This window comes from Pseudophryne corroboree, chromosome 5 (genome assembly GCF_028390025.1).
Source record: "Pseudophryne corroboree isolate aPseCor3 chromosome 5, aPseCor3.hap2, whole genome shotgun sequence".
Lineage (NCBI taxonomy): Eukaryota > Metazoa > Chordata > Amphibia > Anura > Myobatrachidae > Pseudophryne > Pseudophryne corroboree.
In genome coordinates this window covers 196,989,541-197,061,629 of record NC_086448.1, presented here as the reverse complement: position 1 = coordinate 197,061,629, position 72,089 = coordinate 196,989,541, and positions in this window count along the sequence as shown.

Sequence of the window (72,089 nt, the reverse complement as noted above, 5' to 3'; positions counted from 1 at the left end):
CAGAATTGAAAGGGTCCTCCTATGTGTTTAGTTTTAATGTTAAAGTCACTGTAAAAACCACTAACATATATTCAGTGTCTGCAGCTTCACAGCAACCCCACAGCCTCCACGGCCTGGCCTAATGTTCACAGGCCTCTTCTCTCTCTCTCCATCAGGTGGTCACACTGGGGCCACATTACAAGTGGTCCCAGTTCCCAGCCCAACACCTGGTCCACTCCACTCTCAGACAGTGACTCACTCAGTAAAGCGGGCAGCAGTGGATCACACGACATGGGTGTTAGCAGTGCATGCACCACAGCGGCAGCCAGTAGTCCTCCTAGGGCTCCTCTCCCTTGCTCTACTCACAGCGGAGACTTGGAGAGAACATGTCAACCCCAGCCAGATGGAATCCAAAATGGTGCTAGCCCCTGTGTGTGTGCGCCAAGTGGAGGCGGAGCTGCGATCCCAGCTGGGAATAGGAGTGCTGAGGCCTGGGGAAGTAGAGCTGGAGCAGGTGGAGAGTGCAGGCGCAGACCACAGTGGTGGCTAATGGGAGTGGGACAATGTGCTTTTGGTCTGGGATACGGGATAATATGTTAAATATCTGGAAAATCCAGACGAAAACTGAACAGGTGGTAAACCCTACCCTCATCAGTACACAAGTCCTGTGGATTTCTCAATGGCCCTGTCTATGAATTTTTATAAAACTGCACATGCCCTTCTGGGGTACACTTGCTCAGTACCATAGTGTTCCCAAAATTATTTTAAAATGTTCATCATTTTAGGTGTTTCCTGAAAAGCCATGAACCTCAGTGAACACATATACAACTTTCTGTAGGGGGTTTTACATTCTGTCAACAAGGATCTCATCTGAGAAATTCTATCAATTAACTACAAATGTCACATACTTAGCTGGATATTTCTACAGTAATGCACATTATAGTTAATTCATTATTTCGTCATTGACAAACTGTATGTGCTAAGTGGAGCTTAGGGCATCTAAAACACATTAGATGTTCATGGTTCATTTGAGCAGACACAGGGATGGCCCTGGGAAAGCAAGGCCAAAGCAAAAGGTAATATGAACATGACATGTACCATAATACTGTTCTCTTTTGCAAATTGTTAACGCTTCCATCACCATATTGTAAAAACAGTGCCGTCTTTATTATATTTCCCCACAGTGAACTGGAACATTATTTCTTTTGTGCAGAACATTAGCTTCAGGCTCCGTGATAATATCTGTAATGTGAAATATAATAATAATAATATTTTTTTTTAGGCAGAACAGCATGTAACTGCACAAAAGTCTTAAGGGCACACAAGGGGGCTGCATATCATATTTGTGGGAAGTCATCTGATCCCATTATAAGACCAGAGCATCAACATGAAGTAGTCATGCAGCCCAAACAGCAGATTAAGCTGCCTGCTGGCTATCTAAAGGCCAGCAGACATTAGCATAGACTATGACTACACTGGGTTCAATATATGACATTCATGGTTGGATAAAGGGCCATATGGGCCTTGAGCTGAAAATAATCAGCCCCACTGTCTCCCCAAATATGTAAAAGTAGAAAAATTGCATAATTATGTCAGGAAAATAGAAATACAGTTTTAATACCTAGAATTTATGGGTAATTATGTGGCCAGCTGGGCAGCTGATCATCATTATTCTGTCATGGTGCTGGGCCTAGTTTTCTGTGGAGGCCTGGAGCTGTAGTCCCAACAGCCCCAATGTTAATCTGGTGGTCCTGATAACATCATACTTCAAAAAATACAATAGTGAGGAAATTACTTTGGTCCAGAGGGGCATCATATGTGACCTCATTGACAATGGTGTTCATTCCTCAGACCTCTTTACAGATACCATATTCTGCTGTTTCACAGGATAAACTTATAAACTATATTTGTAGCACTATTGTGTTCAGCTAAGAACAGGGCAATGATAAATTTCTCACTGTTTCGCATAAGCCTCTCCTGCATAACAGCCACCCCAGCCAGGGGCGGAGGTTCGTGCTTGCCCAGCAAAGGCTACATCATGCTGCATATGTGTGTTTCTGTATTGTGTGCGTCCTGTGCCTTTCATATTTATCTGTTATTCTGTGTTCCTTATTGCTTGGTATTGTAAACCATTCCTTGGTGACTCCTGCTCATTATAATTTATATGTTGCAGAATATGCTTCTTTGTTCACACATCAATTACAAGATTGTGGGATAAATGTTATAGTGACCAGCAATGTAAACTTCATAACATTGAGTATTAACAATGAGATTCTAAAAGAGAGTATAATATCACAACAAAGAGAGACTATACAGTGCATCTTAAGATACATCACCATCTACTTACTGGCCCCACTCGACAAATGAGGCTTAGCCCACTATAATCATCCAGGGTTTACGGCTTGGCTTTGTTTTGTACAGATGTGGCCATGGTCATTGTTGCTGTGAACAGGTAGCATGGGTGCACTAGCTGCGATTGCGATTAGTCGTGCCCACATGCGACCTGCTCACGGGAGTGTAGGCACTCATGCGATCCTATAGATTTTGGGTGGGTACACAGTGCACTCACATTGGCCATGGGCACGCTAGTTGCGGCAGGCGACCTGCAAATGCCACGACTAGTGGCAAAGATGAGCTATGACTCATCTGTAGATTACCATGTTTTTCTTTAGGAAAATAAATTACCCCCCAACGATTCATCATTGCAAAGATCATATGGTGTTTTATCCGCTGTTGTCACTGCCATTCTGGAGAATAATCTGCTTTGCAAGTAAGTAGCTGTCATTGCTGTTCGCCCCAGTATTTTCTAACCCTAAACCTCCCTGCTTGGTGCCTAACCCTAACCCTCCCTTCCCCGCTGCCTAAACCTAACCCTCCCTGCTGGGTGCCTAACCCTAACCTCCCCATCTATGTGCCTAACCCTCCCTCCCCAGTCCCTAACCCTTACCTTCCCTTGCCTGCAGACTAAGCCTAACCCCCCTTCTGCTGCCTAAACCTAACCTCCCCACACACACACCCACGTGGCAGGACGGCAGCGCGTCCCGCTGTCAGGATGATCGGGATGCCGGCTGTCAGTATTCTGACGCCGGCATCCTGTTTGGCGTCGGTATTTAGATGCCGTGATTGTGTCATCCCTCGGGATCCAGGAATCGGTATATTGAATGCCGGGATCCCGTTCGTCAAGAAGCTAACTGCTTCCCATATTTCTATATAGTAAAATGAGGTTTATTTCATATCAATATAAAAAACAAGGCCTTGTGTAAAAAATATATCTCGGACACAAACATATTTTTTACATTTTAATAATTTCATTATATAAAAAGTGCTGTAACGCTTATCTTTTGGCAAACCAATATATTACGTAAGAACAAATATTTCTCATGTAGTTACCAGCCCGTAAAAAGGACAGAACAACAAAAGAACCGGCAGCTGTGTGCGCCCGAACGGAGCAACACTTGAATTGCTCCGTCGGTCACCATCTAGTGGGCACCAGCACGCAAAACACTTGAATTCCCCACATAGAGGTGAGTAGCAGCGTTAGCCTTTTATAATAGACGATAATTTCATTTATTACAGGAAATAACCACGCATTGTATTAAATTGATATCCACACTGCATCTGGGGGTGATTCACATGTGGTTGGATTGAGCATCACTGCTGCTTACTTGGAAGCAGCACTGATGCTCACATATGGTAATACAGCAGGAGGCATCTGGTATAAGTAATCACCTCCTGCATGCATGTGTGATCCTCTGGTGTGTCCAATGATCACATCGGATCACCTGTGACACCATCAGCCGGCTGTGTTACGAATACCGTCTGCCACAGCTACGGAGACCCTGGCATCGGCACTCGCACAAACGGAGGCAACGCCCCTATTTTGGGAAATAGAGGCCATCGCTGCCCCCTCCCCATCCTTGTAGATTGTCAATCAACTGATATCTGCAGCCTTACTGCGTCAAGCGATACAGGACCCGTACTGCACATGTGCAGTACAGATCCAACGCATTCGCAGTGTACCAAACATCCGTGCATTGCATACTTTGTGTCACTGTGTTGGAACTTGAATCAGGACCCTTATGCTTTGCAAGTCATAATAAGAAACAGTAGGCCTCACTTTAAACAGTAACATATCTTCTTGTATGGTCGTATAAAAGTTGTTTGCTGTGTCTTTATATTGTTAAATAAGAACTGTTGATGCACTTGAGAGAAGCTGCCAGTGGTTTGTTGCTGTGCTTTAATGCTGTAAAACAAAAACAGCAATAAAATAAACACGCAGTTTGGCCTAGTTGCTGAGCACAAGCATTGCTAGGGTTACAAAAGCATCAGAGCAGACAGAAATACAGTAACAGTCACTCAGTGCTGAGAAGAGCCGCAGAGGACCGCGTTGACCTTCTGATGAGTTCAGCTTACATTAGAGCCCGCTACACAGGTTGGATCAATGTGGTGCATTAGTGGGCTATTGAACCAACTTTTCGTCACATTCTGTATTGCTAATGCATGGCTTTAAATAGCCCTACTATACACTTACAAGTATCAAGAACAGGAATGAAATGAAAAATTAAAGGTTATTATTTCACCATGTAAGAATTAATTATAATTATAATATGAGCCCAGGCAAAATTGAGTTTTCACTGATGATAGGGCTTACTCTATTTATGGCATCAAGGGTGTGGCGTTGCCATGGGTAACAGTGATTCCTCAAAGTCTCTCTGCACCTAAGATTTTGGTTGTGACTTGATTTTTAGGTATTAAAATAGCTGCTATGCTGTGTCCTGACTGTGACCTGTGGGGGGGTGGGGGGGAGACGGACGACAGGGACAGGGACAGGGGGGACAGATAACAATCTCAAACCACCTGTAGAAGGGAATGTGTTAAAAGTAGTGATGTGCACCGGAAATGTTGGCAAAACCTCACCGAATTTTTTTTGTCGGATTCGGGTGTGTTTTGGATTCGGGTGTTTTTTTCAAAAAACCCTAAAAAACAGCTTAAATCATAGAATTTGGGGGTCATTTTGATCCCATAGTATTATTAACCTCAATAACCATAATTTCTACTAATTTTCAGTCTATTCTGAACACCTCACAATATTATTTTTAGTCCTAAAATTTGCACCGAGGTCGCTGGATGGCTAAGCTAAGCGACCCTAGTGGCCGACACAAACACCTGGCCCATCTAGGAGTGTCACTGCAGTGTCACGCAGGATGGCCCTTCAAAAAAATACTCCCCAAACAGCACATGACGCAAAGAAAAAAAGAGGCGCAATGAGGTAGCTGTGTGAGTAAGCTAAGCGACCCTAGTGGCCGGCACAAACACCTGGCCCATCTCACGCAGGATGGCCCTTCCAAAAAATACTCCCCAAACAGCACATGACGCAAAGAAAAAAAGAGGCGCAAGCTCTTTCCGTCCAGTGTTGGGAAGGTCAGGCATCGCAACCGACACAATTGGACTCTCCTTTGGGATTTGGGATTTCGAAGAACGCACAGTTCTTTGCTGTGCTTTTGCCGCAAGTCTTTTCTTTTTTCTAGCGAGAGGATGAGTGCTTCCATCCTCATGTGAAGCTGAACCACTAGCCATAAACATAGGCCAGGGCCTCAGCCATTCCTTGCCACTCCGTGTCGTAAATGGCAGTTTACGCTTCTCCTCAGACGCTTTAATTTTGATTTTTGGGTCATTTTTTTACTGATCTTTTGTGTTTTTGATTTTACATGCTCTGTACTATGACATTGGGCATCGGCCTTGGCAGACGACGTTGATGGCATTTCATCGTCTCGGCCATGACTAGTGGCAGCAGCTTCAGCACGAGGTGGAAGTGGATCTTGATCTTTCCCTATTTTTTTAACCTCCACATTTTTGTTCTCCATATTTTGCGCACAACTAAAAGCCACCACAGGTATACAATGTAGATGGATGGATAGTATAGTATTATATTACTTATGGACGACGAGTGACGACACAGAGGTAGGTACAGCCGTGGCCTACCGTACTGCTGCTTATATATAATATACTGTATAACGGACCTGGTGGACACTGTCAGCAGACTGCTAAACTAGGATGAAGAAAAAAAAAACACCACAGGTATACAGTGTAGATGGATAGATAGTATAGTATTATATTACTTATGGACGACGAGTGACGACACAGAGGTAGGTACAGCCGTGGCCTACTGTACTGCTGCTTATATATATAATATACTGTATAACAGACCTGGTGGACACTGTCAGCAGACTGCTAAACTAGTATGAAGAAAAAAAAAACACCACAGGTATACAATGTAGATGGATGGATGGATAGTATAGTATTATATTACTTATGGACGACGAGTGACGACACAGAGGTAGGTACAGCCGTGGTCTACCGTACTGCTGCTTATATATATAATATACTGTATAACGGACCTGGTGGACACTGTCAGCAGACTGCTAAACTAGTATGAAGAAAAAAACAACAACACAGGTATACAATGTAGATGGATGGATAGTATAGTATTATATTACTTATGGACGACGAGTGCACTGACGACACAGAGGTAGGTACAGCCGTGGCCTACCGTACTGCTGCTTATATATATAATATACTGTATAACGGACCTGGTGGACACTGTCAGCAGACTGCTAAACTAGTATGAAGAAAAAAAAAAAACACAGGAGTGTTTTTGAGGCAGACAAACGTATACTGGACTGGTGGTCACTGTCAGCAAAACTGTGCACTGTACTCCTGCTATAACTGCTCCCCAGTCCCCACAATTAGGCAGTGTGAGCAGAGCAGTGCACTCAGCACAGATATATCATGCAGCAGTGCAGCACACTGAGTGAGCACAGATATGGTGGTCGGAGCGTTTTTTTCAGGCAGAGAAACAAAGGATTAAACTCACTGGTGGTATAATCAAAACCCTGCACTGTACTCCCTAACAGCTGCTCCCCATCCCCAATCCTCCCCACAATTATAACTAAGTCACTCTGTGTTCTACTATAACGCAGAGGACGCCAGCCACGTCCTCTCCCTATCAATCTCAATGCACGTGTGAAAATGGCGGCGACGCGCGGCTCCTTATATAGAATCCGAGTCTCGCGAGAATCCGACAGCGGGATGATGACGTTCGGGCGCGCTCGGGTTAACCGAGCAAGGCGGGAGGATCCAAGTCGCTCGGACCCGTGTAAAAAAAAGGTGAAGTTCGGGCGGGTCGGATTCCGAGGATCCGAACCCGCTCATCACTAGTTAAAAGCTTCATGGCCTCACTCCCCAAGAGAAAAGACCAGAACTTTCAAGCAGGTCCCCTACGCAAGAGAGGTATCTGACTAGTGGTTTCTGGAGACACCTAAATTACGTCTAAGCAAGCCTTGTAGGAACATAGGAATTCCTTTCTCAGCCTGGATGGGGGCTAAGGAGGAAAGAGGGCTTTTGTAACTATATCTCCCATCCAGATATGCTGCTGGGTGTTCATAGATTTTTCAAGGGAGAACTTTCAGGCTAGGAGTGCTGCTTCCATCTTTCTGTTTTCTAGTGGTGTCTCGCCACTCAGATGACCTGACCTCAGCGTAAGATTGTTAGATTTTTCTGACTTTTTCTTTTTATTTACTTGAAGTTGACTGTGCATAGTATAATTGTACGTCTTGCTTATTTACACCTATTTTTCTGTATACTTTAACTCTGGAGATATTTCTCAATAAATTCAAAAAATGCATCAGCGTGTTCTTAAGAATTCACATGCCTGGAACATGCTACATGTAGGTAATAGCTGTGTGATTTACGTGTCTGGTGAATGCAAGAGTGCCATTCTAATACTCTTCGTGGTGGTGGCTTGAGTAAAACCCATGTTTTACAACTGTCCACCTGCATCAGGTTGGCATATCTGAGCGCAGGCTGGGACGGGGTGCTGTCCAAAGGGGTTAACTGTGGCCATAGCACTGAGATTGCCAACATTCAGACTGACCAGGTAACAGCCATCGTGTCAGTGCAATACTATTTCTGCTCTCACCACCGGATTTTAAAGCAAAAGAAAGTCTATGAAAAAGCTTTATTCTTTAAATAAAGTATTTTCTCAATGTACTAAATATTTTAAATATTTTCTTTTCACATTGCTATTCATCTATTTTCAAATTATTAATATTTTATCAGATCCACTGAGACTGGCCCAGCTTGATGGTTAATTCATTTTACCATTGTCAGTATTAAGGAGGCAGCTTAATAATTACTCTGCTGACTTGGTTGAGATTTTAGTATTAAATTGCGGTGTTAACAGATTTTTTTATTATTGTGATAAGAGTTGTTAACATTAAATGTTTACAGGGGAAAACAAAAAACTGTAAAAAGCTGAAGTAAAACATTTTGTTGCACTCTCTGTATGATTCACTGGACAAATCCATTTGTTAGCTGCTGTATATATCTCCATAACCCCAATTTCGCATGATATTTACGAGATAGTCATTTCCTATAGGTGTTACTTCATTTCTTCTTTTTTTAACATATTTTTTATTATTGACTCTGAAGCAGAAACAAGTTCTGTATATGATGCAATATTAAAAATAAAAGCTGTACAAAACTGTCTGCTAAAAACTTTAGCATTTTTTAAACTTTGGCAATTGTAAGGGATGCCGACAGCTGGGTGGGGTGAGATTACCTGGGCATATGCAGGCAAACCACTTTTACTTATGACTGGTTTAATTTACAAAGAGTATCTATTACACATAGGCACTTGTCCCAACTTTTGATTGATTCTAGATGTGGAATCACAAAGAGCATGGTCACACTCACACCCCTAGAATGTGTGGTCATACCTCTGATGTTTAGCTAAGGAAAACCACTTTTTTGTCACACACATCATGCGACTGGGGAAATTTCTCCCATCCTCACATGAATCAGTACAAATATATTAATTGCAGGATGGTTATACAGTTTCTTTATACTGGGACTGTCCATTGAAATTGAGTAGTTGGAGAGGTATGCATTCACCCTAGGCTGTACTGCCCCATCACTGTCAGTTTCTTACCATTGGAGCAATTGCTGGGGCAATTTGTGACACTATATCATGGGAATGGGTATGCCATTCATAGTGAATCATGTCATTAAACTCTCCTGGGAGCCCACAAAATCATGAGTCTCCAAGATATTCTGGGATAGTAGTAAGTATGCGCAGTCCCAGACCATTACCAACATAAGAGAGCAGTCGGCAGCTTTACAGATAAAAACTGCTGACTAAAACAACCTACTGCCACCCCAAACACTGCAAAACATCTGATAATTTTGGACTGTGCGGCATCCTATCTCTGGAACTGCCACTGGCTGAAACTCTTCCATGTAATCTGGCGGGGCATAGTGAGGGACACTGAATGAGCTACATTTACAACACTCATTCTGTGTTTAAGGCGCCCCCTCAACCCCGCCTAGTGACAGAACCAACGCAGTTTTCAAGATGCATATATGTGGAACTGTACTTGCTGCATCATATCTGAACATCTATCTGCTCATCCAGTACATGTGACCATTTTACTGTTATGACATACTGAGATGACAGAAGAGCTGAAACTTGTGTGTAAGGGGGCCTTCTCACCTAGTTCAGTAGTGCATGGCCACCAAATGCATCCTATGCAGACTTGGATATGTGTCTTTGTACTGTAGAATTGGCAGATACTGTAGACGTGAACGAAGTGAGCGCACCTACTGACATTACATATAGGTAACTATACACATATTTTCGGTGCACTCCTACACAAGGGTCTTTAGGTCGACATGGTCTAGGTCGACAGGTCAAAAGGTCGACATGAGTTTTTTTATGTTTTTTGGGTGTCGTTTTCTTCGTAAAGTGACCGGGAACCCCAAATAGTGCACCGTGTACCCTCGCTTCGCTCGCCATGCTACCGTCTCAATTGTAGTCCACATTATGAAAAGGTTCAAAAAAAGGAAATAATCGTGAAAATCTCATGTCGACCTAGAACATGTCGACCTAGAGACCCTGTCGACCTAGAAACCCTGTCGACCTAATTACTGTCGACCAATAGTGGTCGACCTAGACACTGTCGACCTAGTTACCGTCGACCTTGAGACCGGATCCCAGGGGGCGAGTAAGGGGTGTTCTCTCCTCTCCCCGTACCTCAAACACTAACCCACCATTCCAAGTTCCCACAGCCTAACCCTAACCCCCCCCCCCCCATCTGATGCATAAATCTATCCTCACCTGGCCCTAAACCTAACATCGCGGGTATACTTATGGGCAGGATGCTGGCTGACTGACTTATTTGGGATTTTGAAGGGTGTCAGGATCCAGGTATCGGTATTTTGACTGCCGGGAACTCAACAGCCATCATCTTTACCGCATCCCATCTGTGTATGTCAGGCTATAGGGCAGTGTGTGTATGTGTGTGTGTGCGGCTATGGGGTAGCGTGTGTGTGCGGCTATGGGGTAGCGTGTGTGTGCGGATATGGGGCAGCGTGTGTGTGCGGATATGGGGCAGCGTGTGTGTGCGGATATGGGGCAGCATGTGTGTGCGGATATGGGGCAGCATGTGTGTGCGGCTATGGGGCAGCGTGTGTGTGCGGTTATGGGGCAGTGTGTGTGTGTGCGGTTAAGGGGCAGCATGTGTGTGCGGCTATGGGGCAGTGTGTGTGTGTGTGAGGCTATGGGGCAGTGTGTATGTGCGTGTGTGAGGCTATGGGGTAGCGTGTGTGTGTCTGTGGGGCAGCGTGTGTGTGCGGCTATGGGGCAGTGTGTGTGTGTGCGGCTATGGGGCAGCGTGTGTATGTGCGTGTGTGAGGCTATGAGGTAGCGTGTGTGCGGCAGTGGGGCAGTGTGTGTGTGCGGCTATGGGGCAGCGTGTGTGTGCGGCTATGGGGCAGCGTGTGTGTGCGGCTATGGGGCAGCGTGTGTGTGCGGCTATGGGGCAGTGTGTGTGTGTGCGGCTATGGGGCAGCGTGTGTGTGTGTGAGGCTATGGGGCAGTGTGTGTGTGAGGCTATGGGGCAGTGTGTATGTGCGTGTGTGAGGCTATGGGGTAGCGTGTGTGTGTGTCTGTGGGGCAGCGTGTGTGTGCGGCTATGGGGCAGTGTGTGTGTGTGAGGCTATGGGGCAGCGTGTGTGTTCGGCTATGGGGCAACGTGTGTGTGTGTGTAAGGCTATGGGGTAGCGTGTGTGTGAGGCTATGATGCAGTGTGTGTGTGAGGGGCTATGGTGAAAGTCATTGTGTGATGGAGGGGAGGGGGGGGGGGGGCAAGGCAAAGGAAATTAGAATATAACTATACCTGTAAACTGGAGCGAGCCAGAGCAGCAGAGATGGAGCAGAGCAGAACAGAACATACAGAGCACCAGGGTAAGTTGGGAATACAGGTAGAGCAGCCCCAGACATTACACTGACCTGTAGCATTCCTCAGCCTCTCCAGATCCACTTTTCTCAGAACTTAAATGCTCAGGGTCAGCTCGTAACTCAGTCAGTTACAAGGGGTGAATGGGTGGCCGTCAGCCAAAATGAGGGCGGGGATTAAGGTGTTGTGGGTGGGCAGGGCTTAAGGTGCCACAGGTGGGCGGGGCTTTGGCAGCCACAGGCAAATGGGAGGAACTTTGCATGTGGCTGGCCCTCCCCTTCACTAGTACATCCGTGACCAGTGTAGAGAGAGACACTGAGCCTGAGCTGGCCGGGTTTTCTCTCTCTCAGCGTGACTACTGGGTGCAGGGAAGTTTCGGGCCCCGAAGTTTATCCCCCACCACACCCGCCTGCACCCATCCCGTGACACCCTTCTGCTGCCGCACACATTGTAAAAGCAACCGCAGCACTCACTGACAAGTACTTCTCTACAGTGAATCTTCTCCCTACCGACTCCAATTCTCTGTTCACCAGGCCGCGGCGCGCACCTGTCAGACTGCCCTCCGTTGGGCTCCTCTACTCTCTCTCACTCCGAGCTGGTCAGTCATGTGTGCCACTATTGTGGAGGAAGTCTACACTGTGACTGACAGCGGAGACAGAGTGTGTGTGGGAGTGAGCTGGAGCTGGTCCCAGCGGCAGCAGTCCAATCAGTGTGCGCTGACAGCCTGCTGGGGCCGGGTCGGCTCAGGGTAGATGCTAGAATCAAGTGGGCTAAGGGACCTTTTCCGTAAGGGGGAGGAGTTACGCCGCAAGGGGGAGGACAACCGTCGGCTCAGCTGTGCATGTACTTTGCAGCGCTGCTCCTGATCACCATCCGTGGCCGCGGCCGGGCCCCCGAGAGTCGTGGGGCCCTAAGCGCATGCCTCGGTGGGCTAGCGGTAAATCCGGCCCTGGCTAAAACCCATGCAAACAAAGTGAGGACATAGAAACTCCACACTGTTAAGTCCTAGGTGGGAAACAAACCCAAGACTTCAGTGGTGTGAGGCAGTAATGCAGACTCGAGACGTTGCTCATCTCTTAGGGCTAAAACACACTACCCGGCTTTTGCCGGCCGGGAAAAAGCCGGACGGCTTTTTCCCGTGCCGGCATTGAAAGCCGGGTAGTGTGTTTTAGCCCTTACACATCATGTGCGGCCGGATGCAAAAGGGGCGTGGCTTTGTGGGGTGGGGCTTCGTGGGGCAGGGGTGTGGCTAGGCGTCCAGACCCCCATTTTTGGGGGTGCGGAAGATGCTGCCTGGCCCCAGGGATTGTCGTTTCTTCAGTGCCAGCTTCTACATGGTGACAGGTGCCGGATTGCTGTACGTAATATTACAGTGCAGCACCCGGCTCCTGTAACTGAGCAGGAGCTGGCATTTTGGTGTTACCCCTCGCACCCCCCTTGTAATGCCAATGGGTAATGCTAACCCAGGGGCAAATTAACAGAGGAGGAGGCCCAAGTGCAACCTCCTTCTTCTAGGCTCTGTGCTGTGCAGCCAGCGCCTGGCAGCGCAATAGAGTCTGCGCACTAGAGGGGCACAGACTCTATTGTGCATGTGAAAAACTCCAGAAAAATGCCTGCTGCGCCATTTACCCAGAGATTTGTGGAGAGATGCTGCCGTCGGCGGGGGTCTCCGGAGAAGTGAGTCTTGAAAAAATGGGTGCAGGGTATGCGGTGTGGGCTGTTGTGCTAACCACTATGCAAACAGTCATGTTCAGTTCTTTAATAATACCACTACGCCAACAGCGATGTTCAGTTCTGCAATAATACCACTACACTAACACTGATGTTCAGTTCTGCAATAATACCACTACACTAACACTGATGTTCAGTTCTACAATAATACCATAACACTAACAATGATGTTCAGTTCTTTAATAATACCACTACACTGACAGTGATGTTCAGTTCTGCAATCATTTGGACAAACAAGTAATAAATATCAATTGAATCATATTCAAACTAGAGATGAGCGGGTTCGGATTTACTCGGTTCTTAACGCTGGAATTATCGTAAATTCTTTTTTTCTGGATTTTTCTTATTTGCTTACCAAAACACGTGACGTCCGTGAACCAATAAGGAGATTTGGGTAAATCCGAGTAAATCTGAGTAAAACCGAACCTGCTCATCTCTAATTCAAAAACACTGAGCCAGGTTCTGTAGTTGCCAAACAATTCAAGCGGTCTACTGGTAATTGTTGTTTTTAAACAAAATTTTACAATTGTATTGTGATGACACAACATATTTCACTTGCTTAGCACAAAACATTGCAACAATATTCCTATCCCATGGAATACTCCATTGATAAAATAACAAATTTGTCCAGTAATCTCCCTCAATAATGATGTCACAAAGTATGTAATAGTAAAACAAGAAGGTTATTACAGAATATTATTCCTGATCATAAAAATGACATTATAAATCAGAATGAAAACACAACGTGACATTTAAAATGGCAAATTAGAAGTAATTAAGTTATTAAAAGCAAAGTGGAGCTAACATATTCCAGTGATTATCATGCAATGCAGAAAATAATAAAACATAGCCTTTAGATTGTAAATCCTGCTTGAGGTTGTAAACTCTTAGGGAACGGCTGTCAATCCTATTGTCTCATATAAAAATGTTGAATTTTTCATAGAATTCTCTGTACGTGTTTCTGTACAGCACAGTGGAAGATTTAGGCAAGTTGTAAATAATAATAATAATAATAATAATAATAATAATAATAATAATAATAATGATCTATTAATTCTATAAGGTATTTTAATTTATTTATTTTGAGAGAATGGCTCAAAATAAAGGTCTTACCATGCAAATGGGCCATATTCAATGAGAAAATTGAGATTCGGGCAACAGTTCGGGTGGTGCAGCAAAGTTCCCATGTAAAGTTTAAGGGAGAAGCGTGTGCGAGCACTGTAAACATTTACTCTACCGCTAGATCCAAAATATCCACTTTATTTGTTTATGTTTGTTACTTGATATGAGTTCGCTCTTTTTTTTATTTTAAATGAATCGTTGAGTTTGACAGGTTTCCACTAATAATAATAATAATAATAATAATAATAATAATAATTATTATTATTAATAGTAGTAGTAGTAGTAGTAGTAGTAGTAGTAGTAGTAGTAGTAGTAGTAGTAGGTGCTTTTATGCACCAAGGGTCAGAACACCTCCTGACAGGCACATATGCATCTGTGACCAAGTTTATCTAGTTGCATTTATGTTCTTGGCCTATAGTATGCTTATACATCCCTTCATACTTTCTGCATTTGGTAAAACAATAAACCAACGATACTGGTCCTAAAAGAGCCCTGTGGCGAGTGACAGGTCATAGAAATTAATGGGGACTCTCTGATTGATCAGAGCATGGGAACTGCTGCAATATTGACAACACACATCAGAGCATGGAAACTGCTGCGGAATTTGACAACACACATGCGCACAGTGTCAGTTTCTGGAGCCGGACGGAGGCTACAGTATAGGGATGATAAGATCCCTCTCCTGAGAGAATGCCTCCATAAAGTGAATAAACCGCTTTATGGAATTAACCGCTTTAGGAATAAAGCGGTTAACACCATCTGAAGATAGCATAAACAAACAAGACCAAACTCTGTGGTAGAGACCATAGTCCCAATTTTATTAATTTTATTAAGATTTCTGTGAAATCTCATGCTTTAGGCTGTTAGTAGATAGTGGAAATACATACAATAATGCTGAAACTGCAATTTCTTCACAATTTTATGAATAATTGGCTTGATAAATCGCCCCTTAAGACCAATTAAGTTATAGCTCTGACATCAGTGTCGGACTGGGGCATAAAGGGCCCACTATAGGAATGCAGTGGTAGGGGTGTGGCCAGCTGGACCCCTTTATAAATATATTCTATGCATGATAATTTATCAGATTAATGCACTGTAGAAAATACACCATAGTCCTGTGCAGTATAATGCAACATATGTATAATGTATAATTCAAGTGCACAGTCTGGAACCTAATCCCTAGAGGAGGAGGTGAACCCTCGTACAATGGGGCCCACCGGGGGTTTCCCCTGTAAACCTGTGGGCCAGTCTGACTCTGACTGACATACATACTTAGACACACAAATATATAAATAAATGGTAATCTACTAAAGGTGCTATAAAATGGACACAGATAATAATGCAGAATGGGAAGAGGTTTATGCAAAAGTCGATATTTTTCAATGGAGTGCCTTATAGAAATGAAGTAATTATGAAGTTATATAACCGTCAAATTCACATTCCATTCAGAAGGCATACTGACACAATTCATAACGGATCATATTCATGGCCACACCCACCTCTGCCACAAATCAGGTTTTGAGGGTGGCGGCAGCGTGAGAACCAGAAGTCACAATTACAGATATCAATGCTGCTTTAAGGCCAATGTACACTACAAAAAATATCACTGCACAGTTGTGCTTTGTATATTACTTCTTAGAAGTAAGAGGTAGGGTACTGTAATGCCCTGTCTTTGCTTTTATTTTATTTTTTTGTTAACTTTTTTTATAAAAATAATAAGAAAAAATATCTCCACAAAATGGAGTGTTCCCTACTGATTTAGGCAGTGATCAAGCTAAAATCTTTCAATTCTTTTTCCTTATGAGGTAAAATATTTTTGCCCCAGTGCTTTTGTCAAGTAGATTTGTGAGCAATGTCAAAGGTAAAATCAGTGCAGTGATATAGTGCATTAATCTGCACTGTCATCCAGAACTGGCACTGCCCTCTCTTACTTCTTCACCACGGTGATGTAGTCCGGGCAGGCAGGCTGAAAATGAGCACGCTTTACATCTTGGAACACAGGAGACGAGTCTAGTACAGTGATTGCTACATGGAACATTACAAGCTGAGCTCTGTCGGTGATACTATTCTTCCCTCCTCTGTGATGTAACTGAGTGATTTTTGCAGCAGAAAGCTCCAAAAATTAAATGTGAACTTTCCAAATAGCTTCTTAATAACCGTTGCCCAAATCAATGGAGCTCCATGAATATTTTGACACTGTTTAAATGGGTTTGTATCCTCACCAGTGGGATCTGATGATTTAGTCTGTCAGGCTGCAAATGTGGAAATATCACCTCTCACTGAGCAAAGTCCAATATCTCATTAGAAAATGAAAATAGAGGAGAAGGGAAAGCACAAATGCTGTCAGTGGCAGTGAGAAAAGAAATTAAACCTCCGGAGGCTTGTATATCTTATACAAAAGATTATGCACTGCCAGGTTGTATAAATCATACTGAGGCACACAGGCTGCAATGGGCTAGAAAATAAAGAACCATAAAAGTGTCATATTGAAATACAGTCCCTGAGAATTCTTTTATGATGAGTCTAAATTCACCTGACATTCTCTCAAATTCAGGGGTGTGTTACAATTATGTATACCCGGGCTTTTACTGTCAGTGGTGAAGTCCAAGTTTCCACAGCAAAGGGCTTATTATGAAGGCATATAACATTAAAATACAGATAGAGTTGTTGTTTCACTTAAATACCTTATGGCCCATACCGGTGCTTACCTGTCTTGCACCAGATTTACTATCCATAAATTGGTTGAACTTAGGTAGCATACTGTAGTTGTAAGGCAGTGGTCGGGAGTATTTAAAATGGAATTAAGTATGAAGAAATACATGACTGTGTTCTATTGACCATGAAATATGTCTTAGTCCATCATATACAAGGCATGATATTTTATGGACATGCTTAGATGAAGTAAACCTGGGTAGAGTTAAACCATTGAAAAGAATTTTCTAGAAAGACAGTGACAAATAAAATATTAATGCATAGAACACATTAAGCCTTTCTTCATTCATGACTGCTAACCTTTTTTTTAATAGATAGTGTACATACGTATGTATAATAATATACTGACTTCCCTAATCATGCGTTACACAGAATGGCATATACACTACATTGTTTGTGTAAATGATTTGCATATGGTTAGAAGGAGCTAATTGATCATGACAATCAGACACATCACTGACAATCTCAAACTTTCAATTATATTATTACCTGTGAATCCTCACAAGTCTGAAGTGTAACTCATTAAAGAACATCACCTCTAGAAATGTGCTTATTGGTATCTCTGCTCCAAATATAAAATGCAATATTGCTTGGAGTTTACGAAGTTAAATAGATTAATTTTAGAAAGCTTGATAAATAAGTACATGGGAAGTACACAAGGAGGAGAATCAGCAATAGCTCTGAAATAATGCTAACACTAGAGTTTTCTAAGTTTTGGGTAGATTTCTTGAAATTAATGAAAATGTAAGAGTGCTAACATGGTTACCAAGCTTATTGACTCTGACTTACATGCATAGACAATATTTATACATATCTGGCTCTGGAGTCACATCAGACAGCTTTAGGTGCTTCACTGTTCTAGTGATGTACAATGTAATAGGTTCCGGCATCTGTATTTTGCCTGCCGGGATTCCGACTGCCAGGATCTTGACAGGATCTAAATGTAATGTCTGCTAACGGTGGGGTAGACCTCAATGTATGCATAGCTGTGTAATATCTTTAAGTACATATTAGGCAATTTTAATTATTTTCCATTTGACTGAAAATTGGGATGGAAAATGTAATGTTATTGGGTATCCAACTTTTCTCTTGAAAACAATAAGAATACCAGGTGAGTGACCAGGCTTGCTAAAGGAAAGGAAGAGATGATTTATTGGCTGCCGCATTCCACGTTTTTTTCTCTGAATTGGTGGCAAGTGCCACCCAGTTGCATCAAAACAGTCCAGAGTGTAGGATGACACAAGACTACTCAACTGAGGCTAAGCATCAGAAAGTCTTATTCTCAATCAATAAAGATGAAAATCAGATACTTGAAAGTATTTTCCAATGTAATATTATTGCTAGGAACCTAAACATTGTGGGGATTTCTAATGTACTATTGTGCTAATACCTTTCTGTAGGAAAGGACGGGTAGGCATCCCAGTGACTGCTTTTGTGTTATACAGAGCTGTAGTCAGCAGTCAGTGACAAAGCTATGACTCCCTTACTTTCTTAGTGCAAAGAAAGTAATGTCTTGGGAAGACATGCAAGTTGGGAAGACATGCAAGTTGTCACACACAACTTGTATGTCTTCCCAAGTTGTGTGTGACAACATCACACAGCCATCAAACTAATGTGATGCAAGTAAAGAGGTGAGCAAGTCAACACATCTTTCCTGTTTAAAGTCAATGACAAGTTGAGTTACCTTAGGCAGTCGTGTTAGAAGCAACTGTTACGACTGCAATTGGGGAAAAAAATACACTGCTCAAAAAAATAAAGGGAACACTAAAATAACACATCCTAGATCTGAATGAATGAAATATTCTTATTAAATACTTTGTTCTTTACATAGTTGAATGTGCTGACAACAAAATCACAGAAAAATTATCAATGGAAATCAAAATTATTAACCCATGGAGGTCTGGATTTGGAGTCACACTCAAAATTAAAGTGGAAAAACACACTACAGGCTGATCCAACTTAAATTAAATAAATTTGATTTCCATTGATAATTTTTCTATGATTTTGTTGTCAGCACATTCAACTATGTAAAGAACAAAGTATTTAATAAGAATATTTCATTCATTCAGATCTAGGATATGTTATTTTAGTGTTCCCTTAATTTTTTTGAGCAGTTTATATAGTAGGACGTTTACTTATTCTTTAATGGCAGGCATTAATTAAAGGATAATTATTTGGCTGATCTCCTTTATAAATAGTTTCCTTAGTATTTGACACTCTATGCTTTTCTACTAATACTATTGGCAGTCAAGATTGGGTAAGCATGGGACACCCTTTAACAGAGTCATATACTTCACTCGGAGAAAAAGAAGCCTAAACACAGTAACCCATCAAAACTAGTCCTTATTTCTGTAGGCTTCTACATGCAATGAAATAAAAGTATATAAATGTAAAAAAACTGTAGTTTTTTTGTGGATGTACTACATATAACACTTTAACAATTTTCCCATAATAATTATGTTATAGAGATAATACAATAAAACTGGAAAATGGCAATACCATTAAAATTGTCTCTCACTAAGCTTTGCCCTTGTCAGCAAGATAACTCAATGATAAATGCATGGACATCACATTGAATGAGTGTAGACGATGTGTCCATCGATATCCAACTTTCTCCTCCCTCATTTACTTGCACCTGCCCATTCTGAGAATAAAGTTTGCCCACTAAGTTCAAGTATAGCTGGCACAATCACTGGTTATAGATTATGATCATAGCTAATGCATAAACTAGACAAACCTACACATCTGTATTTGTCAGTTTAAAGTTACGTCCACATTATGATCATGATTGGCACTTATCTTGACTATTTTAAAGAACTAATGATGTCATAAATTAATAACTAAAAACTAAATCAGCATCAGTGATAGTTATGTGGACTGGTTACTGCTACTATGAAATGGGACAAAGAGCATGAAGTCCTCCCGTAACAGTGACAGCCAACTGTTGTTCTAATTGTAAAGCGCAACGGAATATGCTGCGCTATATAAGAAACTGTTAATAAATAACACCGTTGGTCACACTACAGTAATGCTTCTCAAATTCGGTACTTGGCAGAACACTCAGACACTGTGTCACCTACTTGCAGCATCTTGAGAAAGTGCATTTCCATTTCTGTACATTATATGAAGGTCAGTGCAAATGATCTCTGTATTATATGCAGTTACAGGTGGTCTCTGTATCATATGTCAGCCACTATGATGTTCTCTGCGTTATATAATGGTCACTGTGTTGCTCTCTGCATTATATGGTGATCTCTGTATTGTATGGCATTATATAGTGGCCACTGGGATGTTCTCTGTATTGTATGGCAGTCACTGACTGCGATGTTCTCTGCATTATCTTGTGGTTAATGTTATGCATTCTGCACTATCGGGTGCTCACTGTGATGCTTTCTGTAACTGTCAGTCACTGTGATGTTCCTGCATTATAAGGAGGTCACTGATGTTCTCTGTCATATATGGCGATCACTGCAATGCTCTCTGTATACTATAGTTGTCACTGCAATGCTACGTGATTGATGAGGTAGTGTAGTACAGGTAGCAATAATTAGCCATTGAGTTTTGAGTAAGTTTTACCTGCATGCTCCATTGAAAAGTGTAGACACCCCAGAACAACAGAATAAATGCAGCAGGTGCTGTCATCTTAAAGTAACAGGACTAAAAAAAATTTTTGTTAACTCTCACCTAACATTTCAGTTTTACAACCCTGACAGCTGTAGCCAAGCTAGCCAAGGGTGACTGCTATTTTATTGCCGCCCCACCTCTTCATAAAATATACCAAGCAAGGCTCCCTAACCTTCTGATCCATTCATGTAATTGTATGGCTATTACAGTATGTAGAGTTTGTCTCCCTGATTGCTCAGTAATGTCAAATATGTGGGTGGTACATAATTTAATAATGATACTTTCTCATAGGGCTTATATTTATTAATCTAAAATGGATGGGGAAAAAATTGATTGTTGCAGTTTTATTAATCTCCTATGTATTTTATAATATCAATAGATAGTATGTTTCTACTGAGCCTACAATTTAGCTGCAGTAATACATTTTAATACATTGGATGAATATCAAAAGCAGGATTAATGAACAGAATTGTTTAAAGGTCATTCAGTGACAGCATCCAACTTCAAGTTTAGACAATTAGATTACACTTTGGGTACATGCCACAAGAACATTATATTGCAAGATCATTTATTTTCTATTCTCTATTGCTCAGTTTTCACAATCTGCAAATTATTTTGCTGTCGTGTATATAATACATTGATGGGCAACCACTACAATAACGCACATAGGGGCCTATTTATCAAGCCACTCTGTTCCATAAATAATGCAGAAACAGCAGATACTGCATTATTTAAGTAAAGAATATATTTAAGATTGTTTAAAAAGAAAGAGCTATTCTTCAAGAAGATTTCAAAAGTATTACCATATTTTGCCGACATGCAGGGCTGTTGAGACAGCCACAGGTCCAAGTACTGAAGGGAGTGTAGCCAAATATGTGAGGCATGGCCACTTTCCCCCCTGTAAAAAACACAATGGAAGAACTATGGCCCTGAATCAGGTGGGTCATTCCGAGTTGTTCGCTCGTTATTTTTTTTCTCGCAACGGAGCGATTAGTCGCTAATGCGCATGCGCAATGTCCGCAGTGCGACTGCGCCAAGTAAATTTGCTATGCAGTTAGGAATTTTACTCACGACATTACGAGGTTTTTTCTTCTTTCTGGTGATCGTAATGTGATTGACAGGAAGTGGGTGTTTCTGGGCGGAAACTGGCCGTTTTATGGGAGTGTTTGTAAAAACGCTACAGTTTCTGGGAAAAACGCGGGAGTGGCTGGAGAAACGGAGGAGTGTCTGGGCGAACGCTGGGTGTGTTTGTGACGTCAAACCAGGAACGACAAGCACTGAACTGATCGGAGTGGAAGAGTAAGTCTGGAGCTACTCAGAAACTGCACAGAGAAGTATTTTCGCAATATTGCGAATCTTTCGTTCGCAATTTTGATAAGCTAAGATTCACTCCCAGTAGGCGGCGGCTTAGCGTGTGCAAAGCTGCTAAAAGCAGCTTGCGAGCGAACAACTCGGAATGACCCCCTAGATGTGGTTGGAGGTGCTATTGCTGGAGCTTGCATGGAAGCAGCAATGATAGCACTAATATGTTAATAAACTCCTCCTGCTTGCATTAGTGATCCGTGCTTCAGATCACCTGCAACACTATAGGCCGGCTGCGTGACCAAACTGAGTCGCACAAGCAGCTACAGAAGATACAACAAGAGGCCAGGAAATCTCCTTCTTCTGATGGACATTCTGACCTTGTCTCTCCCCAAAAGGGGGTAACATGCCTCTGTTTTGGGAAACGGCAGCCGTCATTGCCCCCTCCCCATCCCCATATGTCAACAGACTGTCAGTCACTTACAGTCTGAGATCTGCGTCAAATATCGCATCCCTGTACTGCACGTGCGGAGTATGGGTCCGATGCAAGCAAGTACTGAACATCGGTACTTTGCGGCATGCGCCACAGATCCAATGGGACCTAAATCAGACGCCATGAGCAGCAGAAAGACGCAGTGCCACGTGCTGCAAAGGAGAACATTTGTCTCCCTCAGCAGCTGGCCCAGGTAGGTAGTAAGTAGTAACCTATCCCCACACTCTCGGTACCCCTGCCTACACATGCTCTGTTGGGCTCTCTCATCATAAATCTTCAAATATAAATGCGAAAGCCTTCACACACTCACTCACTCACTCATCACTCATTTTCTTAAACTTCACACGTCAGATGCATACGCACGCCACTCAAGCACACTTATCTTAATAAATAAAGACACAACAACCGTAATTGGCGTGAAAGGGGTCAGCTTTTAATTTGACTGAGAGGGAGGCCTATTAATACTAAAACTAAGAATGCAGACTTCCCTCTCTAACTAAAGTGGCGGGGAGAAGAACGGCACCGTATCCACAGGGAGCCTACAGAGGTCGGCGACCATAGCAATCTGAATTCCGAGATAAAGCAAGGATGCAGAGGGCCCCTAAGTCTTCTCAGGCACCACCGGAACCCCGAAGTGTGCGAAGAGGGCGACGACGCGGCAAGCTAGCGTAGCGATCTGAGTCCTGTGGCCCGATCAAAAGGAAATCGTCCAAGTAGTGCGAAATACCCCTTTTTGCCCGTCGCATGCTACAGGCACCAACTGCATCTCTCGAAGTATGCGCAAGAGATGGAAAAACCCATAGGGAGGAACCGATCTATGTAATAGCCATCGTCCCATTTAAAACATATAAATCGAATGGCCGAAGGCTGCAGAGGGAGAAGACGAAATGCTGACTGGATGTCCAATTTACACATCACGGCACCCGGTACAAAAGGCCTAATGGTGGCTATGGCCGAATAAAAGGACAGGTAAATGACCCTACACTGATAATCGGGGATAGCGTCATTTACTGATGACCCTGGGGGACAGGAAAGATGTTGTAGGAGCCTAAATGAGCCCGCGGTCTCCTTGGGCACTACCCCGACGGGGAACAAGACCAAATCCGGTAAGGGTGGATTCCGAAAAGGGGGGCTATCATACTGCCCAACGACACCTCAGCCTGAACCGTCTGTCGGAGCATGTCCGTAAACTCCCAAGCCGCAGGTTCGTACCAGCCCCTGGACCCACTAGCCCAGTTATCGGCAAGGGGAAGCCGGCGCAAAACCCGAGAGCTGCCAGGGTATGGGCGCCAGTAATCTAATTGGGGTGGGGGCCAAGGCCAGCGCCCGCGGGAACGCGACCCAGCCTGAGCTGCGGATGGAATTACCCCCTGTCCCAGGACTGGTGCAGTCCGTAATCCCATGGGCTCCACCACATCCGATGCAGGAGGGAGGAAAACGACACCGACCACCCAACACACATTGGGCATTACTGAAAGCGAAGCATTTACCAGGCCCCGTGCATGATGGACCCGCTCGAAAAGCGGCAGAACGAGAGCCAGACCGCTCTGGCCATCGTCTCCCCGTACCGCCCTCCTCAGTGCCCACGGGGTCTTGTGGCAGCTCCGAGCACAATTCGACATACTCTTTATTGAATTGTAGATCTCCCAGCCATGCTGTTTGCGCTGGAAGTCCTAATAGTAACGTCGCCAAGCCGACCCGTTATACGGAGGGTACAGTACGTGTATAAGGAATTGATGGCACACTAGGTTCATGCGCTCGTCCGGGCGCAAACTATAAAGAACACGCCGTGAAGATTAACATGCACCTTACCCAAGTAGGGTAGGATCGCAAAGCGTCTTCGCTACCCTGTTCTTTTTCCTAGCCGAAAGCAAATCTGTGCGAACATTGCTAGTAAGGGCGAAGATATTGACGTATTGACCCCCACGGATCCAGGCCTGGAGCCGGGGCCTCAGACCACGTAGCACCGCATGTTAGTGCAGTGAACGGTGTCCGACTCGACCGACACTTGCGAGGTGGAAGAGGTTGAATACCGGCGCACGTGCCGTGTGACCCTGTGCAAACCGCCGGCGGAGGAGGACACCCACTCCGAGGATGCGGAGCCAAGGGATGAGTCCGTGACCCGACGCCTGCGCCTGCATCCACTGCGCTTACTGGAAACCCTACGCGTACTTCCACCCTCACTAGAGGAGCGGGACCGAGTACTTGATCCCAACCCGCTACGGGGGGTAACCGCACTACCCCGGGACCAGTCAGGGGCCGATGAAGACACACCTGCACGAGAAGCAACTCCGTCCGTCCCTGCACCCTCTGGATGACTTGCTGAGGCACCGGCCGACTCCATTCCAGGCCCGACGTCATCGGCTGGGGAGACAAAAGGGGACATTGTGCCCGTGGACCCCCACCGGCCCCGCAGCCACCGCGAGCGGGGCTGGTGGGCCGGCCGGTCCGCCAGAGGACAGGAGTGGCGGAAGCGCCTACGCGATGCAATCAGCCAAAGAAGCGGTGGCCGGCCCCTGTCCCCCGGGTACGGAGGATGACAGGGGGGCCACCGCCGACACGACTGCGGCACGAATGGCGGACAAGATGGAGGCATCCACCAAAGGTGCGGACACCGTCGCTCTAACCTCAGATACGGCACGCGAGTCCCGCACCCACACGGGAGGTTCGCAAACCACCCATAGGGAGCAAGGACCCAGACGACCCCTCGCTGTCAGGTATAATGGCATCGCTATCCTGCTGCAATGAGTTCTGCCTAACCCGCATGCGCCGCGACCTTTCCTATCTCGAGCATTGGACTCAGGATAAAATACCCGAGCGCCGGCACTACTAGAAAGAAGCAGCGCATCGTCCGACAGAGGGCTATCCGCAGCAGCGTCCGAGGTATCAGTACGGAAGCGGCGAGGGACAGACAACCCGTTACACGCCTGTGCACGCTGCGGAACCACATCTGGCGGCGTCACTATGCGACGCGCGTGTAACCCCAGATGGGGCGGAGCCACGGGACCAACCACGGCAGGAGAGGCCTGGTGGCCCTTCCCGCTGCGGGCGGACGCGGAGCGTCCCTGCGTGACAGCCCCTAAAAGTTCCGCCGGTGCACCGGCCCAACAGCTGCGGCAGGGCAGGCGCGTTGCACCGCCCCACCATGGGTGCGCGCCACTCGGCCCTGAGCTGGGACATTACGACCCCCCACCGGGCCCAGCAAGAGGACGCCTCTCTGGGGCTCTCCTGGTGCGGACCCGAGATATGGCAGCACGTACACGCTGCACGGACCCACCGCATCCGGCAGCCGCGCGACCCCCCGCCCGCCCAGAGGAGAGGGGGAGAGGGTCATGGAGGCCGCCCCCACTGCGAAGGACTAAATATAATGCAGCACGCGCGCGCTGGCCGGACCCACCGCGTCCGGCAGCCGTGCGACCCCCTGCCCACCCAGTGGAGAGGGAGAAAGGTCATGAAGGCCGTCCACACTGTGATGGACAAATTCCAATGCAGCACGCGCGAGCTGTCCGGACCCACCTCGTCCGGCAGCTGCGCGACCCCCCGCCCACCCAGTGGAGACCCGCCCATTGGAGGTGAAAACCAATGGGGGCTGATGGTGGAAGGGGGCCGCCGGGGAGCAGGGCGGGAGTGCCGATCCGTCAGTGCAGGACCAGCGCGCCCGCCAGCCGCCCCGACGTCATAGCCAGACTCAGCAGCGGCAGGTGCAGGGACGGCACAACCTCGTCCCTTGCAGGCTGCCGAAGCTGCCCACGGACCCCCCGCGCTCCATCCCCCGCCGCTGCTAGCAGCGGGGACGGAGATGGAGAACGAAGGCACAAGGAAGCACGGGCGGGCGGCCGGGCCCGGCCGCAGACGCCCGGCGTCTCCCGCACCCCAGGCGCAGCAGGCCTGCCCCGGCTCGGCCAGACCACAGCAGAGTCCAGTAGCCGAGCAGGGAGGCCCGCGCTGCGTCTGCCTGGAGGAAAGAGGGGGCCTCTCTGGTCATACAAATGAGTAAGGAGAAGTGGAGAAAGAGTGAATGAGAAGGCAGAACAGGGGTAGGGAAAAGAAATATAGAGATTATAAAGCTAAGGAGAGGCCAGGAGAAAGAGGACAGAGTAGAAAAGTTAAATGTACAATGGAATAAGATAATTACCGATACAGCAGGAGTACTGTACAGTCCACGGAAAAAAACAGGAAAGAGGCAGGCTGTCCTAGGTCTGAAGACTATATGTATGTCAGACCAGCCAATCACAATCCAAGGCAGTTTTCCTTACGTTCCTCCCACAAAAAACTGTAACCCCTGCCGTGCCAGGGTAATGCATTAAGAGGCGTGCCGCATGCCCAGCCAGTGAGTTTATGCTGTCTCGGCCACATTCATGACCTACGCAGTCTTACTTCCCGATACGTTAGGAAGCTGAAATGTAACATAGATATTCTGCAGGTGTAATTACGTAATTAGAATTTGAATAAACCTCCCTAAGGGGATGAAAAGGGGTTGCCATAATGACGTCATTACCGATGCGTGGCTTGCGTTGCGTGAACGATAACGCCTAAATGGGCAATCGGATCAAAATTTGGATTGCACCTCCAGTGTGTAGAATTTAATAAACTACAAAACTGGTCCTGTAAATTTTTACCGTATCTGCTATGGGTGCTCCTCAGGTAACGCCAAGAACCGTCTCAAATTTACATCTCTATAGATTTACCAAATTTTTAACACTCATTTAAATTTACAACCATGGAAATCAGAAACTCCCGTGTGAAGGATGGGTAGAACAGCTAGTACAGCATAAATGGACATTTAATCAAGAGAAGGGACAGTGAATGCCACTCGTGTTTGTGTAAGTCACGCAGAGGAGCTTCTGAGTCATTGTGGGTGTGGGCCTAAAGGGTAACTGGTGAAATAAAGAAACTTTACACCCAAATTAAACACAAAGGTAATCAGAGATTGTGAACTCTTTTCTTGAACTGCTATATTTTGAGGAAGTACAGTATATCTCTTGTGTAGTGCAATCATCATATATTACATAATAAGCATTACATGGCCTCCTGTGACAAATTATTTTTTTTGCTTGTAGTCAAAAATGCAGCAATCAGACACCTCAGACACAAAGCTCTGTACCTTATGTTCAAGGCTTTTCCTTGACATAAAAAAACACAGAATAAACCCCAGATGAACAGCACAGAATATCTGCCTGACTCTGCAGAGCCCCAAGCTGAATTGATAATCATTTACTTAAAGAACAAACTCCCATTTAGCGGCACTGATCAATTAATGAGTTTCCAATGTGGTTAAAGTACAGAACACATATTACCGTTGTGGTTTCATAGATATAATTTTATATATACAGTATATATATATATATATATATAGTTAAACAAAAAACATATGAATAAGCATTTTACAAAGTAATTATATAGCTATACATTGACACATGAAATGATCATGGAATCATATTTTACTTTTAGCCTAAATATAATTTCTGATTGTATAAAAACGAATAAATTCAAAATCTTAAAGAATTTAGATATTCATAGCAACACTCAACTAACTCATCATTGAAGGAATGGTTTCCACTTCTGACTTCCTGCTATTGCGCCTAATATACAAAAAGGACATCAGTCTTGGTCAGAGGCATAGCCAGAACTTTGAGGGCCCCATAGCAACATTTTGAAGTACCCCTGTCCCAATGCTTCAAGAGAGATGGTTTTCTCCAGCAATTGTTCATTGTATACCCCATAATAGTGCCCTAATTTATATACTGAGCTATAGTAGTGCCTTAATGTCATCCCCCATAGTACTGCCTTTGTTTATTTTATTTACGATTGTAGGGCTGCCAGTACACATTATGCAATGCAGTACTCCTAATTCACATTACTATATATCAGTGGCGTGCGGTGAGCTCAGTGGCTGGTGAGGCACTGCAGCCATAATGTCTGCTGTGTCCCGCCGATGCCCGCCACCGCATCCAAGCCAATGCCTGCTACCACCGCTGTCCCTGGGTCAGTGGGAGACAAAGAAAGGCAGTAGGCGATTCCAGGGAGAACAGTGGGTGACAGCAGTGGGTGATGCTAGGGAGAGGGTGACAGGGATAGGGTGTTGCCAGTGAGAGGGTGATAGCAGGGGGTGACGCCAGGGATAGGATGACAGCAGTTTGTAACAGGGAGAGGGTGACAGCAGTGGGTGACGCCAGGGAGAGGATGATGCCAGGGAGCTGGTGACAGCAAGAGGGTCACAGGGAGAGGGTGACAGCAGTCGGTGCCAGCTGTGGGTCACAAGGAGAGGGTGACAGGAAGAGGTTGATGCCAGGGAGTTGGTGACAGGAAGAGGGGGGGAGGGTGACTGCAGTTGGCGCCAGCTGTGGATGACGGAGAGAGGTTGACGCCAGGTAGAGGGGGACAGCAGTCGGTGCCAGCTGTGGGCAACAAGGAGAGGGTGACAAGGAGAGGTTGACAGGGAGAGGTTGACGCCAGGTAGAGGGTGACAGTGAGAGGGTAGAGCAGTCTGTGCCAGCTGTGGGTAATGGAGAGAGGGTGACGACAGGGAGAGGGTGACAGCAGTCAGTGCCAGCTGTGGGTAACGGGAAGAGGGTGACGCCAGGGATAGGTTGGCAGGGAGAGAGTGATAGCAGTCAGGGCCAGCTGTGGCTGACGAGGAGAGGGTGACAGCAGTCAGTGCCAGCTGTGGGTGATGTCGAGAGGATGACGCCAGGGAGAGGGTGACAGTGAGAGGGTACCAGCAGTCGGTGCCAGCTGTGGGTTACAGCAGTCGGTGACAGTGAGAGGGTGACGCCAGGGAGAGCACATTACTGTCCCACTCTACCAGCAGTATAGAATACAACATAAGGAGTACAGCCCTGAGCCATGGGTCCCTGATAAAGAATGGGTGAGCTCAGCCCATTACAAACTAAAGTACCCGCCACTCTCCCCCGCCGCAGCCCCCGCCGCAGATAGGCGTGCGCAGCACATTTTATTAGGGGGTGCATCGTCGTAGAGGTGTGTCTAGTACCACCTACCTACTGGGCATGTCTAGCAACACTTATTGGGCGTGTCTAGCACCGCCTACTGGGTGTGTCTAGCACCGCCTATTGGCATTCTTTTCTATTCAATATGCACCTTACCTATATGGTAGTTTCTCATAACGAGGAACCTCTGAAGAAATTTATCCTTCCTGGGCAGACGGCATCTTCAGTCGGTAATCACTATTCATGTAGGAGATCACATGATCCGGAAGATGCCTGTTTGTGTAGGAATATAACCAATGTGATCATCATACAACAGAGGTTCAACCAGACTCGTGTCACCTCCTTCTCTCTGCATATATCAGCCACACCATTACCCCTTCCCTGCATCTCTCAGCCACAACATCATCTCCACCCTGCATCGTCTCTCAGCCACACCATCATCTCCTCCCTGCGTCGTCTCTCATCCACACCATCATCTCCAATTTGAATCTCTCGCAATACCTCTCACTTTGCCTCTCATTATCCCTACTTCACTCTGTGCCTCTGAGCCTCCCACCCTTCTGTCTGTGCCTCTCAGTCACCCGCCCTTCACTGTCTCTCAGCCTCCTCAGTGGAGTTGTTGGGCCCAGCAGAAGAACATGGGCAGGAGGGCAGCCGTTCGCGTGGTGTGACGTCATCGGGTCACATCGCACAGTACATTGAGGTGGAGGAGTAGTTTGGAGCAGCGGGCAGGATGGGAGTAGTGGTGCATAGCTGGGAGGGTAGGATGGGAGTAGTGGTGCATAGCAGGGGGGCAGGATGGAAGTAGTGGTGTGGAGCAGGGGGTGCAGAATGGGAGTAGTGCGGAGCAGGGGGGTAAGATAGCCTCATCAGTGGAGTTGTTGGGCCCAGCAGGAGAACACGGGCAGGAGGGCAGCCGTTCGCGTGGTGTGACGTCATCGGGTCACATCGCAGGGTACATTGAGGTGGAGGAGTAGTGTGGAGCAGCGGGCAGGATGGGAGTAGTGGTGCATAGCAGGGAGGGCAGGATGGGAGTAGTGGTGCATAGCAGGGGGGCAGGATGGGAGTAGTGGTGTGGAGCAGGGGGTGCAGAATGGGAGTAGTGCAAAGCAGGGGGGTAAGATAGCCTCATCAGTGGAGTTGTTGGGCCCAGCAGGAGAACACGGGCAGGAGGGCAGCTGTTCGCGTGGTGTGACGTCATCGGGTCACATCGCACAGTACATTGAGGCGGAGGAGTAGTGTGGAGCAGCGGGCAGGATGGGAGTAGTGGTGCATAGCAGGGAGGGTAGAATGGGAGTAGTGGTGCATAGCAGGGGGGCAGGATGGGAGCAGTGGTGCTGAGCGGGGGGGGGGGGAGATCAGGACGGGAGTATTGGTGCAGAGCAGGGGGAGCAGGATGGGTGTAGTGGTTCATAGCAGGGGGCAGGATGGGAGTAGTGGTGCATAGTAGGGGGGCAGGATGGGAGTAGTGGTGCATAGCAGGGGGCAGGATGGGAGTAGTGGTGCATAGTAGGGGGGCAGGATGGGAGTAGTGGTGCATAGCAGGGGCAGGGCCGGTTCTAAGGTTTGTGGCGCCCCGGGCAAAATATGGGGGGCGTGGCTTCAATTGGGGGCGTGGTCAACGCGCTGAAAGAAAAAATAAAAATAAATAAAAAGAATACTTACCATCCCCGTTCCTGATCCAGACCCCCTCCGCCGGCGGCGCCGATCTTCTGCTCTCCTCTCTTCGATCTATGGGAGAGACGTTATTACGTCTCTTCCATAGAACAGCATAGACACTAGAGGTCAATTATGACCCCCTAGTGTCTGTGCCACTATGCTGTGCGGTGCGCGATGACGTCATCGCGCATCGCACAGCAAAGGTCTTCTAGATGAAGGGAAACTAGACCGTAGCGTCTAGTTTCCCTTCATGGAGAGGACCTTTGCTGTGCGGTGCGCGATGACGTCATCGCGCACCGCACAACTAAGGTCCTCTCAATGAAGGGAAACTAGACGCTACGCGTCTGGTTCCCTTCAAAGCGGGGGGCACAGCAGGGCACTGCGGGGGGCACAGTGGCGGTTCTTGCCCTGGTGCGGCGCCCTCCGGATGGCGCCGGCGCCCTCCGGAAGGTGGCGCCCCGGGCAAAAGCACCGCTTGCCCGTGGCAAGAACCGCCACTGAGCAGGGGGCAGGATGGGAGTAGTGGTGCATAGTAGGGGGGCAGGATGGGAGTAGTGGTGCATAGCAGGGGGTCAGGATGGGAGTAACGGTGCTGAGCTGGGGGGGTTTGGGCAGGATGGGAGCAGTGCTGAGAAGGAGCGGGCAGATAAGCATCAATGTCACCTCACCTGCAGCTCCCGGTCCCGGCCCCGATCTCTCACTGCTAGTAGTTTTTCATACATCAACATGTGCGGCCACCTATTAGCTCCCCGCCCTCCCATTCCCCAGTAACGCAGTCCGACCAGAGGCAGAGGGGAGATAGGAGCCGCCACTGCGGTACCCCCCCCCCCCCGCACAGCGCACGGACTCCTCGTCTGCCTGGTGTGAGGCTCCTCTGCTTTGGCTGCCTTGCAACAGGCAGGCGAGGAGTCCGTGCGCCGTGCGCGGGGGGTGGGGTGGGGAAGCCGAGTGGAAAGGGTATCGCAGTGGCGGCTCCTATCTCTCTGCCTCTGGCCAGACTGCATTACCGGGGTATGGGAGGGTGGGGAGCTAATAGGCGGCCGCACGTGTAGATGTAGAAGTATGATAAACTACACGCTGTGTCTCATCCCCCCCTCCTCCATCCCCTTAATTCGCGACTGGCCAATTACATCACTGTTAGTGACAGGGGTGTGCTTTCATTTAGGCTGAAAGCACGCCCCCTGTCAAAGAGGTACTTATAGTAAGTGCCGCTTCTGCTGATTTTTTTTAATGGGCTTTCACTGCCCAAAGCTTAGCCCCGCCCCCCGCTTCCGGCCATTTCACAATGATAGCTGGAGGCACTGGCAGCAGTGCCTCCGAAACAAATTACAGACAGTTTTTTCATAAATTAAAAAGATTTAAATAATGTAAAGGCTAAAGCAGATAGTTATGACACAGAATATGTGTCATAAATATCTTCTTACATTATTTTAATAATTAATGACAGGGGAGGCACTGCCTCCCCTGACTGCACGTCCCTGCTATATATAGTGTCCCTAGTTCATAGTATGCCACATTAAAGTGCCTCCAGTTTATATTATGCCACACTATAGTGTCTCCACTTCATATTGTGCCACATTACAGTGGCCCAGTTTATATTACTGTATGTAACATTATAATGCACTTCAGTTCATTTTATACCACAGTACAATGAGCAGATCCAGGGGAATAACTAGATATACTGTAGGCCGTAAGGCAAAAGTTTGTAAGGGCCCCTATGTACCACCCAAAGGTGGAAAATGTGTACAACACATGTAACTTTGAGAGGGAAGGTGGGCCCCTCTCAGCTCTGGGCCCCATAGCAGCTGCACTCCCTGCACCTATGGTAGCTACGCCCTTGGTCTTGGTTAATACACAACAGGTTAATACACAGCAGCTATAGTAAATCGCAACTGTTAAAATGTTAAGGCCTGTTTCACACACTCCGGTTTTCACCGGATTGCAAAAAGCTGGACAAACTTTGTCCGGCTTTTTGCCATCCGGCAGTGTCTTTCACACACAACGGCTTTGAGTCATGTTTAATGCTGTGTGCATGCACAGCAGCAGCGGCGGCTGCAACAAAAAACGTTGTGTGTGAAAGAGCCCATTCACACACTCAGTTCACTGCCTACATGGACGTCATGGCCCCGGACTGGCAGCCGGACTTTTCAGTGGATATTTCTGGCTGCAACCCCGCAGCTGGGGCCGGGCCCATGCTGTGTGAAAGGAGCCTACCCCTTATATTATTCATTAGAATCCTGGCACGGCAAAAAAAGTTTGTCTTTTTCCCGTCTGGCCACAACCGCAGTGTGTGAAATACCCCTAAGGCTTCATACACACACAAAGTACCAGCAGGGTGCAGAGAGGGTATCACCGAGGGTCCGTACAATGCACTGTGAATACTCCAAAAGTACAGTAGGATAAATAGAAACCTTTTGGAAAACACTCTCTCTCTTAAAAGAACCTTTAATACATTGCCTTATCCAGGCTTGGACTGGCCCACAGGTGTACAGGGGAAACCACCGGTGGGCCCCACTGCCTGGAGGCCCACCTCCTGCTCTAAGGATCAGGTTCTAGACTGTGCACTTAAACTATACATTATACATATGTTACCGTATACTGGACTATGGTGTATTTTCCACAGTGCATTGCAGTTATTAATCTGGTACATTATTCATACAGCTGAATTTACTGTATATATTTATGAAGGGGCCCAGACATTGCACTCTCTAATGGTTAGTCAAACCAATGAGGTGGCAGGCCACCCCCACTCTGTGGACTGGCCACACCCCTAAACATGGGCCCCTAGTACTGCATTCCCCCGGGGGGCCCTACATGCCCCAGTCCGACACTGGCCTTATCAGCGCCCATGTGTATGGTGCCTTATTGCTTGTTCAGGGCAAACATTCTGCTGTCATGGAAACAGAATACATATGTTTGACCGCAGACAGGATGCTGGCTGTCACTATACCAACAGCAGCATCCCATCTGTCGGAATCCCAGCAGCGAGTCCCCTTGCAAACTTGCTGCACTCGCCACGCTTTGGGCCCGGTGGCTCACTTCGCTTGCCAAAGGTTATATTCCCACTCTGTTGGTGGTGTGAACCCACCAACCGAGTGGGAATAATCTGTGTTGGTCAGGATTCCAACCATTGGCATATCACTGGCTGTCTGGATTCCGGCAACGGATATATTAACTGCATCCCATGGAAACATCCCTACGCTTACTATACTAGATAGTGACTATCTGTGTGCATTCTCCCACATACTGCAGGTTTGCTGCTTGGCAGCTGGCATTTAATGTGTAAGATCACGGGTTTGTTAATAACTGTGTTAATGTCAGTGTACATGAGGAAACATACTGAGGAATGTGTTTATTAGTTTCCATGCACTATGTATAGGTAAATTGCAGTGCATTCTGAATTAGTACCTATGATTGATTGCTACAAGCAGAGGACATTCCCAACTTGTAGTCAATGAAGTGATCATTGTAGCGATTGCCCTATTATTTTTATATCTGATACCTTTTGCATGTAGTGAAAGGGGTGTGATTCATGACAATTGGTACAAATGCAGAAATTGAAGTAGGCTATGTGCCTTAATATTCTAGATTTGAGTGCATTGCTCTACATCATGTTTGACCCGACTTGTAGGGAATTGGGAGGTATGCCAGAGCTGCGGGTATCTGATCCAGGTGTCTATGGTGGCAGCTTTGGAGCCCTATACACCCTCTTGCAGTTGTGTCCCAAATTAGATATGTGCTGCAATATTGGGAGTTATGCTTACGAATGTGGGGCAGTATAAATTATCTGGGCCTTGGTTTGTTGGAGGAGTCAAGCTGCAGTCCAATTAAATCCAAGAGGTGGAACAATGCCCATTGTAGCATAAGTACTGAATTATAATTGGGGCAGGACCATCTTCCCATTAAGGTGTAGGGTCCACAACAAATTAACAGCCATCAGGTGGGAAACAATAATTCATAATATTTTAAGTTGGAGTATAGCAGTCGCAATATTGCCTTTATTAGTACATAGTGAAATAGCAGGAGAGTAGAAGATATATTATTTACACTTATGGTGACCAACTGTTCATGGATTTGACTCTCTGATTTCTCAAATGTAAACCGATAATGCTGTTGAGCTTGATTGTAGAACCTGATCATGAACAGTTGTACAATATGCAAACTAGCTTTCTCCACTTGAAGGAAATCACAGGTGCACATTTAATACCTACTAGTATCATAATAGTGTATAAATATCTTAGGATTTTTTGAAAACTATAAGATATTATGATTGTCAGGGCCATCATAATGGCAGCATGGCTGCTGCCGTCATCCAGAGCACAATGAGTTGGGGGTAGTGTGGCGCCGACCCAGCCCATAATTGCTCTGCCCAGTTGCTCATGTAGTGCTAGTGCTCCCACCACAACAGATGATGAACGGACAGATGCCCAGCTGTCCCAGCTTCCTTTCTCCTGCTGTGACTGTAGAACTAAAGACAGGGAAATTAAGCAGATGTTCTGACATCACAATGTCATAACATCTCCTCCACTGGAGGGTGCAGGAGCCACAAAGGAGCACTCGTACAGCCTTGCCCAGGGAAGAAAAGTAGAAAAGATGACAAATAGCAAAAGAAAAGAGGAGGAAAAAGAAGGTACAAGGCAGCGCAGGAGCATGTCAGTAAGAGAAAAAGAAGAGAAGGGTGGGAGTGGCTGCATAAATCAATAAATATTTATCATTGGTGGGTCTAGAAAAAAAATGGCAAAATGCCTAGGCACAAATATCACTTGAATTTGGATTTTACAGCTGTAAATTGAATTATTCACCAAGATCAAGCTCTGCACATAAGGGCTAATTCAGTAAGGATCGCTGATGCGATTCTTATTGCATTTCACCGATGTTTGAGACCTGCACACGTGGGAGTGGCGAGGTCAAGGACTGCATCGTGAGATTATAGATTTACCAAATTTTTAACACTCTCTTGTGAAGAACGGGTAGAACAGCTAGTCATTTAATAAATGGGGGATCATATATCACTTTTTGTGGGTTTCATCAAAATTTCCCTCTCCACACGGCCCTTAAATTTTCCTCAGACATCCTCTCATGCCCGTTATATGCCATCAGTTCCCACCAGGTGCACCTTATATACCCTCAGTCCCCTCCACATTCCCTATATGTGTCCCTCCGCCTCTACATGCTCATTATGTGTCACAAGGCTGACCCGGTTGCCCCTTCCACATGCCCCTGGCTTATAATATTGTCCTAGTATAGGTGACAGCTATAGCATATATAATAAAGATTGTTTTCCCCCATACAGAAAGTATTTATCCTTCTTTCTTTGCACCCTCAAAGTGAAGTTCATTTTGGAAGAAGAAGTAAACACACCATCCAATCTGCCTCAGTGCACAGTGGGCAGACAGCTCATTTACTTGTCAGACCCTCAGATAGATAATTCATTTTTGTTTAATTATTATAACTAGCAGTTTCTTATATAAAGCAGCAAATTCCGTTGCGCTTTACAATTACAACAACAGTTATAGAACAAAACTGGGCAAAAACAGACAGACATAGAGGTAGGAAGGCCCTACTTGCAAGCTTACTATCTATAGGGAAATAGGCATTGATACACAAGGATAGGTGCTACCTATTGCATAATGGTCCACTAGATTGATAGGTTCTTAATGGCTTGTATGATATGATCACCCAACAATGTGGGAACACAAAATATGTGAGGTAATGTGGACTGTACAGAGAGGATGTAATTAGATAGGGAAGTATTGAAGGTTATGTGGGTGGGTCTGGAATTTGATAACCTTGTCTGAAGAGGTGAGTTTTCAGGGAACGTTTAAAGGTTTGGAGACTAGAGGTGATTCGTGGGAGGGCATTCCACAGAGTGGGGAAAGCCCAGATAAAGTCCTGTAATTTTGAGTGGGAACAAGTAATACATGTGGATGAGAGATGCAGATCTTGAGCAGAGCGAAGAGGTCTGGTATAAAGATATTTTGAGATGAGTGAAGAGATGTATGATGGTGCAGTTTGGTTAATAGACTTGTATGTAAGTAAAAGTATTTCATATTTAACACGGTAGAATATCTGTAACTAATGGAGGGACTGACAGAGCGGATCAGCAGACGAAGAGCATCTAGCGAGGAAGATTAGCCTCGCAGCTGCATTTAAAATGGATTGTAGTGGTGAGAGCCTTTGTTTTGTAAGACCAGTAAGGAGACTATTACAATAATCAATGCAGGAGATGATGAGTGCATGGATTAGAGTTTTTGCAGTGTCTTGTGTAATATAAGGACATATTTTGGATATGTTTTTTAGGTGCATGTAACATGATTTAGACACAGATTGAATGTGTGGAACAAAGGACAGATTAGAGTCAAGGATGACACCTAGGCAGTGAGCTTGTGGGATAGGGTGGATAGTCGCATTGTCAACAATTATGGAAATATCAGGATGGTATCTACTTTTGGCTGGTGGGAAAATAATTAATTCTGTTTTGGAAATGTTGAGTTTGCGGTGGCGAGATGACATCCAAGATGAAATGGCAGACAGGCTTTCAGTGACACGAACCAATACAGATGGTGATAAATCTGGGGAGGATAGGTAGATTTGAGTATCATCAGCGTACAAATGATACTGAAATCCGAAGGGGCTGATAAGTTTACCAAGAGATGAGGTATAGATTGAGAAAAGCAGAGGACCTAAGACTGACCCTTGCGGTACTCCAACTGATAGAGGTAGAGAAGAAGGTAGAATCAGAGAAGTGAACACTCAAAGAGTGATTAGATAGGTAGGATGAGAACCAAGTAAGGGCTGTGTCCTGAAGACCTAGGGATTGTAGTGTTTATATGAGAAGAGAGTGATTAACAGTGTCAAAAGCATCACAGAGATCTAGAAGAATAAGAAGTGTGTAATGGCATTTCGATCTAGCAGTGACCAGATCATTCACTACTTTGGTCAGTGCCATCTCTGTGGAGTGTTGGGCACGAAAGCCTGACTGAAGTGGGTCCAATAAGTTGTGGGAGTTGAGAAAGTGTGTAAGGTGAGTGTAGGCAAGTATCTCAAGTAGCTTGGAGAGACATGGGAGCTGAGAAATGGGACGGTAGTTAGAGAGAGTGTTTGGGTCAGAATTGTGTGTTTTTTCAGAATGGGAGTAATCACTGCATGCTTAAACAGGGAAGGAAAGATACCAGTAGAGAGAGCTAGAGAGATTAAATATTTTAGTTAAGGTTGGGATAAGCACAGGAGACAAAGTTTTACTGAATTGTGAGGGTATAGGATCAAGAGGAGAGGTAATGGAGTAGGAGGATGAAAAGAGTGTTGATACTTCATCTTCACTTGTGGGATCAAATGAAGAAAAAGTGCCAGAGGGTTCAGGTAGGGAATTGAGCAGGTCACTGGCTGAATTAGAGCATACCATTTCATCTCGGATTTTATCAATCTTATCCTTGAAGTAGGACGCAAGTTCTTGTGCACTGATAGTAGCTAGTGGGGGAGCTGATGGAGGGTAAATAATTTAAATGTATTAAAAATTTGCTTGGGGTTGGTGGCATGAGAAGAGATGAGAGATTGGAAATATGTTTGTTTGGCAGTGTCCAGGGCCTGACGATAGGCCCTGATATTTAATAAATAAAACTATATTATTATTAATATACCAGGATAGGATATTGGGAGGTGGGCACCAGTGCTCTCTCTTGCCCAGTTTGGTAAAAAGTCTACTTTACTGTACGGTTCTGGTTCCTATAATCTAGCGTTAGACTATGGAAAACTTGAAATTGCCATGTGTGCATTTCCTACCATATTAAGTAAATTAAGTATTTTATCAAAACTCAGGAAATGAATAATATCCAAAAGTGATGTTAGGAATGTGCTTAATAAAACGCTATAAACCATATACCTAATGCTGTTAGCATCTGCTTAATGTTGACAATAACTAAATATATTATATCAACCATAACTCAACTGTATATAGGAAAAAAGCCATTATATAGCAAGTGGTTTACAATAAATATTGCCCTTTCCCCATAACTGTGGGTATGGTACTGGCATTGGAAAGGTGACGTATAATAAACATTTTCCGTTTGCTTTAGTTAAGAGGGAAATATTCTTCATCTGATAGGGAAGCTGGCTATTTATTCCCACCCTCTTGCATTTTGTTGACATTCTCTGGAGCCGTTCCTACACAAATAAACAAGCCATTCTAAAATATTAGGGCCATAAATGTCCTTGAAAGTAGCAAAGTGTGTATAATAAGAAAGGAAAAGCTAAAGAGAATCTGCTGAATTACTACAGTAATAAAACTGCAGTAATTACTGTCATTTAACACGGCCATTGAATGCTACGAGCTCCTGAATACATTAAAATATTTATGATTAAACAATTATCATTCTTTAAAACTGTAGATATTGTCTCATTTAGATGTGGCTTACTATAAACTACTCTTAAGCACTGGCTTGGCAAAATATTGCAAAAATAAGTTCAATATGTATAACGAAGGATAATAAATACAGTTGTTGGAGCCCTTGTCATATTGTTTATTGTAAGAGGAATTAAACGATATATCATAGATTATGCTGTGTATCAGTCGCAGTGTGTAACCTCATTTTGAAAGCCTTAGGGCCTATTCCCACTCACATTAAAATACATATTTTAATAGTGTACATATAAATGTCTGTACATGTACACACGTATGAGAACTGAACCCATTGGTTCTTATCACCCCATTTCCACTAGCATATGTGCCTTTCTTTTTGAACAATGTACAGTATGTTCCATTTACTTGCGTTCACCATAAGTGAATTGGTGTCATCTATTGACCCAGAGCCAGTGGCGTAAGTTTGTCCCAGTTGCCCGGAGGCAAGATAAATATTGGTGCCCCCCTGTTTCCTATAGAAAGATAAATATATATATGTGTGTGTGTGTGTCTTTTATTTTAAATCACAGATTTCTTAGCAGTCATACCCAGGATTAGAACCCATGACCTGTTACACTAACAGTAGACACTTTACTGATGCAGCTATTTGCTCCTGTAGAGGAAGCATGAGAATTATAACTATATGAAGTTACGTGTAATTGTCAGAGAAGTATCTTCATATAGGGGGTCATTCCGAGTTGTTCGCTCAGTAAAAATCTTCGCATCGCAGCGACTTTCCGCTTAATGCGCATGCGCAATGTCCGCACTGCGACTGCGCCAAGTAAATTTGCTATGCACTTAGGAATTTTACTCACGGCATTTTCATCGTTCTGGCGATCGTAATGTGATTGACAGGAAATGGGTGTTACTGGGCGGAAACAGGCCGTTTTATGGGCGTGTGGGAAAAAACGCTACCGTTTCCGGAAAAAACGCAGGAGTGGCCGGAGAAACGGGGGAGTGTCTGGGCGAACGCTGGGTGTGTTTGTGACGTCAAACCAGGAACGACAAGCACTGAAATGATCGCAGATGCCGAGTAAGTCTGGAGCTACTCAGAAACTGCTACGAGGTGTGTAATCGCAATATTGCGAATACTTCGTTCGCAATTTTAAGATGCTAAGATTCACTCCCAGTAGGCGGCGGCTTAGCATGAGCAAATCTGCTAAAATCCGCTTGCGAGCGAACAACTCGGAATGACCCCCATAGTTAAAATTCTGATATTTTCTATATAGGAGCAAACAGCTTCATCAGTAAGGTGTCTGCTTCCAGTGTAATAGGTTGTGGTTTCTAATCCTGGGTGTGACACTTGTAAAATGTGTATTTTCAGTATAATAAAGAGGGTGTGATTTGTAAGGTGCAGGGACCAGTGAGGAAGTCGGCCACTGAAGAGATAGCGGCAGCTATTAATTAACTTAACTTAATTCACTGGTGTCACAGAATGGGAAGAGAGGTGCCCCCCTTCAGAGCAGGAGCCCGGCGGCAAATGACTCCGTTGCCTTCCAGAGTTTTGCCTCTGCCCAGAGCCATAACTAGACATTTTGGTGACCTGTACCAGAGAGAGAATTCCCCCCCCCCCTAATTTTTTTCAGTAGGGACATAAGGCAAATGCCTCGTGGGGAAGGCGCATAACAAGATTGATCCTAGAGAAACCCCATGCTATGATGCCCCTTCTCACATTTTATATGGGATTCAATGAAATCCCGACTGTCGGGATCCCGGTGGTTGAAATACCGATGAAGGAATCCAGACATTAATCACAGCGTGTCCCATTGTGGACACACAGCGCTCACCACGCTTTGTGTCTGTTGGTCGCCACACTAATCTATTCCACCTCGGGTGGTGGTGTGGACCACCACCAAAGTGCGGATTCCGGGCGGCGGTCTCTGTCAAATACACATGAGGTACCACCTGTACTAAAACTACAAGCGTCATTGCCTGCACTGGAAATAGCCTGCAAGGGGTAGTGCTACACTTCAGTGTATTTGCTGGAATTCACTAAGATGCCCCAATGATAATCTATATGTATATATGTTCCAGCATAACTCTGTAATGCCTGGAGCAATTAACACCAAACTTCGTACAGATATGCCTTACACCCTGGAAAGAAATACTGTGGGGGTAAGACACGCCTAGCACCCCTAAGGGTGGGGGTGGGAAGGGGGTGACATGTAAAAATCCATAGTTTTCGGCATAACTCTAGAAAGGCTGAAGCAATTGACACAGAGGCACAGATGGGTAGTGGCAGAGGCACCCAAGGGTAGGGGCACAGGTACCCATGTGTAAGGGCAGAGGCACCCACGAGTAGGGGCAGACGCACACATGGGTAGGGGCAGAGGCACTCACCAATAAGGATAGAGGCACACACGGGTAGAGGCAGAGGCACCCATGGGTAGGGGCAGAGGCACCCACGGGTAGGGGCAGATTCACCCACAGGTAAGAATAGAGGCACCCACGGGTAGGGCATAGGCATAAGAGTAGGAGCAGAGGCACCTACGGGTAAGGGCAGAGGCACACATGGGTAGGGGCAGAGGCACACATGGGTGGGGGCAGAGGCATACTTTACTGCCAAAGCTAAGCAAGGAGACCTAGGGCCCTTTGACATAGAGTCAGCCTGCAAACCTAACATATTTAACATACAGCGGCAAAGCTTGGCCTGTCATCCCAGCATTTACAGCACTGAGCAGGGTAGCATTAGAGGCGGGACAGGGCAGAGAAGGAGGCGGATTATTCTCCTCAGCACCAGCATTTTGACAGCATCAATCCGGGGAAGCTCAGAGGTGCGGCCAGACAAAGATTGGCATTATTCTTTAAATTCTGTAGTGAAGCACGGGTATTCAGCTAGTTCAGTATATAATAAGATAACAATATTACAAAATTGTAATTTTAAATGTAGGATGAGACCTCAGAGGTAGTGGAAATTTTAGGTACTATTGCAGGGAGAGAAATGATGCCCCTCTGCCTACCCTGTAAAAACAGAACTTCCAACTGTCAAGGTCATGGGTTCGATTGCCGCCATGGCCCTAACTGTGTGGAGTTTGTATACTGTCCTCGTGCTTGCATGGGTTTACTCCAGGTACTTCAGTTTCCTCCAGCAATTTAAAAATATACTGTTAGGTTAATTGGCTCTTGGCAAAAAATTAACCCTAGTGTGTAAGTGTGTACATGTATATATGTGTAGGGCAGACTAGATGGGTTCTTATTAGAGATGAGCGGGTTCGGGTTTTACTTGGTTTTACTCGGTTCTCAAAACGACATCTTATTGGCTATCCAAAACAAGAGACATCCGTAAGCCAATAAAATGCCGTTTTGAGAACCTAGTAAAACAGAACCCGCTCATTTCTAGTTCTTATCTGCTGCCAATTTCTATGTTTCTAAGGGGAATATTCTAGAATGCTCATGGAGTAAACACCTACAGTATTCGAATGTCTCACCTTCTAGAATGTTTCGATAGATTCCCATATGCATGCATAATGGCTAAGTTCCCTATTAATTAAGGGTATCCATTATCTCAAGAATCAGAAATAACAAAATAACCTAAATTCATTCAAATATCCTTTTCCAACTACATTTTATTTTTTAGGGCTGTGAATACATAAAATAAATACAGAAATCCAAAGGTAGACGTAAAAGGGTATGTAGCCATTATGTTGACATTAATAAAATTTAGGGTTAGATTTCGGCTGCCGTTAGGATAAAGGCTTGAAAACTAGAAAAATATTAATACTTCTTCTATTGCATGGTGTACTGTACTTGCAAATTCTTTACCATATTGGCTTAAAATCCATTTAGCCATTAAACCAGAGGTACACAAATTGGTATGTGTAAATATTAGAGATAAGCGGGTTTGGTTTCCTGAGAACAGAACCCCCCCCCACCAATTATTTCTCCACAAATCCGGACAACAGGTGTCAAGCCGTGTGTTGCCTCTGTCAATCTGTAATAAGTAGGGTAAGGACGTTAACCACCTAGGAACATACTCCCTTATATGTCACCTGCTGCGAATTCATCAGAAGTCAGTGTCAAGTTGTGAAACTTTGGGTAAGAGTGTAAGCAGTCAACTGACCCTTCTTCCTCTTGTACCCAAGCTCCTGCAAGCCACACCACCAACTCCCTCAACGTCAACTTCCTCCTCAGTCAGAAACGTCAGTACTCCTGCAGGCCATGTCACTGGCAAGACTGAGGAGTCCGCTCCTAACCAGGATTCCTCCGGAATATCCTTGAGTGGTACGTTTACTGCTGCTGTTGCTGCCGCTGCTGTTTTTGCTGCTGGGAGTCAATCGTCATCCCAGAGGGGAATTTGGAAGACCACTTGTACTACTTCAACTAAGCAACTGACTGTCCAACAGTCCTTTATGAGGAATATTAAATATGACAGCAGTCATCCTGTTGCAAAGCGGATAACTGAGGCCTTGACAGCTATGTCGGTGTTAGACATGCATCCGGTATCCGCCATTAGTTCAGTGGAACTTAGAAAATTGATGGAGGTAGTGTGTCCCCATTCCAAATCCCATCTAGGTTCCACTTCACTAGGCAGGCAATACCAAGAATGTAAGGACTATATGACTGTGACAGCCCACTGGGTAGATGTATTGTAGGGATGTAGGGACATCATCGCACAATGGCTTACCTCAATTAGACTTTCCTGGGGATTTTTGATATCGGACAATGCCACCGTTATTGTGCAAATTCCAGCACATCCCATGTTTTGCACATACAATTAATTTGGTGGTGCAGAATTTTTTTTTAAAATGACAGGGGCATGTAGGAGATGCTGCTGGTGGCACGAAAAATTGCGAGCCACTTTCGACATTCAGCCACTACGTGCCGAAGAGTGGAGTACCAGCAAACACTCTTGAACCTGCCCTGCCATCACCTGAGGCAAGAGGTGGTAACGAGGTGGAATTCAACACTCTATTTGCTTCAGAGGATTGAGGAGCAGCAAAAGGCCATTCAAGCCAATACATCCACCTACAATATAGGCAAATGAGGGGAAATGCACCTGACTCAAGCGCAGTGGAGAATGATTTCCATCTTGTGCAAGGTACTCAACCCTTCGAACTTGCCACATGTGAAGTCAGTTTAGACACTACCAGCTTGAGTCAGGTCATTCCCCTCATCAGGCTTTTGCAGAAGCAGCTGGAGAAATTGAAGGAGGAGCTAAGATGGAGCGATTCCGCTAAGTATGTGGAACTTGTGGATGGAGCCCTTCATTCGCTTTGCCAGGATTCAAGGGTGGTCAATCTTTTGAAATTAGAGCACTACATTTTTGCCACCATGCTCGATCCTAGGTTTAAAGCCTACATTGTATCTCTCTTTCCAGCAGACACAAGTCTGCAGAGGTTCAAAGACCTGCTGGTGAGAAAATTGTCAACTCAAGCGGAATGTGACCCGTCAACAGCTCCTATTTAATTTTCTCCCGCAACTGGGGCTGCGAGGAAAAGGATAAGATTTCCTAGCCCACCCACTGGCGGTGATGCAGGGCAGTCAGGAGCGAGTGCTGACATTTGGTCCAGACTGAAGGACCTGCCAACAATTACTGACATGTCTACTGTTACTGAAATCGGACATGAGGATGAGGTCGACATCTTGCCTCTGTAGAGCCAGTTTGTGCAAGGAGAGATTGATTGCTTCTTTTTTGGTTGGTGCCGAAACAAACCAGTCAATTCAGCCTTAGTCGTGTGGCAGACCCTGTCACTGAAATGATTGGTCTGTTAAAATTCCGAGAAACCGTACCCCCCCGAGCTTTACCTTTTTTACACGGGTCCGAGCCATACTCGGATTCTCCCGTATGGCTCGGTTAACCCGAGCGCGCCCGAACGTCATCATCCCGCTGTCGGATTCTCGCGAGATTCGGATTCTATAAGCAGCCACGCGTCGCCGCCATTTTCACACGTGCATTGGAGATGATAGGGAGAGGACGTGGCTGGCGTCCTCTCCGTTTAGTAGAAGACAGTTGATTTGATTGCTTGTTTATTACTATAATTGTGGGGAGGATTAGGGAGCAGCTGTTAGGAGGAGTACAGTGCAGAGTTTAGTTTTTATCCGTTCTCTGCCTGAAAAAAACGCTCCATACCATATCTGTGCTCAGTGTGCTGCATGATATATCTGTGCTGAGTGCTCACACTGCTTAATTGTGGGGACTGGGGAGCAGCTATAGCAGGAGTACAGTGCAGAGTTTTGCTGACAGTGACCACCAGTATACGTTTGTCTGCCTGAAAAACACTCCATATCTGTGCTCACAGTGTGCTGCTTTATTGTGGGGACTGGGGACCACCAGTATAATTAATATTATATAGGAGGAGTACAGTGCAGAGTGCACTGCTGTACCTACCGCTGTGTCGTCATCCATTAAGTATACTATCCATCTACATTCCTATACCTGTGGTGCATTTTAGTTTAGCAGTTTGCTGACAGTGTCCACCAGGTCCAGTATACTATATATAGCAGTACGGTAGGCCACTGCTGTACCTACCTCTGTGTCGTCACTCGTCATCCATTAAGTATACTATCCATCCATCTACATTGTATACCTGTGGTGCCTTTTTTTTAGACTAGTTTAGCAGTTTGCTGACAGTGTCCACCAGGTCCAGTATACTGTATATAGCAGACCGGTAGGCCACTGCTGTACCTACCTCTGTGTCGTCACTCGTCATCCATTAAGTATACTATCCATCCATCTACATTGTATACCTGTGGTGCCTTTTTTTTAGACTAGTTTAGCAGTTTGCTGACAGTGTCCACCAGGTCCAGTATACTGTATATAGCAGTACGGTAGGCCACTGCTGTACCTACCTCTGTGTCGTCACTCGTCATCCATTAAGTATACTATCCATCCATCTACATTGTATACCTGTGGTTCCTTTTTTTTAGACTAGTTTAGCAGTTTGCTCACAGTGTCCACCAGGTCCAGTATACTGTATATAGCAGTACGGTAGGCCACTGCTGTACCTACCTCTGTGTCGTCACTCGTCATCCATTAAGTATACTATCCATCCATCTACATTGTATACCTGTGGTGCCTTTTTTTTAGACTAGTTTAGCAGTTTGCTGACAGTGTCCACCAGGTCCAGTATACTGTATAAAGCAGACCGGTAGGCCACTGCTGTACCTACCTCTGTGTCGTCACTCATCATCCATTAAGTATACTTTCCATCCATCTACATTGTATACCTGTGGTGCCTTTTTTTTAGACTAGTTTAGCAGTTTGCTGACAGTGTCCACCAGGTCCAGTATACTGTATATAGCAGACCGGTAAGCCACTGCTGTACCTACCTCTGTGTTGTCACTCGTCATCCATTAAGTATACTATCCATCCATCTACATTGTATACCTGTGGTGCCTTTTTTTTAGACTAGTTTAGCAGTTTGCTGACAGTGTCCACCAGGTCCAGTATACTGTATATAGCAGTACGGTAGGCCACTGCTGTACCTACCTCTGTGTCGTCACTCGTCATCCATTAAGTATACTATCCATCCATCTACATTGTATACCTGTGGTGCCTTTTTTTAGACTAGTTTAGCAGTTTGCTGACAGTGTCCACCAGGTCCAGTATACTGTATATAGCAGTACGGTAGGCCACTGCTGTACCTACCTCTGTGTCATCACTCGTCATCCATTAAATATACTATCCATCCATCTATATTGTATACCTGTGGTGCCTTTTTTTTAGACTAGTTTAGCAGTTTGCTGACAGTGTCCACCAGGTCCAGTATACTGTATATAGCAGTATGGTAGGCCACTGCTGTGTACCTACCTCTGTGTCGTCACTCGTCATCCATTAAGTATACTATCCATCTACATTCTATACCTGTGGTGCATTTTAGACTAGTTTAGCAGTTTGCTGACAGTGTCCACCAGTATACTATATATAGCAGTACGGTAGGCCACTGCTGTGTACCTACCTCTGTGTCGTCACTCGTCATCAATTAAGTATACTATCCATCTACATTCTATACCTGTGGTGCATTTTAGTTGTGCGCAGTAAATATAGTAGTAGGCCATTGCTATTGATATACTGGCATATAATTCCACACATTAAAAAATGGAGAACAAAAATGTGGAGGTTAAAGGGAAAGATCAAGATCCACTTCCACCTCGTGCTGAAGCTGCTGCCACTAGTCATGGCCGAGACGATGAAATGCCATTAACGTCGTCTGCCAAGGCCGATGCCCAATGTCATAGTAGAGAGCATGTAAAATCCAAAACACAAAAGTTCAGTAAAATGACCCAAAAATCAAAATTAAAAGCGTCTGAGGAGAAGCGTAAACTTGCCAATATGCCATTTACGACACGGAGTGGCAAGGAACGGCTGAGGCCCTGGCCTATGTTCATGGCTAGTGGTTCAGCTTCAAATGAGGATGGAAGCACTCATCCTCTCGCTAGAAAAAAGAAAAGACTTAAGCTGGCAAAAGCACAGCAAAGAACTGTGCGTTCTTCAAAATCACCAACCCTCAAGGAGAGTCCAATTGTGTCGGTTGCGATGCCTGACCTTCCCAACACTGGACGGGTAGAGCTTGCGCCTTCCACCATTTGCATGCCCCCTGCAAGTGCTGGAAGGAGCACCCGCAGTCCAGTTCCTGATAGTCAAATTGAAGATGTCACTGTTGAAGTACACCAGGATGAGGATATGGGTGTTGCTGGCGCTGGGGAGGAAATTGACAAGGAGGATTCTGATGGTGAGGTGGTTTGTTTAAGTCAGGCACCCGGGGAGACACCTGTTGTCCGTGGGAGGAATATGGCCATTGACATGCCTGGTCAAAATACTAAAAAAATCAGCTCTTCGGTGTGGAATTATTTCAACACAAATGCGGACAACAGGTGTCAAGCCGTGTGTTGCCTTTGTCAAGCTGCAATAAGTAGGGGTAAGGACGTTAACCACCTCGGAACATCCTCCCTTATACGTCACCTGCAGCGCATTCATCATAAGTCAGTGACAAGTTCAAAAACTTTGGGTGACAGCGGAAGCAGTCCACTGACCACTAAATCCCTTCCTCTTGTAACCAAGCTCCTGCAAACCACACCACCAACTCCCTCAGTGTCAATTTCCTCCTTACCCAGGAAAGCCAATAGTCCTGCAGGCCATGTCACTGGCAAGTCTGACGAGTCCTCTCCTGCCTGGGATTCCTCCGATGCATCCTTGAGTGTAACGCCTACTGCTGCTGGCGCTGCTGTTGTTGCTGCTGGGAGTCGATCGTCATCCCAGAGGGGAAGTCGGAAGACCACTTGTACTACTTCCAGTAAGCAATTGACTGTCCAACAGTCCTTTGCGAGGAAGATGAAATATCACAGCAGTCATCCTGCTGCAAAGCGGATAACTGAGGCCTTGGCAGCCTGGGCGGTGAGAAACGTGGTTCCGGTATCCATCGTTAATTCAGAGCCAACTAGAGACTTGATTGAGGTACTGTGTCCCCGGTACCAAATACCATCTAGGTTCCATTTCTCTAGGCAGGCGATACCGAAAATGTACACAGACCTCAGAAAAAGATTCACCAGTGTCCTAAAAAATGCAGTTGTACCCAATGTCCACTTAACCACGGACATGTGGACAAGTGGAGCAGGGCAGACTCAGGACTATATGACAGTGACAGCCCACTGGGTAGATGTATTGCCTCCCGCAGCAAGAACAGCAGCGGCGGCACCAGTAGCAGCATCTCGCAAACGCCAACTCGTTCCTAGGCAGGCTACGCTTTGTATCACCGCTTTCCAGAATAGCCACACAGCTGAAAACCTCTTACGGCAACTGAGGAAGATCATCGCAGAATGGCTTACCCCAATTGGACTCTCCTGGGGATTTGTGACATCGGACAACGCCAGCAATATTGTGCGTGCATTACATCTGGGCAAATTCCATCACGTCCCATGTTTTGCACATACCTTGAATTTGGTGGTGCAGAATTATTTAAAAAACGACAGGGGCGTGCAAGAGATGCTGTTGGTGTCCCGAAGAATTGCGGGCCACTTTCGGCGTTCAGGCACCGCGTACCGAAGACTGGAGCACCACCAAACATTTCTGAACCTGCCCTGCCATCATCTGAAGCAAGAGGAGGTAACGAGGTGGAATTCAACCCTCTATATGCTTCAGAGGATGGAGGAGCAGCAAAAGGCCATTCAAGCCTATACATCTGGCCACGATATAGGCAAAGGAGGTGGAATGCACCTGACTCAAGCGCAGTGGAGAATGATTTCAACGTTGTGCAAGGTTCTGCAACCCTTTGAACTTGCCACACGTGAAGTCAGTTCAGACACTGCCAGCCTGAGTCAGGTCATTCCCCTCATCAGGCTTTTGCAGAAGAAGCTGGAGACATTGAAGGAGGAGCTAAAACAGAGCGATTCCGCTAGGCATGTGGGACTTGTGGATGGAGCCCTTACTTCGCTTAACCAGGATTCACGGGTGGTCAATCTGTTGAAATCAGAGCACTACATTTTGGCCACCGTGCTCGATCCTAGATTTAAAACCTACGTTGTATCTCTCTTTCCGGCAGACACAAGTCTGCAGAGGTTCAAAGACCAGCTGGTGAGAAAATTGTCAAGTCAAGCGGAACGTGACCCGTCACCATCTCCTCCTTCACATTCTCCCGCAACTGGGGGTGCGAGGAAAAGGCTAAGAATTCCGAGCCCACCCGCTGGCGGTGATGCAGGGCAGTCTGGAGTGAGTGCTGACATCTAGTCTGGACTGAAGGACCTGGCAACGATTACTGACATGTCGTCTACTGTCAATGCATATGATTCTCTCACCATTGAAAGAATGGTGGAGGATTATATGAGTGACCGCATCCAACTAGGCACGTCAGACAGTCCGTACGTATACTGGCAGGAAAAAGAGGCAATTTGGAGGCCCTTGCAGAAACTGGCTTTATTCTACCTAAGTTGCCCTCCCTCCAGTGTGTACTCCGAAAGAGTGTTTAGTGCAGCCGCTCACCTTGTCAGCAATCGGCGTACGAGGTTACTTCCAGAAAATGTGGAGAAGATGATGTTCATTAAAATGAATTATAATCAATTCCTCCGTGGAGACATTCACCAGCAGCAATTGCCTCCAGAAAGTACACGGGGACCTGAGATGGTGGATTCCAGTGGGGACGAATTAATAATCTGTGAGGAGGGGGATGTACACAGTGAAAGGGGTGAGGAATCGGAGGATGATGACGAGGTGGACATCTTGCCTCTGTAGAGCCAGTTTGTGCAAGGAGAGATTGATTGCTTCTTTTTTGGTGGGGGCCCAAACCAACCAGTCATTTCAGTCACAGTCGTGTGGCAGACCCTGTCGCTGAAATGATGGGTTCGTTAAAGTGTGCATGTCCTGTTTATACAACATAAGGGTGGGTGGGAGGGCCCAAGGACAATTCCATCTTGCACCTCTTTTTTCTTTCATTTTTCTTTGCATCATGTGCTGTTTGGGGACAATTTTTTTGAAGGGCCATCCTGCCTGACACTGCAGTGCCACTCCTAGATAGGCCAGGTGTTTGTGTCGGCAACTTGTGTCGCTTAGCTTAGTCACATAGCGACCTTGGTGCGCCTCTTTTTTTCTTTGCATCATGTGCTGTTTGGGGACAATTTTTTGGAAGGGCCATCCTGTCTTGATTGACACTGCAGTGCCACTCCTAGATGGGCCAGGTGTTTGTGTCGGCCACTTGTGTCGCTTAGCTTAGTCACACAGCCACCTTGGTGCGTCTCTTTTTTTCTTTGCATCATGTGCTGTTTGGGGAGTATTTTTTGGAAGGGCCATCCTGTCTTGATTGACACTGCAGTGCCACTCCTAGATGGGCCAGGTGTTTGTGTCGGCCACTTGTGTCGCTTAGCTTAGTCAAACAGCCACCTTGGTGCGCCTCTTTTTTTCTTTGCATCATGTGCTGTTTGGGGAGTATTTTTTTGAAGGGCCATCCTGCCTGACACTGCAGTGCCACTCCTAGATGGGCCAGGTGTTTGTGTCGGCCACTTGTGTCGCTTAGCTTAGTCACACAGCCACCTTGGTGCGCCTCTTTTTTTCTTTGCATCTTGTGCTGTTTGGGGACTATTTTTTTGAAGTGCCATCCTGTCTGACACTGCAGTGCCACTCCCAGATGGGCCAGGTGTTTGTGTCGGCCACTTGGGTCGCTTAGCTTAGTCACACAGCTATCTCATTGCGCCTCTTTTTTCTTTGCATCATGTGCTGTTTGGGGACAATTTTTTTGAAGTGCCATCCTGTCTGACACTGCAGTGCCACTCCTAGATGGGCCAGGTGTTTGTGTCGGCCACTTGGATCGCTTAGCTTAGTCACACAGCAACCTTGGTGCACCTCTTTTTTTTCTTTGCATCATGTGCTGTTTGGGGACTATTTTTTTGAAGTGCCATCCTGTCTGACACTGCAGTGCCACTCCTAGATGGGCCAGGTGTTTGTGTCGGCCACTTGGGTCGCTTAGCTTAGCCATCCAGCGACCTCGGTGCAAATTTTAGGACTAAAAATAATATTGTGAGGTGTGAGGTGTTCAGAATAGACTGAAAATGAGTGGAAATTATGGTTATTGAGGTTAATAATACTATGGGATCAAAATGATCCCCGAATTCTATGATTTAAGCTGTTTTTGAGGGTTTTTTAAAAAAAACACCCGAATCCAAAACACACCCGAATCCGACAAAAAAATTTTGGTAAGGTTTTGCCAAAACGCGTCCGAATCCAAAACACGGCCGCGGAACCGAACCCAAAACCCAAACACAAAACCCAAAAAATTTCCGGTGCACATCACTAGTTAAAATGTGCATGTCCTGTTTATACAACATAAGGGTGGGTGGGAGGGCCCAAGGACAATTCCATCTTGCACCTCTTTTTCTTCTTTGCATCATGTGCTGTTATGGGACTAGTTTTTTAAAGTGCCATCCTGTCTGACACTGCTGTACAAGTCCAGGGGTACTGCCATATAAGTTCAGGGGTACTGACGTATAAGTCCAGTCCAGTGGTGTTGTCTTGTGCTGCATCAGTCCAGTGGTGGTGTCTTGTGCTGTATATTATTTACTCCAAATTAAAGGGTTATATACATTACTTATATTATTATCCAAATAATTGTTACAGGGTTTGCCCGGTGTGGTGTAGGGGTATGCTTGCCTGTGCTGCATATTATTATAATAGCTCCAAATAAAAGGGTTATTATTATCCAAATTAATTTTACAGGCTTTGCTGTGTGTGTGTGTGTGTGTGTGTGTGTGTGTGTTTTTGTGTGTGTGTGTGGTTTAGGGGTACGCGCTCCTGTGCTACCAATATTGTGCGTGTATTACATCTGGGCAAATTCCAGCACATCCCATGTTGTTTTTGCAGCACACTTGTGTCACTTAGCTTAGTCATACAGCTACCTCATTGCACCTCTTTTTCTTCTTTGCATGATGTGCTGTTTGGGGCCTAGTTTTTTAAAGTTCCATCCTGTCTGCAACTGCAATGCCTCTCCTAAATAGGCCAGGTGTTTGTGCCGCACACTTATGTCCCTTATCTTAGACATACAGTTACCTCATTGCACCTCTTTTTCTTCTTTGCATGATGTGCTGTTTGGGGCCTATTTTTTAAACCTGCCATCCTGTCTGCCACTGCAGTGCCACTCCTAGATAGGCCAGGTGTTTGTGTCGCTTACCTTAGTCATACAGCCACCTCGGTGCAACCTTTTGGCCTAAAAACAATATTGTGAGGTGTTCAGAATAGACTGGAAATGAGTGGAAATGAATGTTATTGAGGTTAAAAATACAGTAGGATCAAAATTACCCTCAAATTATGTGATTTTAGCTGTTTTTATGTTTGTTTGTTTTTAAATCATCCAGATCCAAAACCAAAACCAAAACACGAAAGGTTGGTTTTGGCAAAACTAATCCAGATCCAAAACACAAGCATAGAACTAGAACCAAAACACAAAACACGAAAAGTGCCCGCGGCACATCTCTAGTAAATATCAATAATGACATAGAACTATAAATAATATTCTGCACCAATATCATTGGTTAATTTTCTGTGACCATATTGGTTTTATATGAGGTTGAAAGAGGATTGAAGGGTTTGATAAAATTAGATGTGAGTTAATGTGTGCATATGCCCTGACCCGTGAGTAAGTGTGTGCATATGACCTAACATGACATATGCACACACTACACACGACATATGCACACACTTACTCATGGATCAGGGCTAGAGATGAGCGGGTTCAGTTTGCCGAGAACCGACCCCCCCCGAACTCCATGTGGCAAACACAGGTCCGAGCCCAGCTCTGTTATTCCCACCTGACTCGGAATACCCGAACGAGGCAAAACGTCATTATCCCGCTGTTGGATTCTCGTGCTGCATCGTGCTGCTCAGTGTCAGTTCTCAGTAGTATCATCAGTGCTCAGTATCACTGCTCATTGTCTTGTGCTACATCGTGCTGCTCAGAAATACTACATTACTAATACTAGTACAGTGTCTTGTGCAGCATCGTGCTGCTCAGTGTCAGTTCTCAGTAGTATCATCAGTGCTCAGTATCACTGCTCATTGTCTTGTGCTGCTCAGTAATACTACATTACGAATACTAGTACAGTGTCTTGTGCTGCATCTTGCTGCTCAGTGTCAGTTCCCAGTAGTATCATCAGTGCTCAGTATCACTGCTCATTGTCTTGTGCTGCTCATGAATACTACACTACTAATACTAGTACAGTGTCTTGTGCTGCATCGTGCTGCTCAGTGTCAGTTCCCAGTAGTATCATCAGTGCTCAGTATCACTGCTCATTGTCTTGTGCTGCTCATGAACTACACTACTAATACTAGTACAGTGTCTTGTGCTGCATCGTGCTGCTCAGTGTCAGTTCTCAGTAGGATCATCAGTGCTCAGTATCACTGGTCAGTGCTCAGTGTCTTGTGCTGCATCTTGCTGCTGTAGGGTGCTGTGGTAGTGTCCTGTCACTGTGCATAGGTCATCCATCATTCCAGTCACAGTGATATCTGGTATCTATCTAGTGGTATCTAATACCAGACATTACTGCCGTCTAATTCCAGACATATCACTGGCATATAATTCCACACATTAAAAAATGGAGAACAAAAATTTGGAGGGTAAAATAGGGAAAGATCAAGATCCACTTCCACCTAGTGCTGAAGCTGCTGCCACTAGTCATGGCAGAGACGATGAAATGCCATCAACATCGTCTGCCAAGGCCGATGCCCATTGTCATAGTAGAGTGCATGTAAAATCCAAAACGCAATAGTTCAGTAAAATGACCCAAAAATCTAAATTAAAATCGTCTGAGGAGAAGCGTAAACTTGCCAATATGCCATTTACGACACGGAGTGGCAAGGAACGGCTAAAGCCCTCTCCTATGTTCCTCATGACTAGTGGTTCAGCTTCACATGACAATGGAAGCACTCATCCTCCCGCTAGAAAAATGAAAAGAGTTAAGCTGGCAAAAGCACAGCAAAGAATTGTGCGTTCTAAATCACAAATCCCCAAGGAAAGTCCAAATGTGTTGGCGGGTGCGATGCCTGACCTTCCCAACACTGGACGGGAAGAGGTGGCTCCTTCCACCATTTGCACGCCCCCTGCAAGTGCTGGAAGGAGAAGATGTCACTGTTGAAGTACACCAGGATGAGGATATGGGTGTTGTTGGCGCTGAGGAGGAAGTTGATGATGAGGATTCTGATGGTGATGTGGTTTGTTTAAATCAGGCACCCGGGGAGACAGTTGTTGTCCGTGGGATGAATAAGGCCATTGACATGCCTGGTCAAAATGCCAAATAAAAATCACCTCTACGGTGTGGAATTATTTCAACAGAAATGCGGAGAACAGGTGTCCAGCCGTGTGTTGCCTTTGTCAAGCCGTAATAAGTAGGGGTAAGGACGTTAACCGCCTAGGAACATCCTCCCTTATACGTCACCTGGAGTGCATTAATCAGAAGTCATTGACAAGTTCAAAAACTTTGGGTAACAGCGGAAGCAGTCCACTGACAACTAAATAAATTTTCCTCTTGTACCCAAGCTCCTGCAAACCACACCACCAACTTCATCAATGTCAATTTCCTCCTTATACAGGAACGCTAATAGTCCTGCAGGCCATGTCACTGGCAAGACTGACGAGTTCTCTCCTAACTGGGATTCCTCCGATGGATCCTTGAGTGGAACGCCTACTGCTGCTGTTGCTGCTGGCGCTGCTGTTGTTGCTGCTGGGAGTCGATCGGCATCCCAGAGGGGAAGTCGGAAGACCACTTGTACTACTTCCATTAAGCAATTGACTGTCCAACAGTCCTTTGCGAGGAAGATGAAATATCACAGCAGTCATCCTGTTGCAAAGTGGATAACTCAGGCCTTGACAACTATGTTGGTGTTAGACGTGCGTCCGGTATCCACCGTTAGTTCACAGGGACTTAGAGAATTGCTTGAGGTAGTGTGTCGCCGGTACCAAATCCCATCTAGGTTCCACTTCTCTAGGCAGGCGATACCGAGAATGTACGGAGATCTTAGTTGCGTATATCTGCAGATATAGGGTTAAGCCCCCAGGCCGATCGACAAGGCTTCTCCGTCACTGGGGGTCCATAATACTAGGTATGGGTCCGGGGTGCAGGACCCCATCATGCCGGCACAGGTCGGCTACCCCAGGTCAGCACACAGGTGAAAATTAATAAGGGTTAATCAGAAGCACAGAAGTGCTATGTAAGTGGTGTGATTAAAATACAAAAATATATACAGAGTGATAGGGAAAATCATGAGTGTTAATAAAGTGTTAGGGTGTGCCGACCTGAAGCCGCCCAGCCATACCGACACAGGGGCCACCGCACCCCACACCCACCCCGTGCTTGTGATTAACCCTTATTAATTTTCACCTGTGTGCTGACCTGGGGTAGCCGACCTGTGCCGCCGTGATGGGGTCCTGCACCCCGGACCCATACCTAGTATTAGGGACCCCCAGTGATGGAGAAGCCTTGTCGATCGGCCTGGGGGCTTAACTCTATATCTGCAGATATACGCAACTAAGATCTCCGTATTATCTGATTATTATGTAGTATTATTACTCACTCAGTGTGCATTAGGGAACACAAATTGTTTTTTCTTACACATAATTACCCCTCCCTTTTAGCACCTGACTGATATTACATCCGATTGAGCAGCTTTCCAATATTTGTGCATTGTATTTAGAGAGGCATGGATGGGTCAGCATGAGGAGGGATTGCTGACTCCAGAGTGCCATTGGAGAAGCCAGGGGTGTCTCCAGGTAAGCTGGCTCTCAGATGCTGTAGGAGCCATTACCATGTGGCCTTACACTGGGCATTTAGACCCAGACATATATGTAATTATTTATGGGGTGGGTGTGGGGTGCGGTGGCCCCTGTGTCGGTATGGCTGGGCGGCTTCAGGTCGGCACACCCTCAGGGCCGTCTTAACAGCAGTGTGGGCCCCTGGGCACAGCAATACACTGGGGCCCCTACTCATCCTCCAGCGGTAGGGGTGAGGGGTGCTATCAGCGGTGGTAGGGGGTGTTCTATCTTCCGCACAGCATGTAGGACCTGGAGCAGTAATTTATGCTGATTACTCCTTTACTGAACAGATGGGGCGGGATGGAGAACACTAAACTGTAGAAGGAGGCATTGGGCTGAATGAAGGGGCCCCGGTACATGACTTCCAGGGTGGTATGGGGTGTTTAATACATAAGGGAGGGGTAGATAGTGGAGTGGGCTTAATTTTCATCATTTTCTGGTGAGAGAACAGCTTACTTGACTGCAGATATCTCAAGTTCCTTAGCTTTGAATGGGATAAAAAAAACTAGAGAGTCCCACCTGTTAGGAGGTACTGGGACTTGGGTATCACAGTTCAGGAACCAGAGCAATCCACCAACAAATATATAAAACTGCATATTAGGCATGTGGAGCTGGAGCAGGGGCCAGCTGCTGGAAGGCTGATATCTCTGGTTCTGGGCATAGTAGAGACAAGCTGCCAGTGTCCACCGAAAGTGGAGAGTCACAGATTTTGAAATATACCCTCAGAAAAACTCTAAGTCATACAGAGCCCGAGATATCTGTCTGGGAAGAGCAATTAACAGGCTTGGATGGGGACCACTGCTTTAAAGTCCGATATCTCTGGTTCCCCAGGGCCGATTTTCAAAAATCTGGTACCCCTGGAAAGAGGGGACTCTCAGCTATCAGCCTAGGACCCTTATACTCCTGGGGCCCTTGGGCAAGAGCCCATTGAGCCCATACGAAAATACGGCCCTGCACACCCTAACACTTTATTAACACTCATGATTTTCCCTATCACTCTGTATATATTTTTGTATTATTTTAATCACACTTCACTTATATAGCAGTTCTGTGCTTCTTATTAACCCTTATTAATTTTCACCTGTGTGCTGACCTGGGGTAGCCAACCTGTGCCGGCATGATGGGGTCCTGCACCCCAGACCCATACCTAGTATTAGGGACCCCCAGTGACGGAGAAGCCTTGTCGATCGGCCTGGGGGCTTAACCCTATATCTGCAGATATACGCAACTAAGATCTGCATATTATCTGATTATTATGTAGTATTATTACTCACTCAGTGTGCATTAGGGAACACAAATTGTTTTTTCTTACACAGAATTACCCCTCCCTTTTAGCACCTGACTGATATTACATCTGATTGAGCAGCTTCCCAATATTTGTGCATGATAACGAGAATGTACACAGACATCAGAAAAAGTGCCCTCAGTGTCCTAAAAAATGCAGTTGTACCCACTGTCCACTTAACCACGGACATGTGGACAAGTGGAGCAGGGCAGACTAAGGACTACATGACTGTGACAGCCCACTGGGTAGATGTATTGCCTCGCGCAGCAAGAACAGCGGCGGCACCAGTAGCAGCATCTCGCAAACGCCAACTCGTTCCTAGGCAGGCTACGCTTTGTATCACTGCTTTCCATAAGAGGCACACAGCTGACAACCTCTTACGGAAACTGAGGAACATCATCGCAGAATGACTTACCCCAAATGGACTCTCCTGGGGATTTGTGATATTGGACAACGTCACCAATATTGTGCGTGCATTACATGTTGGCTAATTCCAGCACGTCCCATGTTTTGCACATACAATTAATTTGGTGGTGCAGAATTTTTTGAAAAACGACGGGTGTGCAGGAGATGCCGTCGGTGGCCCGAAAAATTGCGGGCCACTTTCGGCATTCAGCCACCGCGTGCCGAAGACTGGAGCGCCAGCAAACACACCTGAACATGCCCTGCCATCAGCTGAAGCAAGAGGTGGTAACGAGGTGGAATTCAACCCTCTATATCAGGGCTGGCCAAACCGGTCCTCGAGATCTACCAACAGTTCATGTTTTCCAGGCCTCCTGGAGATCTGTAGAATTGTCAGGAATGAATGCAGCACATCTTAATTAGTAAGGACTACACCTGAGCACCATCTAGGTGATCTGGAAAATGTGAACTGGTTTGGCCAGCTCTGCTCTATATGCTTAAGAGGATGGAGGAGCAGCAAAAGGCCATTCAAGCCTATACATCTGCCTACGATATAGGCAAAGGAGGGGGAATGCGCCTGACTCAAGCGCAGTGGAGAATGATTTCCATGTTGTGCAAGATTCTCCAACCCTGTGAACTTGCCACACGTGAAGTCAGTTCAGACACTGCCAGCCTAAGTCAGGTCATTCCCCTCATCATTCCCCTTTGAAAAAGCTGCTAGCTGATTGCAGCGAAACGCGTCAGTTGTACAGGGACCCCCGCCAGGAATCTATTGTTGGAGGACCGGACCATCCCCTACTTAATCCAGATCATCTATTTGCACTTGGAGGACTTCTAATAGCAAGCTGAAACTTTACCTACCGTATTGCATGAGGAGCTCACCATCCAATACTTCGGAGCATACCATCCTCTAGCGGTAATTTGCTATTACATTGGACATTGCTTACCTCCCAAAACCTGCCTATGCTGGACTTTACAAATATTGGGGAATAACTTTGGAATGGACCTCCCACCTCTAAATTCTCTCCTAATTCCTGGCTGCTTGGGTAACCCAAAAATTATTTACTGTACCATTTGTGTTTTTTAACTTTTTATTATTGCTGCATGCATTCTTATGATGTATTTATTTTTAAAACCTAAGTATATTAATTCCTTATAATTAAACTGTGTAATTATTAGATACATCATCATTGTTGTTATATTGAACAAATTCAGCGCAGCCTCCACTTTGCTCTTTGTCAGAGCCGGCCTTAGCTATAGGCAGGCTAGGCATTTGCCTAGGGCATTCAAGCATGTCTAGGGGCATTCAAGCATGTCCCTGCAGTATCTCATGCTGAGAGGGACAGTCCGCAAACTAACTGTTACTTTCCAAATGTATTCAATCAGTACTTGTATACACTGCTGTTTACATTTGTAAAAAAAAATGCACACTGTGCCTTAAACTTCCTCCAACATGCTTGAATGCCCCTGACTTGTGAGACCTCAGACAGACAGCAGAAGCCCAGTAAATGCAATTCCTGAACCTGTGACATTTTTACTGACTATATAAGGTTATCACTGAATGGCTTCTTATGATAACACATGTGTATTTTGGAAGACTGCTTCACAGAAACCTGACATCACCTATACTGCTTGTGCACATGGGGGAGGGGGACCCTGCCATCCTGTGTGTGTCCCTTATCCCTGTGCAAACCCCAGGTGTCTGCAGGGACATAACATGGGCAGTGTTCTCCCCACACTTTATTTCCTAGTCCGTCCATACCGTAAAATTCCCCTGCCATCTAGCACTGTAACGTGGTCAGTAAGTTGCGTTGTGCTATTTCTATATGAAACATCAGTGCAGCGTGACTTTGGGACACATCAGACTGGAGGGCAGAGCATTTAGCTCCCACAGTATGAAGTAAAGGGCATGCAGTTAACGGGAGTAACAGACACCAGCAAACACACTGAATAGTGAAGAGAATGGACAGTTTTCTACATGTTTGATACTGATCTTTTTGTATAACCAGCAAGTTCGGCAGTATCTGTGGCAGTATATGTGTATTATGGGCATTACTAATGTGGGGCATATGTGTAAGGTGCATTACTGTGTGGCATTATGTGTATTATGGGCATTACTAATGTGGGGCATATGTGTAAGGTTCCTTTACTGTGTGGAATTATATGTATTATGGTCATTACTGTGTGGCATTGTGCAGAGTTGAACTGGCCCACAGGGTAACCCCCCGGTGGGCCCCACTACCTGAGCGTTGCAGGTACAGATGCAGAACTAGCGGCGGAGCTAGGGGGCACCAGACAAAATTTTGCCTAGGGCATCAAATTGGCCAGGGCCTGCTCTGCTCTTTGTTCATTCCCCTCATCAGGCTTTTGCAGAAGCAGCTGGAGAGATTGAAGGAGGAGCTAAAATGGAGCGATTCCGCTAGGCATGTGGGACTTGTGGATGGAGCCCTTCATTCGCTTAACCAGGATTCACGGGTGGTCAATCTGTTGAAATCAGAGCACTACATTTTGGCCACGTGCTCGATCCTAGGTTTAAAGCCTACGTTGTATCTCTCTTTCCGGCAGACACAAGTCTGCAGATGTTCAAAGACCTACTGGTGAGACAATTGTCAAGTCAAGCGGAACGTGACCCGCCAACAGCTCCTCCTTCATTTTCTACCGCCACTGGAGCTGCCAGGAAAAGGATAAAATTTCCAAACCCACCCGCTGGCGGTGATGCAGGGCAGTCGGAGGCAAGTGCTGACATCTGGTCCGGACTGAAGGACCTGCCAATGATTACTAACATGTCTACTGTCACTGCATATGATTCTGTCACCATTGAAAGAATGGTGGAGGATTATATGAGTGACAGCATCCAAGTAGGCATGTCAGACAGTCCGTACGTATACTGGCAGGAAAAAGAGGCAATTTGGAGGCCCTTGCACAAACTGGCTTTATTTTACCTAAGTTGCCCCCCCTCCAGTGAGTACTCCGAAAGAGTGTTTAGTGCAGCCGGTAACCTTGTCAGCGATCGGCGTAGGAGGTTACTTCCAGAAAATGTGGAGAAGATGATGTTCATCAAAATGAATTATAAATTCCTCCGTGGAGACATTTATCAGCAATTGCCTCCAGAAAGTACACAAGGACCTGTGATGGTGGATTCCAGTGGGGACGAATTAATACTCTGTGAGGAGGAGGATGTACTCAGTGAAAGGGGTGAGGAATTGGGGGATGAGGAGGACAGTTTGTGCAAGGAGAGATTGATTGCTTCTTTTTTGGTGGGGGCCCAAACCAATGTCATTTTAGCCACAGTCGTGTAGCAGACCTTGTCGCTGAAATGATTGGTTTGTTAAAGTGTGCATGTCCTGTTTATACAACATAAGTGTGGGTGGGAGGGCCCAAGGACAATTCCATCTTGAACCTCTTTTTTTTTATTATTTATCTTTGCATCATGTGCTGTTTGGGGACTATTTTTTTAAGTGCCATCCTGTCTGATACTGCAGTGCCACTCCTAGATGGGCCAGGTGTTTGTGCCGCCCACTTGGGTCGCTTAGCTTTGTCATCCAGTGACCTCGGTGCAAATTTTAGGACTAAAAATAATATTGTGAGGTGTGAGGTGTTCCGAATAGACTGGAAATGAGTGGGAAGTATGGTTATTGAGCTTACTAATACTATAGGATCAAAATTACCCCCAAATTCTATGATTTTAGCTGTTTCTTTAGGTTTTTCAAAAAATCACCTGAATCCAAAACACATCCGAATCCAAAACCCGAAAGGGTGGTTTTGCCAAAACGCGTCCGAATCCAAAACACGACCGCGGACCCGAATGCAAAACGAAAACACAAAACATGAAAAATGCCCGCTGCACATCTCTAGTCAGGACATATGCACACACTTACTCGTGGGTTAGGGAAAAGGCGCATACTTACTCATGGGTCAGGGCATATGCACACAATTAGTTATTTTTGGTTTTAAAATGCATTGACATTTGAAAACAGCTTATGGGATATTCTCACATAGGAAGTCATATGCTACTTATCCTCCTAGTGTGATAACTAAGCCTTGCTTACAGTCTATGCCAGTGATCTCCAACCCGTAGCTCGCGAGCTACTGGTAGCTCGCCGTAGTATTTTCGGTAACTCACAGAGCACACGGGCTTGGGCAGTCACTGGCACTCCTCCTCCCTTCATTTTTAATATGGTCCGGCCGTCTGCTAATCAGAGCTCGTGGACCGGCAGTGGCGGCACCTGATTGGCTCACTTACCGGCACCATATTTTAAATGCCCACCGCTGCCGGAGACTCTGTCACCCTCACCGCAGCCACTCTCTGGACTTCACAGGAGAGGCGCACGCTGCGCTCTCCTCCCGTTCCATCCCTCATACAGGAGGAGCAGCATCGGCGGCAGTAGAAGAAGCTGCGGGGGGGGGGGGGAATTTTATCTGGCGCTGTGGGGGGGATTTTAAATGGCACTGCGGGGCGAATTGTATCTGGCACTGGTAGGGGCATTATATCTGACACTGCTGGGGGGCATTATTTGTGTATCTGGCACTGCTGGGGGCATTATTTGTGTATCTGGCACTGCTGAGGGGCATTATTTGTGTATCTCTGGCACTGCTGAGGGGCATTATTTGTGTATCTGGCACTACGCGGGGGGGCATTACTTGCAGTTGTGAGGCCACACCCACTTTCGCAGTAACGCACGTGCATTGGCGGGGAGGGGGTAGCTTCTTCAGAGGTTTTATTTTCCGAAAGTAGCTCACACCCCAATTAAAGTTGGAGACCACTGGTCTATGCCCTTCAGGAGGTATTCTTGTGTGCGGAGACACACATGAGAAGAAACTGTTGTTTTCAGAATTTCCTGTTCAAAGTGTTAAGACTGTGATTAAGCCAAACTGGTTTTAGTCTAGATATGTGCAAGGAGGAAGACAATTGAAATTTCACTTATATTTACATTTGTGAAAAAGACAGGTATATGTTAATTAGATTTTGTTTAGAAAGCCCTATTGATTAAAGAATACCTCCCTGAGGTATTGTGTGTTTGATTGAGATAAAGGGGTATATTCAATAAGAGTCGCAAACTGCCGTCTTGTCGGAAAGACAGCAGTTTCCGACTGATTTAGGTTGGAAGGGGTTCTGACCTATTCAATAGGTGCATTTTTTTTCCGACAAGTCGGGAATTCCCGACTTGTTGGAAAACACGTGGATTGGCAGAATATCCCCTGATCCACGTGCTTCTGTTGGAAACGGTGCCAAATCCAACAGATTTTGGCCCCGTTTCTGACAATCTCAATCCGACTTTAAAAAAAGTTGTATTGAGGTGAGGAGACGGAGGAGCGGTGCGGCGGCTACAGGGAGCGGTGCAGCGGCTACGGGGAGCGGTGCGGCGGCTACAGGGAGCAGGGCTGGCAGGTACCTTATGATGGCCATCCCCCGGCCAGGCACCTCTCTCCCTGCAGCGTGGCACTGGGCTACACGGCCGTGATGTGCGGCTCCAGCAGCTCCCTGTGTTCTCACACACGGGGAGCTGCTGACAGCAGCTGCACAGACACCGGCCAAATCCGACAGTCGGATTAGGCTCAAATCCGACAGTCGGATTTGGCCACTCTATTGAAAAGGGGTTGTCGGATCCATTCCGACAAATGCATGTCGGAATGTATCCGACTTTTATTGAATATACCCCAAAAAGATGAACTGCGTGTCTAGAATATATACTTTCTGTGACATCAAGAAGGATGAAGAGCTGTTAACATCTGTATGCTGTATTCACCTTGCAAAAGAGGAGGAGTCTTTTCTAAGACTATTTGGGCAATAAACATTTTGCCCTGAAGATGATGTCTTTCATCTTACGACTAACAACAATGCGACACACGCAGTCCCGTTTTCTGCCTTTTCTGGTTTGAGCCCAGCTTCTTCAAGCTCTGCCCTCTGCCAGCTACCGATGCAGTGCCTGGTCAATGGTCAGTGGGGTTCAATCAATGCCAGTCAGGAGATGTGGCAGCAGCATATCCTCACATCAGGGACGTGCAGTTAGGGGAGGCAGTGCCTCCCCTTTCATTAATGATTACAATAATACAAAGAAGATACTTATGACACATATTCAGTCATAAGTATCTCCTTTATATTAATTTAATCATTACTCCTCTGTAAATGTGTTTGGGAGGCACTGATCGTGGTGCCTCCTGTTGTGAATGGAGAAAGGTGTGGGAGCAGGGGGCGGGCGCGGGCGGGGCCATGCCATGGGCAGTAAAAGCCCATTGAAAATGCATTGGAAAGCAGCACCATTAGGGGTGCCGGTTTCATACAGGGGCGTGCTTTCAACCCATAAAAGCACGCCCCTGTCAGTGAGGCCACAGTGATTGGCCAGCGGATCCGTCACTGGATCCGCTGTCATCACTGTGTGGGGTGGGCGCGGCAGAGGTGCGTGCGGCGGTGGCGGAGGTGCGGCCGGCGGGATGCGGCAGAGTTGCGGGCGATGGAATGCGGCGGTGGTGTGGGCGGCGGGATGCGGTAGAGTTACGGGCGGTGGGACGCGATAGTATTACCTGATTTCTGCAGAGTTTGGCAGTGGAGCGGTACCAGTTTAAAAAATGGCGCCTCAGCATAATTTTTAAATTCAAGATGGCCACCGTGAGCCAATCACGACTCGCCACGTCATTACCCCGTCCCTCCGGCTGACTTATATAAGTCAGCGCGAGGCAGCTGCGTCAGTCCGACAGCGGAGGAAGAGCAGTGAAGAGCTCCTGAAGAAAGAAGACGCCGCCCACCAGGTGAAGACGCCGGAAGCCCTGGGAAGGCGGCAGCCAAGCAAAAGAGCTTAAAGACCACCGCCCACCAGGTTAAGAATCCGGAAGCCCTGGGGAGGCGGAGGCCATGCAAAAGAGCTTAAAGGCCGCAGCCCAGCAGGTGAAGATGCCGGAAGCCCTGGGGAGGCGTCGGCCATGCAAAAGAGCTTAAAGGCCACCACCCACCAGGTGAAGACGCCGGAGGAAGATGCCGGAAACCCTGGGGAGGCGGTGGCCCCCCTGGTGAAGACGCCGGAAGTCCTGCGAAGGCAGCGGCTATGCAAAAGAGCTTAAAGGCCGCCGCCCCCAGGTGAAGACCCTTTCTAATAAAACTTTTTTTTGAGACAGTGTGGTGTTTTATTTTAATATTTTCTTTACAGGTGGACTACAGGTGCCAGCGGGCCCTTTATGTCTGGGCATGCTGGCACTTGTGGTTCTCCAAGTGCCAGCATGCTGGGGCAGGCCTGCTGGGACCTGTAGGCCACCTGTAAAGAACAATATTAACATACAATTAACCCCTCACCCACTGCCACCAGGGGTGCGAGGCATAGCACTGGGCTATCAGCCCAGTGCTGGTTGTTGCTCGGGAGGGGGACCCCATTTTTAATTTTTGGGGTCCCCACTTTCCGAGGAATTCCAACCCTGGGCTGACTGGCTTGGTGGCTGATCAATGTTATGGCAGGCGAACCCCACACTGAGTGTCTCCCCTGCTATGGCATTATATCCCCTGGCTGGTTCTGACTGGTGCTGGTTTTAGTGATGTGTGGGGGACTCCACTTTTTTTTTTCCTCTATGGAAGGGGGGGGGGGGAGTTAGCTGCCAGTGCCTCCCCAGCCACTGACCTCACCGCACGTCACTGCCTCACATGCACAGCAGCAAGCAGGTTCAGGTGCTGATGGTAGGAGTATGAGCAGAAATGCAGTTCTGGGTGCCAATGGTAGGAACCTGGTGGTGGCAGCAAAATACCGACCCACTGTGCAGTGGGTGGAGTCAGTAATAGCTGACAGTAAGAGGCAATCCCCTATTGGCCAGATCCCGTGAGACCCCAAACCAATCTGTGATCCCTTGGCGCGTGCAGCGAGGGTCATCCGGTCTTCTGGTGTGCATTATGAAGTTTTGATTTGTTGAAATATGTGTGCACAACTGACGGAGGTATGGCAGAGCGATGGTCTACTCAGCGGATGCCCTGAGTCAGTATACAGCCCAGTACTTAACCAGTGGTTTATACAGCAGTGATATTATTTGTAGAGCTGTACTCCAGGGGTTAAAGTGAGCCGGAACTGGGCGGAACTGCGTTCCGTCAGTTCCACTTGGAGACGGAACGCAGTTCCGCCTCCTCTGGCTAACCTCACCCAATGTGTCCCGGTGCCACGCAGGGAGATGCTGGGCGCCCGCTGAGATTGTGTTATCAGCAGCGCCCAGCTCTCCCTGCATAGAGGAAGCCGGCAGCAGGAGCTCAGTACTGAGCTCCGGCTTCCGGCTCCCGACGTCATGATGTCTCTCTCATAGTGCTGGGGAGCGGACGCCAGGAGATCACAGCGGTCGAACACAGGAGCAGGGCTTGGTAAGTATGGTGGCTTTTTGTTTTGTTTTAAACATGTGTGACTGTACAGCGCATCTACTGGGGCAAGCTACAGGGGGCCAAACTACTGGGGGCAATCTACTGAGGGCAAGCTACAGGGGGCTAACCACTGAAAGCAAGTTACAGGGGGCAAGCTACAGGGGGCCAAACTACTGGGGCAAGCTACAGGGGGCTAACTACTGGGGGCAGACTACAAGGGGCTTAACTATATGGGGCTAACTACAGGGGTGCATTACTATTGGGGGCATAACTACAGGGGTGCATTACTACTGGGGGCATTACTACTGGGGGCATAACTACAGGGGCGCATTACTAATGGGGGCATTACTACTGGGGGCTAAACTACAGTGGGGCTAAACTACAGGGAGGCTAAACTACAAGGGGGCATTACTACTGGGGGCATAACTACAGGGGACATTACTACTTGGGGCTAAATTACAGGGGCTAAACTACTGGGGCATTACTACTGGGGGGCTAAACTACATGGGGCAAACTACATGAGGACTAAACTACAGGGTCTAAACTACTGGGGGCATTACCACTGGGAGGCTAAACTAAAGTAGGGGTAAACTACTGGGGTCATAACTGCAAGGGCATTACCACTGGGGGCATAACTACTGGGGCTAAACTACAGGGTGCTAAACGACTGGGGGCATTACTACTGGGGCCATTACTAATGGGGGCACTACTAATGAGGGCATTGTAAAGGGGGCATTTCATGAGGGGCATAACTCCTGGGGACATAAAGGGCACTACTACTGGGGGCATTGCATAAGGGGCACCACTACTATGGGCTCTATATAAGGGGCACTACCAGTACAGTGGATATTGCATAAGGGGCACTACAACTGTGGTAATTGTAAAAGGGATGCTACTGCTGTGGGCATTGTGTATTAGGGGTGCTACTACTGTGGGCATTACTATTGTGTGACCATGCCCCCTTTTTGAGACCACACCCCTTTTTCGGTGCGTGCAATACCTTTATTGCATGGGCACCGGGGGGGCGGAGGATAAGTTCCACCACCTCTCTAGGACCACGTTAAGCATACAGACTCTCAGAATGGAGCAGAGCATACAGATCACCAGCCAATGACTGTATGTGGGTAGCAGTACAGGGTCTCTCTGTAGCTAAGTCGAGCACTTCCATATCCCACTGTCGCAATCTAATGCAGTGACAAGATAATGTCACACATGCGCAGAAGTACAGACAGAAGCAATCCTGGCCAGTGATTGAAGCCTCTCTAAAAGAGCCTATAGGGAGTATGCGCAGCAGTGCTCTTCAGCTTCAACATTATTAAATAAATATCCCATTAAAGCCTGTTTGATGAAGCTTGGTTGGGGCAGGGAGAGATGCTTGTGCTAATGATTTTATTGTAATAATGAAATATTTTACTGACCACTCTTTTAACACCTTACATTTTCCTGGCTGTTTACACATACATTGCTAGATGCATCATCGCTTGGAAAGTGAGAAAATGTAGAAAGAAAAAGTGCCATCCAATCAGGTCCTAACTGCTATGTCACAGGCTGTGTTTGAAAAATGGCAGTTAGGAGCTGATTGGCTGGCACTTTTTCTTTCTCCATTTTATCATATTCCAAGCGATGATGCATCTGGCCCTCACTGCTGATAGTATCACAAATGTCCTGGTCTTCAGCCAAAACAGAAATAACTTTTCTGTGATTTGGAACCACTTTATTCCTTACCATTGGTGCACAGCCAGTACTGCAGGGAAGCTCAATGATCCATTTTAATCAGCTTGGTTTGCAATGTAAATTGTTTGAGCTGACCGCATGGTGAACTCCTGCAAGCTGTCTGCTTCAGAATCATTTGTAAGTGTGAAAAAGTCCTTTATGCGATTGTATTGATGCTCTCAGTACATATCAGATTAGCCATTCTTCCATTGTCACTAGCCACCTCAACTAATCGTAAATTCCTCAACTTCACAACTGAAATTTTCCTGAATATCTTCCATCCACTCCATAGGATTAATTGTATCCTGTTCATACCCTACTCCCCTCATTAGCCCTAAGGTCCTGAATTTAGGATGCCGATTAACCCTAATATCCCTTATATATTGCCATGTAAACCATAATTATCTCCCTGATGGTATTCCTCCTGCAAGTCCCGTCAGGCTTAAGAGGTCTGATTACATGGTAATGTGGTCACAGAGGTCTTCCATCCACTTGGTCAAACTGCCATCCATTTGGCAACACTGCCAGGCAAGCATGGTATGATATAAAAGTAGAGTGGTACTATACTAAATCATTATTAAAAAAATATTAATAATATCAATTATTAATATTAGAAAAATGAAACATACAATAATGCAGTCCCTGAAATGATATTATATGGCAGCCATCCTTTGTATGGCTGCTGCTTATGAAGGTTACATAAACTGTAAAAAAATAGAAATGCTTCAGGCACCAGTTAGTGTAGCATTATACAGTCAGGTCCATATGTATTTGGAGGGAAAAGGGCCCTAATTTGCACACCTTAATTAGGTAGTGAGGTGCTACTCTGCTTGAGTGTTCGACTATTTAAAATCAGAGGGGTGGGTGGGGCAGGGTGCTAAATAAGGGTGAAGGTGTCTCCTACCTTCAAAAATGTATGAATACATCAGTTAACTGATGTATTCATACATTTTTGAAGGTAGGAGACACCTTCACCCTAATTTAGCACCCTGCCCCACCCACCCCTCTGAGTTGGACTATTTAAAATCAGAGGGGTGGGTGGGGCAGGGTGCTAAATAAGGGTGAAGGTGTCTCCTACCTTCAAAAATGTATGAATACATCAGTTAACTGACACAATTTTGTCATATTAGCAGTTTACCAAAAATATATAAGTTGGAGATGTGTACAGAGACCCCCGTGTTGTGGTTTTGGATCTGGATTTCTGTAACCCCTTCACTGATAAATCTTTTTTCCAAAAATCGCTCAGAAATTGCCGGGGGGGGGGGGGGGGGGAGTTATGATTGAATTAAGTTAAGAACACTTAGTATGTCCAAAACAATTTACTTTAAAAAAAAAAATGTTTCCAAAATAAATAATAAAACTAAAAATCAGTAGAAACATCGATGGTTGAAACACTGTGATCTTCGTTGGTCAGAACGGCGCAACTTCAGTTTCCTGGCATCAGAACCTCGTTGCAGCTTCTCGGAAGGTGAGGGGCTGCTTTTTTTTACAGTTCCCCAGCCGATGCTAGTGCCTGCAGCCATTGTGTGAGGGGTGACTGATGACGGACTGACTGATCAGCAGTGACTGACAGCACGGCAGGCACTGGTGGGGGGAGGGGGACCAGGAAGTGGCAGCGGAAGTCTCTATTCCTCATGCCGCATAGGGAGCTGTCTGACTTGTCGCATCAGATGTTACTCGTTACTTTCAGTCCGGCTGGAGAAAAGTCCTATATTAATAATAAAATAATAATAATGATGATAATAATAATAATATTACTAATAATAATATTATTATTATTATTATTATTATTATTATTAAGAAGAATTATTATTATTAGGTACTTTTAGATTTTGCTACACAATGTTACTGGGTTAAATTAGTAATTTGCTCGGAGAGATGACAGCAGCAGTTTCAACCGTTCTGAAACACCGTCTGCTAGAAAATAGTTTTTATTTGTATTGCAGCTATACGGGGTGTATACACTAAAACCACTACTAAAGGCAAAATGGAACATGAGCTCGGGTTGAATTACTTGTTCCTTGTGACTGTATATGCTCTGTGTTCCCTTTTCAGAGAACAGCCATGTACAGTATACACTCAGCCCAGTTGTCTTAATGCCCACCAGTCTTCATTCTTAAAGTAAGCAATGATCTGTGAGCTGGACAAAACACAGAACGGGGCACGCATGTGACACAATTACCTATGTCTGTTCTGGTTCCAGATATGTGCAGAAGGGTTGTTTAGACTATTCATCCCTCCTGTAGATGTATATATAAATCTTCTAAATGAAGAACTTCCTAAAGGACTGTCTACAGATGCATTCATAAGCTACAGAGGACTTTTCTGGAGCAGCGGATTAAGTGAAGTATGAGATATGCAGATTTGTGACATTGCTGGTGTTGTTACACTGTCACCTCTCTGGTACGTCTCCTGCATAAAAAACAAGAGAAATGCTGTCATCACAGCTAAAGGTTAGTCATCTTCACTGATGCCATCTGTAACTTTTATAGCTGCACCTGTTTTGAGCAAGTACTTTGCATATACAGCTGCCCCATTTACTGTCAGAATAAGTAATGAATAGGCTATAGCTTGAGATGCATACATAATGCAACAAAAAGCAGAGTTTTCTTATTTGCTTCAGAACGCTTCTGAACGAATTTTGAAAGCTACTCTGGGGTAGTTTCAATTAGCTATGGTGCTTACAGGGGCACACGCAGGATTTGCAAAGGGAGGGTGGTTTATATAATATATGTGTGTGCATACAGAAGCGTCTCTAGGGGGTGCAAACAGCACCTGAGTGACACCAAAATGCCAGCTCCTCTTCAGTGGCAGGTAACAGGTACCGCACTGTGACATTATCTGCAGCACCAGGCTCCTATCACTGAAAGTCTCCGGGGGAAGCCCAGAATCTCTGGGAATCCTGGGCAAGCCCCCGGAATTATTAAAATGGATTGGACAATAGGGCCACGCCCTCCCCACAGGTCACGCCCCATTTTTGGTGGGGATGTTCAGTGCATCGGTTGTCACTGACACCATTGACGCCCTTGAGTGTATGTATACTGTGTGTGCATAACTTACCTTCAGATACAGTGCAGCAGGCCAGCAGCTCTTGTTGAGGGCAGGGCCATGCAAACCACATCGTTAGGCCATGTCCCCTCGTGGTTCGTGGGTGTTTGGGAGAATGTGGAGCCAACATGACACCCATGAATCACGGCATTGGTGGGGCTCCATTTGTGGTCAGTCAGGGGAGGATTTCTAGGTGCTCAGAAACCCCCCTTGTGTGCGGCACTGGCTTACTGCCATCTTGTAGCAGTGCTCTGGGCTATTACCGATGCTGCAGTAAACACTTTAATCCATAGCATGCCCCCAAAATGTAGACAACAGGGTCATGCCATGAGGACACCCCCCTCCCATCCAAGGCCACGCCCTATTCCACTCATGGCCACATCTACGACATGCAAGGGTTTCGCATGCATGGCCGCAAAAGTTGGAAGGTATGATATTGGTTGCTACATGCACAAACAAAAATGCTAATTTTAGTGTAAATATATGTTGAGATGATAGAAAGTTGGATATGGAAATCTAACAGTGTTGCACCAAATATCAGATAAAAGTCAATTTGCTGAATATAATAGATTGGAAAATGTAAAATGCGATCGTACAAGGCACCCGAAGCATAATCCCCGATAAATGCCGACATCGGGAGAAAAGAATGCCAGCATAATAGGATAGCCCCTGATGACCCTGTTAGCAGCGGTAAAGAACAGCTGCTAATAGGATACCGCCTTACAGTAATTGCACAGGATAGAAACAACTGATATCTGGAGAATTAATTTATATATGTGTATGCTATTTTATTACATTATCTCCAGACTATGCCATAACCCCAACACAAGTGATTCTA